We start from the raw sequence: 66,882 nt of genomic DNA on the forward strand, positions 1-66,882 counted from the left end.
AAAAACTAACATTGTAATCAATCACCCTATACGCCTGCTGAACCAACGTATCCTACAACAGCATATGAGTGTGTTTCATACATTACCTGGGTGTTTGTTTCTTATGTATGATCGGTATGCGTTCTACGCACGATCCATATGTGATATCAAACAAGATATTTGCCGGCTTTCCGAATGATCTGCACGTGTTTCACGCGTGATGTCTATGTTTCACACATGTTCTGTGTGGGTGGCCGGGACCATCCTCGGCCGCCTTTGTCACTCGAGTTGCGATGTGTTCACATTGCACCAGATACTCATTTAAAGCCGACCTCTGGAGATCCAGGACCGGTTCAGATTATCGCCGCTGATGATGGTGGCCGTAAGCGGGAATCGGGTCATTGGATTCATCATAGCGCAGCTTTATAAACCCACACGCTCACAGACAGGACTGCAATTCATCCACCTCGCGCATCTGTGCCAGGAACTTCCAATCATGGAGCGACGCGCAAATGAAGAGACCCGACTTCCCATCGGGACATGATGGCTGGCAGGCGGTTGAAGCTATCCCGCAGGAAGCGAGCGCAGGTAACGCTCACCTGAGTGTCGCGAGGCATGCCCTGGAGGTGGTATCACGTGGGACGATGCATGTGCGTCCACGTCATAGCCCTTTCACGAGTCCGCTGTTGTATGGGGACCTCCCCACCGCCACGACCTAGTGGATCGTTGACCATACTTCACCACGCTGGGCGGTGCAGGTTGGTTGCAGGCGTGGGAAGCGGGGCACTATGCAAGGGTTCATGTTGCTGTACTGCCCCTTTGCTGACCACGTGGCACTTGCCAGGTTCATTCAGCGAGTGCGCAATCGCCGAGCCATGCGACAGCGCCCCCGGTTTGCCACGTGCAGCTTTCGTAGACGATGACAACAAACACACACCCTGCTCTACGAAGCCTGACAGTGGTCATGATGATGGCGGTGGTGGTTCGTGTGGTACCTCCCCATCAGATATACAAAAACTTTTTTTTTTATTTTACCCGGTAAAGCTCAATAAGCTATATAGGTGTGTCTCAGGAGCGACCTGGCAATCACAAATGATAGCTCAACGAAGTAGCTTATCACGTGGATATGTATTGCAGCCTCGATATCACAGCCAAATACAACCCCTCTGAGGGTAACCATGAGCCCGGGCAGCAGGGGGGAAGTGGACAGATGGTCAGGGGCCAAGGAGCAAGGGGAGGATGGAGAAGGGCAGCGGGGAGTGGGTCAGTGGCGCGGAATGTTCTAGTGATGCAAATGTTGACTGATTTTTATTGAATACAACTAGAACAATTTACAAGTGTGCAATCATCGATATGATGTTGATTATAATGTTTAACGATAATTATATTGAGATTAGGATATGCAGGAGATAGTGATGATAATGCTAATGTCTTTACGCATGGTGATGGTAGGGAACTATCAATCTGGTGATGGCTGGGGAAGTTGAAGATAGTGATGATAGTGCTCCTGCTAAGCGGTGGTACTTCAGATGATGATTACGATGCTGTGACTATTGCTGTAGCTGCTGAAATAATAATGATGCTGCATCTGCTGCTGACAATGATGATGCCCCTCCCTACCCACCCTCGTCCACCCCCGCAGGTTCCGAGGAGGAGCGCCGTGTGGTGGTGTAAGCTCTCAGCCTGCTGAAGCGCGGGAATGCAGAGAGGTGACCCCACGAGGTGGAGACAGGAGGGACAGGGTCCCCCCGGGGGGACAACGCGAGCGGCATAGGGGGTCCTGGCGGGGTCGAGAGGGCAGAAGACGCAGCGGATATCGGCAGGGCTCTGGATGTACGCTCCATTCTAAACTCCAATGGGCACCTAATTGTATCCCCCGGTGGGGACCCTATTGGGGCCCCAACGGGCAGGGACCCGGGTGGGGACCCACCACCCCCCAAGGTGACTCTGACAGTGCAGGTTCTCGAGGAGACTGCGCTGGGCTGGGAGTTAACAGCCGAGGTGCGCGTGGCGAGAAGAAGCACGCGACCCCGCGTGAGCGTGTGGGCCACGAGGCCACGTACACGGGCACCAACCTGGGTGGGTTCGAGGAGGAGGAGGTCCATCCTGGAGCTGGGACTGCACGAAGGTGAGACGGAAGGAGGGAGATGGGGAGGGAGAGAATGAGGGCAATTATATGAGTATAATAGTTACGTGCACTTGTGTGCATGCGTGTATATAAGCAGTAGTGCAGTGGTTAGCACTCTGCTACGAACCCGGGGACCCAAGTTCTATTCCCGCTCACGGCCAATACCAGTGAGATTTTCTGAACCGGTCCTGGGCCTCTTCCCCTAGGTCGACGCAGCCTCAAATGACTGCCGGGTGCGGTGTGTAAACATCGCCACTGGAGGGACAAAGGCAGTCAGGCGTGGTACTGGCCACCCACCACCTTCGTGTACTGTCCCGGCCTTCATAGATGTTTGCTAACAGCACTTGCCCCAACAGTCTGTTTGAAGGCTCTACGAGGAGACGTTTGTCTTTGTTGTCCGGCGCAGAGCGGCGCGTGCTGGTGCGCGTGCCCACGAACGAGTACCTGCACCTAGCCGTGGACCACTTCGCGCTCGTGCTGGTGGTGTGTGCACGCGTGCTCGACACGGGCGCCGAGATCTCGCGCGTGACCCGTGACCCGCGTGCGCTCCCCACGCTTGCACGTGCACGTGAGTGGCACACTACAGCAGCATCAACAATAACAACAACAACAGCAGCAACAACTATACTTCTCAAAATTTATTTTGGGTATCATAAATTCTCCTCCACCCGACACAGTGGTGCGATGGTAGGTGGTGGTGTGTTTATGATGGCATGATGATGGTATAATGTTAGATGATGTTGTGATGTAAGATGTATGTTGAACTTATTTTGCAATGTATGTAGACACCAGTGCTTTACGGAGGTGTTTTTGCGATGGCATGATGGTTTAAAGATGGTGTGATGATGATGATGGCATGATAATGGTGTGGTGATAATTTATGTTGTGATGATGATAATGATGATGCGATGTTAAATTAAAGTGTGATCATGATGATGGTGGTGATGTGTACAGTAAATTTGGCTGTGACGGTCCCACCTGAAGACGGAGACTGAAGACGGAGACTTGTGTTGCCTCCGAAACGTCGTGATTTAATTGAGTTATTTTCATTAATTATTATATTATTATTTTTACCTACGTGACTTTACCGAAAAAAACCTGAGAGTAGGTGATGTGATGGTCGAAGCTGTGTTTGTGATGGGGTGATAATAGTGCGATGTTCGATGATAGTAGCAAGATGATGATAGTGGTTTCATGCTAGAAGCTGTGCTTGTGATTGCCTGATAATGGTGCAGTGGGAGATGGTATGATATCCCCCACAGGTGATGGAGGGGACCCACGTGGGTCGCGATCTCATCTCCGAGCTCTGCTTCACAAACCCCGTGGCACGCCCCCTGCACCGCGTGCGCGTCCGCGTGGAGGGAGCCGGCGTGCACGCGCCGTGCACCATCCTCGTCGGGTATGGTGCCGTCGTCACAAGTTCACGATCATAACAAGATCAAATAGAAATAGACGATGTTTCGGGCAACTACCCTTGTTCATAGCACACGTGTTATCGATTGAACCAAACACATGTGCTATGACAACGGATCATCGCCTGAAACGTCCGTTATTATATAATTTCCCTTTTAAAACCAGGATGTTATTGACGATGGAGAGTTTTAACTTTTTGCGTGCGTATGCACCACTGCTAATGCAATCTCACAATACTGTCCATGTGTTTAGTGACAATTATACCTGATGCTGACGCTGCTGATGATGATGATGATGACACGTGCCCGCATGTGTTTTTCGCTTCACAATAGTGTAGTGGTGAGCGTTATTTGTTATGCACCCGCGACCCAGTTCTGGGCCTCCCCTAGGTCGATTCAGCCTAAAATTACTATCTGGGGCGGTGTGTGCAAACGTCAGCACTGGGGGTACAATAGGCGGTCAGACGTGGTGCTGCCCACACCACCCGCTCGTGTGCCTGTCCCGGCCTTAACAGGTGCTCACAGTGCTTGCCCCAACAGTTTGCTGTAGGCTATACAGGGGACATTTGTCTTTGTGTGTCTGTCTCGGCGCAGCGACGTGGAGGGGCACGGCCGCATGCGCGTGCCCGTGGTTCCCAAACGCCCCGGGGAGCTCGCGTTGATCGCGAGCCTCGACTGCACGGAGCTGCCGCAGGTGCACGGGGGAGCCACCTTTCAGTGCGAGCCCTGAGACTTCAGCATCACCACCATCATCAACATCATGAGTCAACCACCATCATCAGCATCAAGACTGGTACCACCATGATCGTGATCGAGTGAACTATCATGAGCGTGTTCATCATCAAAGTCGCACTCATTACACACAAAGTGCTTGCCACAAATATACCACAAATTCCTTGCTGATCTCGTCAGGGAGCATAAACCATCACGAGAACTCCGCTCATCCTCGCGGTGGCTTTTGGATAGCCATCAAACAAAGACGGTCACTGCATCGTGCACTTTCAGATTCGCTTGTGTGGCCGTCTGGAGCACTCTTTCTTCCGATATTAGGAAGCCCCTGAAGCTATGCACTGTTAAATGTAGATTGAACACTAATTTATTTAGAAATGCGTTTCGTGTTTAGTTTGTTGTCCTTCCCCGCACCTCCGACTAGCGCGGTTGGCTACGCACGGTGCGAAAGAAGTTCAACGTACATGTCAATCACCACGATCGTGTTCATCATCATAAGATGATCATTATCAGAATCATCAAATCGAATGGGGACCAAAAATCGTGACGGGGTGTGGGTGGTGGAGAATAATCATTCCAGAGCCGATGTCATGGACAGACTTAAGGCGCAATAGACAAGAACGCTACCGCCATGACGTCACTGGACTGCGGGTACTCGTGAAGAAGGGGAATGACGTCGATGATGTCACCTGTAGAAGTTGGACTCATTCAGATACAGTATTCGTGATTAACAATCCCAGATCTTCGTGGCCAGTGGCGTTTACTTAGCCACGCGCATCGCCATCGCTTGCTTCCTTCTTCCAGTTCCCGCAGTTGTTGGAGACGACACTACACCTCTGAGGTCTTTCGATGGTAACAGTCTGGCTCAAGGTCTTCTTATTGATCCTATTTTATATAGATTTATATAGCGGCTTATTCCAAAGTGCTTTACAACAATTATAACATAAGATGATGGGTTATTAAAGGGGCTGGTGTAGTTATGGTGATCGGACATGTGTGAGTGGTTAAGGAGGGGTAGCTATTGGGGTGGATATAGGGGTTGGGGTAGTGATAGGGGTTGGGGTAGTGATAGGGGTAGAGATAGGGGTTGGGGTAATGATAGGGGTAGTGATAGGGGTTGGGGTAGTGATAGGGGGGTGGGGGCTGGAAGTAGCAGCAGGATGGACTCGGGCACGGGTCATCATCCAACATAACAAGAATATCTTTTTTTTTATTCGGAAAACAAACCCCCCCTCAATATTTCAAGAGCTGCAATGCACGTCAATACGAGAGGGTGGGTCCTAAATAAATGAACAACGTTACAAAGCTGTCCCTAAAGAGGCACATGCGGCTCCAGAGCCGCAGGTTGCCAAGCCCTGGTGTCGGGAGAAGAGACGGGTTGTAGGGGACGAGCGGAAGCAGGTCAGTGAGGATGATTGCTTCATGATCGCCCAACTTCTGGGTGCCACTCCAATGCCCGGCTTGGTAAATTGCCCTCGTCTTCCACTCGTGTCCCGCCCATCTCAACCTCCTCATGATCCTTCCCACAACACTTTCCTGCCATGTGCTATTCCCAACCTTCAAGTTGCTTACCCTATTTTCCTCCATTCTATGCACGTGTCCCATCCACTACAGCATCAATGCCCCTTCACAGTTACCACTTGTAATAGAGATGACGGCACATTATATATCGCTAAGCATTGAAGCGACAATAATTGAAGCTGTAAACAATTAATGTAATTATTTTCTCTAACGCTGGCCACACCCATTACGATGAATCACGAACAACTCCAAGCAGCAGAAACAACATTATGTTCCATGCAATTATAATCGATTATGTTCATTATAGGCGAGCGGTGGCAGAGCGGTTCGTGTGCTGCACTACTAAACGTGCCGAGCTAAGCAGGCGGTCGCGGTGACAAAAACTCCCGTGTAGCCTTGAACAGATTGTTAGTGCAAGTCCTGTTAGTGTGCACCTTTGAACGCCCACACAGCACGAGGGGTTGTGTGGCCGCCTTTGTCTCCCCAGTGCTGGTATTTCCACATCACAATGGGTACTCCTTTAAGGCTGAGATAACCTGAGCGCAGTGCCATTGCTGTTCCAGTAATTTACCTCCGTTCAGTTTGTCGCACCTTCTCCATGCGCTAATGCCCCCTCGCCGCTCAATTGCTGTGCACGAAGAGTCCGCACTAGAGAGGGGCGAGAGACCAAGTGCGGGCACCTTGGGAGATTTTTTGTTGTTGCTGTTGAAGGCGAACAATATGGCAATCTCTTCCTCTTGACGAGCTCGACACAATGCGCTAATCAAAGTTTCAAAGTTTAGTTTCTTCTGCGCATGCGTCCTCGCTGCGCTTGTACAACATCACAACAGAATAACCCGCGCCAGGTGGGTTGTGACATTTGTGCGCGGTGGGATGGAGTCGCAATTATACGTATTTTTTTACTTATGATTTTTACTTCCGTTTATTCGGCACCCCGAGGTCCTGCCATAAGGTTCATTTGACCGCATTAACAAGTCGCTTGCATAAAAATTGCACTTGTGAGCAGCACATCACGATGAGCCCCACACTGCTGGTGTGGCAGAGACCCCATGCTCGCAGGGACAGGGGGCAGGGTATATTGCTTGCCCCCTCAGATATTAGTCTTCATGGGCGCCCATGGCTACCTGGCATGGACCCCTCTATTGGTTATTTGCCACGTGCTCGATGAGAGCGGTGAAATCTCGTCTCACTGACACGCCGCGTGGCTGGTCGACCGGACGTCGTAACAAGAGTCTAACCGTGCCGCCACTCCCCACCAACTCCCGGCCGCCGCTTGAACCACACTCAGCGCATTCAACAAACTCCAAGTGGCACTCTTTATAAAAAAGACTGGTGGCTGTGAAAAAGACTGCTGCAACCAATCGCAGTTGGTTTTGAGGGATCACGTTGGGGGGGGGGGGTGGGATGGCTGTTGCTGGGTGATGGGAGGAGACAAGGGGCGCTATGTGACTGTCCGTGTACGAGGGTCAGGATCGCCACCTCTGACGTACACAACCTGGGAAGATCATGGGAAGAGGAATCTCTCAAAACCCGAAGAGGGGAGAACCACATGGAAAAGCATTGTCTTGAGCAATGCGACCTCAATAAAACTAGGACAGGAGGACAGGTGGACATTTGAATTTGCACAAGGGGACCAATGGGTTGGAGTCATGGTCTTCGTTTGGCTGACATTGATGTAGAGCAAAAACTATATTGCATTGAGGTGGTTGAGCCAGATAATTACGTCAGGAGTAGAGGGGTGGTGCATCGCTGTGATGATGCCTCCTTTGAATTTGTGAATCGGACATTGAATTGTCATGCTCCATAGTCTGTTCAGGCTTTGAGTTAGGGATAGGGCTACAGATTCGCTCCAGAAATATTTTTCAGAGCGTCAGTGTTTGGCACTACATGTAGGGCAGTTCAACATATTAGGCAAACATCACACTTTCAGCATCATCCTAATTTATATATTTATATGGGATATCATTATGAAGGTAATTATTGCTTTATAAATTAATTCGATCTAAATCTCTTGGTTGAAATACTTTGTCCAAGGTGAAGTAACTGTTCGATTATGGGAATGAGTATCCACGTTTGCCTGAGATCGTGGAACCGCTCTCCAGCGCCGCCGCTCACATCAGGGGACGTAGGAACGATGATGGTTCCTGGTTCCACTGTGGCCAAATAGTTTATTCATGGACATCTCCTCCTCCTCGCCGTCCTAAATTGCAACCACCATCACCACCTCCACAACCTTGTGCTTGTCGCCCCCTACTCAAGCTGTGCAAACCCCTTGGAGGGCTGGCATTTCCCAAGGAACACACAACTCTGCCTCACATGTGGTTTCTAGAAGCTACGCAACAGCCACACTGTGGACTTAGCCCTTAGCGTGGGAAATGTGTGTGTCCTAGACACTCAAAAGCATTGAGACGAGGCGATAATACTAAATATAAACCTTTATTATTAAAACGCAACGCCTGTAAGGAAGAAGGGGAGGTGCTGGTGGGGGTGGGTGGTGATAATCTATATGTAACGGGCGTATGTGACGCAGGAGAAGTTGATGGAGGCAACACGTATTTATTACAATAAAATTTTATACAGCAGAGTAACAACTCTAACACTCGAAGAGGTTTCAGCCTCTTCACCCGGTCTATTAGAGGAAGTGTTCCCCAGCTAACGCTCCCCGTTAACTCCTTACTCCCTCTATCCCAGACCCTTCCTCAATGTAGGCTAGTTAACCTGGCCCAGCTTCGGCGCAGGTTCCAACCCTCAATCACATGAGTCCGGCCCTTACAAGGACATCAGACCTCGCTGCTCTGAGGTCGCCCACTGGCTTGCCCTGCTCGGCCCTTACAAGAACAGCGAGTCAGGGTAGTTCCAGGTCTAGCTAGCTGGCCTTCAGTCTTCACTGGCTCTTCATCTTGATCTGTACCCAACGACTGCCTCGAGCTCTCTCGCTCTCCGTCTTATATACCAACATGCCCTCGAGGGGTGGGGCTGTGTGGGATCCCAGCCTCCCCCCCCCCCACACAGCCCCCCAGGGTGGTAACCGTTTGCGGACGTGGATGTAGACACCCCAGTGTAACTGCCCGTTTCTCCCCATTACGTAACACCTCTACATATATATTAAAGGGAAATTTGTGAATACGTGTGTCTGTTCGAAATGTTTAGCATACTTCCCAACATGCAAAACTTGAAATTTGGCATGTGGGTAGCTTCCCAACTCTACACAATGCAAAAGAAATTAGATTTTTGTATTTTTTTTTGCGGGGGCGGTGGGCGAAATAATGGATATATTTTGCACGGCAAGTCAGCGGTGACGTCACATTTGTGATGTCACCCACACGCGGAAGGGTTGCACAGTGTGCCTGCTGACGTCACGCATCCCCGCCCCCCAACCCTCCGCGTAGGCCGTGTATTAATCCAAGACAAGAATCCAAGTGTCGGGCGAAGCCGGGTAGTAAAGCTTGTACTGGTAGGAAACTCCTGGTTACACCAGCCCACAAGGGATTATTGTGTCCGTCCGTCGTGCATCAAAAAATGGGAGGGGTGGGGCTGGGTGGGGAGGGGCTGGTCACCCCGTGGTGCCCTTATAAAACTCAACGTTTAACCTACTCACGCCGGCTTGTGCCCGCCCTCAGTTGGCCATATTTGCGGAATACATCACGCCGCCATTGACCCTGGCCATTGACCGAGCAACCCAACGTTCCTACCAGCTCCACAGGAATGTGTTTATTAAACCGCGACGCCCTGTAAGGAAGAAGGGGAGGTGCTGGTGGGGGTGGGTTGTGATAATATCACCCTGGAAATCTAAAAATATTTTTGTTTGTGTGCTGAAAACTAATATTTAAAAATTTACTTGGTCAGTATTAATATATTTATTATTGTGTCTAAGTTCTTGTCTGCGTGTGAGTCCATGTGTGTGTGTCTCAGTCGATGTGTGTGCGAGTCGATGTGTGTGTGCATGAGTTGATATGTCTGTGTCAGTCGATGTGTGTGTTAAATCTCGATTTGAAGTTTTCGTGACTGCAGGGATCCATACTCTTCGGTTCTTTCGGTAAAGTCACGTAGGTATAAAATAAAAGAAATTAAATCATGACATTTCGTGCGCAACACAAGCGTCCGTCATCAGGTGGGACAACTACAGCAACGAACAATTGCTGAAGTGGGCAAAAGGGCTGCTGTGACAAGAGGCTATATAGGTAAGAGAGTGGGGAGGAGCCAGGGAGGAGAGATAGAGAGGGGGGTGTGGGGTAGGGATAGTGGCACTTCACTTCCCCTAAAAGTCCTCAATGTTGGGGTGGAGCCGGTGGTGATTCAGGCGGGAACGGTGTTAGCCCATGCGACGTTGACGGGGAGAGATTCCCTCAGGGCCACAGGGGGAGGCCGTGATAGGCGGATTGGTGCAGACAGGGGGAGAGGATGAAGCATGGATAGAAAAGCTGTGTTGGGAAAACCCTAAGTTGTCCATGGAGCAGCGGGCTGAGTTGCGATCCCTCCTACGGGAATATTCGGAGGTGTTCAGTAAGAGGAAGTTTGATATTGGGCGCACTTCCCTTCTGCAACACCATATTAACACGGGAATGGCTGCTCCTATTCGACAGAATCTGTATAGGTTAAGCCCGGGGGAAAAGGAAAGCGTGCAACTGGTGGTGGAGGAAATGCTGGCGGCAGATATTATTTCCCCCTCGACCAGCCCTTGGGCCGCTCCCGTGGTGTTGGTAAAAAAGGCTGATGGCATGGTGCGGTTCTGCGTAGACTTCCGCAAGTTGAATAAAGTGTCAGTCGCAGATGCGTACCCACTCCCCCGAATGGACGACTCGTTGGATGCGCTATCGGGGGCCAGATTTTTTTCCACCTTAGACCTTTTGTTGGGATTTTGACAACTTCCCCTGGATGAGTCATCCAAACCAAAAACGGCATTTAGAACACCTCAAGGATTGTACCATTTCAACTGCCTTCCCATGGGCTTACACTTAGCCCCGGCCACCTTCCAGAGGTTGATTGAACTAGTCCTAGTGGGGTTGCAATGGGACTCACGTCTCATTTACCTTGACGATATTATTGTGTTTGGCCGCACTTTCGAGGAACATTTGCAACGGTTGCATTCCGTGTTGTTGAGGATACGGTCGGCATACCTTAAGTTGAAACCTGCGAAATGCCACCTGTTGCAAACCCCTGTGCGATATATGGGTCACATCGTGGGCGATTCCGGAATAGCAACGGATCCCGACAAGACGGCGTGTGTGCGCGATTGGCCAACTTCTCAGTCGGTGGGGGAGGTGCACAGTTTTGTCTGTTTCGCGTCCTATTTCCGAAGGTTCATTCCGCAGTTCGCGACGATCGCTAAGCCTCTACATGTTTTAACGGCTAAAGGCCAGAAGTTTAGATGGGGAGAGGAGGAGGCCGCTTTTGTTACACTGCGCAAAAGCCATGCCGACGCGCCTCCCCTGGAGTAGCCAAATTTTTCCCTATCGTTTACCTTAGATACAGATGCCAGTGACACGGGTCTTGGGGCTGTCCTGTCCCAAGTTAAGAACAGCGTTGAAAGGGTGGTAGTGTACAGGAGTTGTGTCCTGTCATCCGCGGAACGACGTTACTGCGTGACCAGGAGGGAACTCTTGGCCATGGTGCACTTTGTGCAACAGTACAGGCCTAACCTGTACGGTAGGGAATTCGTGGTCCACACGGACCACGCGGCCCTTCAATACTCCTTGCGTGTGGATCAACCTTCGGGCCAACTGTCACGTTGGTTGGAGATATTTCAGGAATTTTCATTTCAGGTGATTTAATGAAAAGGGTTGCGGCATAGTAATGCGGACGCATAATCCCGAATGCCGACGGGGGAGGGCTGTGCTTGTTCAACGGGCGCAGGACAATGTAAGCCACGGGGCGCGAAGCCATCCGGGGTAGTGGCGTCGGTGGAGAGCGCAGCACCCATTGGTAACGTTGCGCCTATAGATGGAACGCTGGGCCTCACGCTTGCCGAATGTGGTTGGTTGCAAATGGATGACGCGTCCTTGTTGCGACTCCGGGGGCGTGCGGAGCGGCAAAGAACGAACCCTTGCTCGGCGAAGTCCTCAAAGATTGTGCTGAGGGACGGGTTTCTTATGAGATGGGATGAGGGGTTTCAACGCTACGGCCTGGTGGTTCTTACGGTTTTACGGGGTACGTTGACTCGAGAGGTACACGAAACCAAATTATTACATCTCGGCGTTCGAAAAACGTTACTGACGGGAGCCAATGGTAGGGAAGGACGAGTTAATAAGCATTCCTTAGATGGGAACCAATTGGATTAAGGCATAGGGTGTGGTCGGGCCCGGCGAGGATAAATAGCAGTGTGAGTGAAGGTTCAGGGCACTGCTTGGTGTGGGGGAACTGCGTCGTCGTGATCTGGGTCCGGGCCGTCTTCATCGTCCGCGAGTTGTCTTACAAGAAGAAGTTATACTGGTAGGAACGAAGTGAACCAGCCTACAATAGATTATATCGTCCGTCTGTCCATGTAGCAACATCGCCCCCTACTGCAAACACTTGGCATGACCCTACAAAAACTTTTAGGCTCAGTGATGCTTTCCTGGCTAAACAAGTGTAACATTCCCTTGTAATTCCCTCAGATAGCTTTTAATTAAAACATTTAAATTAATGAGGCTTTCCTGGCTAAACAAGTGTAACATTCCTTTATAATTCCCTGAGATAGCTTTTAATTAAAACTTTTAAATAAAAATTTAACTCAGCGGCCTAAAGCCTACAGCGAGGCCTAAAGCCTCGAACAATGCCTCAAACTCTCCCTTCGTATCGTACCCCCGCGTGTGTGCAAGGGAGTTAATGTTTAACAATGTTACATTCCCTGATGCTTTTAAATAGAAACATTTAAATTTAAAGCTTTTACATAAATAATAAAAAACATTTAAATTTAAAATTAACTCACGGCGGCCTAAAGCCTACAGCTAGGCCTAAAGCCTAGAACTAGGCCTCAAACTCTCCCTTCGTATCGTACCCCCGCGTGTGTGAAAGGGAGTTAATGTTTAACAATGTTACATTCCCTGATGTTTTTAAATAGAAACATTTACATTTAAAGCTTTTACGTAAATAATTAAAACATTCAAATTAAAAATTAACTCACAGCGGCCTAAAGCCTACAGCTAGGCCTAAAGCCTAGAACTAGGCCTCAAACTCTCCTTTCGTATCGTCCGATTAGGTGTAGCAACATCGCCCCCTACTGCAAACACTTGGCAGGACTCTAGAAAAACCTTTATACTCATTGGGGCTTTCCTGGCTAAACAAGTGTAATAATACATTACGTTTATATTCTTTGGTTATTTGTTGCTACCAGCCCACCCCGCAGGGTCCTGTTGTTATCCCAGAATCGTGTCGTGTGAAACACCCGTGTGTATATAGTCACTCGTAGTTGCACATTGAGTTATTGGTGGATATTTATTTGATAATAAACAAACAGAAGAGACGACGCCGTCTCTGTGAGCTATATTACATATGTCAGTCGATGTGTGTACGTCGATGTATATGTGTGTGTGTGTGTGAGTCGATGAGTCCATATGTGTGTGAGTCGATGTGTGTGTGTGTGTACGTCTCCGTGTGTGTGTACGACTATGTGTGTGTGAGTGTGTATGTGGGGAGCGGTAGTGTAGCAGTTAGCGCGCTGCGCTATGAACCTGACGACCCGGGTTCGATTCCCGCTCACGGCCAACACCAGTGACGATTATCTGAACCAGTCCTGGGCCTACCCTAGGTCGACTCAGCCTCAAATGAGTACCTGGTGCGGTGCATAAACATCGCCACTGGGGAGACAAAGGCGGTCGGGCTTGGTGCTGGTCACCCACCCCCTCGTGTGCCGTTCCGGCCTTTATAAGTGCTTGCTAACAGCACTTGCCCCTCCAGTCTGTTCAGGCTATACGGGGATCTTTGTGTGTAACTCCATGTGTGTATCTGAAGTCGATGTCTGTGTGTGTGAGTCCATATGTGTATGTGTGTGTAGGGCAGTGTGTGCGTGGGTCCATGTGTGTGTGTAAGTCCACGTGTGTGTGTCTTAGTCGATATGTGTGTATAAATTTCGATTTAAAGCTTTCGTGACTGCAGGGATCCATCTTCTTGGTTCTTTCGGTAAAGTCACGTAGAAGGGAAGTAATAAAATAATAAAAATAAAACAATAAAATAAAATAATTCTCACGACGTTTCGGCTACAACGCAAGCAGCCGTCTTCAGGTGAAGAATGAGACACTACCAAGCTAGGAGCTTATATATACGCTGCGTTGGAGGTGCAAGAGCGCCTTAACAAAAAGAATGTGCATATGAAGAGGAATTTAGCATATTCATGGGAAATGCGTAGGAGGTGGGTGGGGGGGGGGGTTCATAGTCATATTATGCCCATGCATTATGCAGGATCAACAGCACCAAGGGGGGGTGCAGTAGCATTAACAAAGGAAAAGAATGTTAATAGTATGTAGCTGCAGTTACTAAACAACAACGTAGAAAACTAAAGTATAAACTACATAAAAAACTAAAGTATAAACTGCATAGCACCATCAGTATACTTACTATACTCTACAATAAGCTGAGTTACTAACAGCAAGTAATACATTACAATTCTACGTCGTAAAAAATATATAATATGCTTCCATCTAAACTTTATTCTCTTACATCACACGAGCATACACCGTACTATATACTGCCATAGATAAACCCAACATTAAATTATATACTGTATTGCTATAAACCACATTTTAATATAACACTATGTATTATTCTACTCACCCTAATGTGTATCACACTGCTATATGTTTACTATACAATTACGATACTATATATTACTTTGTACATTGTATTAAGCATATAAATGTTATAGTATTTGTTATTATACGCTGTACCATTGACCGTCGTGTCAATGGGTGAGTCGTGGGGGGGAAACTTGCAGCAGAGCAAAGAATCCATTCCCTGCGGAGAATACAATGCCAGTGAGTGGAACGCGGTCTGAAAGTCACCGTAAACGTGAACACAATCAGTTAAGATCCGAAATGGTTTATTACGTCCTTCCAATGATTGCTAAGCCAGAATCCATCTTCTCGGTTAAAATTGTCTCTGTGTTTGTATATGTGGATCGCCTCATGAACGAATCTCTCATGATAGCCAGATGGCTTGCAGAGAACCTCTGTCTTGGAGAAGTCAATGTCATGTGAGCCCACTGAGTTGTAACAGTGATCTGCCACGGCTGAGGTGTTTGTCCTACCGTGTTTCAAGTCTGCTTTATGTTCACGGATGCGGTCCGAGACATGTCGTTTGGTTTCCCCAATGTAACTGCTACCACAGAGGCAACTTAGTTTGTAGACGCCAGGGTACTGTATGTCTGCAACCACATCTTTTACAGACGGGACCAGATCACGGATTTTATGTACTGTGTTGAATCGGACCTGGATCTTGTGTTTAATCAGGATTTTGGAGATCTTTTTTGTGACCCCAGCAATGTAGGGTAAGGTGATGGTCTTGAAAGGCTCCTCAACAGGATCCTTCTTGATGGTTGGAGTGATGGCTTTGCGGATTGTGTAGTCGGAGTAACCATTAGCCTTAAGAGCTTGGCGTACGTGTTTGAGTTCACTGGCAATGTGTTCCTGGTCGGAGATGCATTGGGCTCTATGATATAGAGTCTTGATGAGGGAATTCTTCTGGGATGGATGGTGGTGGGAATCCGGTTTTAAGTAAGCATCCGTATGGGTGGCTTTCCTGTAGACAGAGTGGCTCATTGAACCATCAGGTCTCCTTTTGATTAGGACATCCAAAAAGGGTAGCTTGCCATCTTTTTCGACTTCCATGGTGAATCTGATGGCTGGGTGTATGGAATTGATGTGGTCGAGAAATTGGTCGAGAGTAGGCCTGCCATGTGGCCAGATGACAAAAGTGTCGTCTACGTACCTCTTCCATAAGGTCGGGCGTAGAGTGGCAGTCTGGATGGCGTCAGTCTCAAATTTCTCCATGAAGATGTTGGCTACAACCGGAGATAGGGGGGAGCCCATTGGGGTGCCCTCAGTTTGCTTGTAGAAATTTCCATTCCAGGTGAAGTATGTATTGGTTAAGCAGTGTCTCACCAGGGGGGGTACCCCAGCATTCAGTCCTTGATGAACCAAGTCTTCAATGATTGCGATGGTGTCAGGTACAGGAACCTTGGTGAATAAGGAAACCACATCAAAACTGACAAGCAAGCAGGTCAGTAGAGTTTAGTACCGCAGAGGTGGTTTTTCCACTGGAAAAACCACCTCTGCGGTACTAAACTCTACTGACCTGGTATCGACAATCAAGGGGATTGCCCTGTCCCCAGACGACCTGCTGAGAGACGCAGAGGGTGTTGGAGGCCTTGGGGGGCAGGTCTTGGAAGGCTTATTGAACGCCGGGCTCCAGTGAGCAGCCAGAGATTTCCTCTTCTTCAACCGTAGGAAGCTGTGGACAAACCGACCCATTAGACACTACACACAACTAAGAACATATACCAGCTCAACTATGAATACACACAACAATCAGCAACCCCTACTGGCAGACAAATGCCGATTTCACACCAGGTGCTGAGTCACCTTGTGCCCACAGGGACATCTGTCATTGAGGGTGCCCTTTCAAACGTGTTGAGATGAGATGTAAAGCACTCTGAGATGCCCCGGTGTACAGAAAGGTGCTAAATCATTCTTATCGTTATTACTGTTTACAGCAATAATGGAATTGTGTATATAGATAGATAATCTGTATTTGTAAACAGGGACCATGACGGCTTAATGAGATGGTTAGACCAGCTCATCATTATCATCATACACTGAATCATGTGTGTATGAATATATTATTTACGTTAAACGAAAATTATTTACGTGTGAGTGCGACGCACGAGTGCTGTGCGCTCACCTCCACCTCGCTCTGCAGACGCTGCTGCTCTGAGTGTGCGCTCTGCCTGTTGTCGCGGTAGGGCGCCAACTCGGCGTGCAGCTCCACCACCACACGTTGGTACCACTGAATCTCTGCCTGCAGAGATTCCAGCTGCCAATTCCTATCAATGAGCTGTGTGGGCCACGGGCAAACAGCGGCAAAGAAACACAGAAAAGCATTTTAATGATTGCGTGCGGTTATTGTATAACATACAGATGCAACAACAGACACATCGAATCGGAATCTTTATTTATAATTGAGCAATGTAATGAGCTATGAAGCTCTTTTACACAGATGTCAATACACCACCTATGACCAAATGACCAGAATGCACCCAATCATCTCAGATCTTGGAAGAAAAGCATGGCTGAACTTCCATAGTGCTTGGATGGACGACCACCATCCATACAACCCAAGATAACACCTATAAAAGCCCACTTATATGAATTAACCTAAAAGCTGCATTAAAATATCAGATTAAGATCGCTTTCCAACCAAACACGGGGAGTGAGATGCACGTAGCAGAGGGGAGCAGATGGTCTCGTAGTAGTAGGTACTTCTACTAGAGGTGGGATGGTGGATCGTAACGTGGTACAGTCCCTAAACAGAGGATGCTCCGTAACCCAGTGCGCATCCATACTGTACAACCATTAGTATGAAAAAGAAGTGGATACAGGCAGTCATAAACTTACGGACACCTGACTTCGGAATACCCGACCGACGAACCTGTTTCCATGAAATTTTCGGTGACCATTGACTTGCAAACTGAACTGTGGAACTATTTTGTTCAGTGCAGCGATCCTCCACGAGATACCATGAGTCGGCCTTGTGCTGGGAGTGAATGTGGGTGTGCACACGCACATGTGTGTGTATGTGAAAGTGAGTGTGTGGGGAGCGGCACTGTAGCAGTTTGCGCGCTGCACTACGAACCGAGTTCAATTCTCACTCATGGCCAACACCAGTGACAATTTTCTGAATCGTTCCTGGGCATCCCCTAGGTCGATTCAGCCTCAAATGAGCACCGAGCGCGGTGTGTAAACATCACCACTTGGGATACACAGGCAGATGGGTGTGGTGCTGGTCACACATCCCCTCGCATGCCGTGCTGGCCTTCATGGTGCTCGTGAACAGTACTTGTCCCAACAGTCTATTAAGGCTTTACGGGGGATCTTTGTGACGCCGAATGCTATGCGCTCACCTTCGCCTCGCTCTGCTGGTGCAGCACTTGCAGATCCTGGAGCTGTGCGTGCAAGCTCTGCAAGTTTTCGTTGGATGGCGCCAGCGCAGCATGCAGCTCCCCCACCACGCGCTGGTAGCCCAGAATCCCCGCCTGCAGGGATCCCAGCTGCTTGTTGTTCTCGATGAGCTGTGTGGGCCACGGCATAAAGCAGCAGAGGAATATGGCAAAGCGTTTTAATGACTGCGTGCAGTTACGATAGAACATTCAGATATAACAAAGACATACAGAACCAGTATCTTTATTTTAAATATAGGAATCTGAACAGCTATGAAACTCCTTCACATATGTCGATACACCATACCACCCAAGACCAAATGACCCAGAATACACCCAATATTATATCTTAGAAGAAAAGCACGGTTGAACTGTGATAGTGCTTCGATGGACAACCACCATCCATACAACCCAAAATAACACCTATAAAGCCCATATATATGAATCAATTAACCCAATAGGTGCATTAAAAGGTAAAATTAAGGGATGGGATCGAGATGCACGTAGCCACAGGGAGATGGTCTAGTAGTAGTAGGTACTTCTACTAGAGGTGGGATGATGGATCGTAATGTGGTACAGTCCCTAAACAGAGGATGTTCAGTAACCTAGCGCGCATCTATACATCAGTGTGAAAAATAAGTGGATGTAGGCAGTCCTCAGCTTACGAATACCGGACTTATGAACATCCACATTTAAGAACCTGCTTCCATGAAATATATATATCTTTTTTAACATTGACTTTAAACGCGAGCTCACACTTGAAAATTTAACCGCGGAGCTATTTTGTTCAGTGGAGCGATCCCCCGCGAAATGTAATGACTCAGACTCGTGCTGGGAGTGAGGCTTTGTGTGTGTGTGTGTGTGCGCGGGCGCACATGTGTGTGTATGAAAGTGAATGTGTGGAGAGCGCCTTGAGCTCCTCCCTCAGCTGCATGAATACTTCCTCGTCTTTCTGAGCCTTAATATAGACAACAATCATTTTACCATCGTCATCATTAGCATCGTCATCATGAGCAGCCATGATTCGTCCACCTCTGAATGATTGTAATTTTTCTGATACTGCTGGATGAAGGTTTCCCTGAGCCATACCGGTCATAGGAATTGATTGATCATACTTCATCACACTGGTCAGCAAGAGGTGGTACACCCAAGACTGGTTCAGATATCACTGGCCATCAATGCTACCCATGGCTGGAAATCAAACTCCAACGGCTTGGTTCAGAGTGCAGAAGACGAATCACACTAAATTACTTTTGTATATATAATCACAAATATTTAGTTTTCTTTCTACCTGTTTGTATATCACTTCCATTGGTTTCAAATGCCGTATGTTCTCCCCGTTGTAATCTGTTACATCGTGTGGTCTGTTTTAGTTACTTAACTCCCTGTATTGCATTGTTTGTGCATTACTTTGTTCACGATAAAACTTAATTGCTGCATTGTGTACTATTATTTTGACCACACAATGACCATTCTGGTCTCGGTTACTCCTTTCATGTTCCATGATCACATTGTTTTTGATCAAGGCACCGATTTAATAATCGCGGGGGGGGGCGACAAATGTATCCCCGGCCAAATTGTCATTGGCACATTTTATATTTGGCGATTCAGGCACGGCAACCGAAAAAGGTCCTCCCCCTCTTGTGAACGCTACCACAGATGTCTTCAAACTAAAACTTTCATTATCCTTATTTTACCACTGAGCTATATAACTCTATTTCAGAAGCGACCTGTCACAAATGAAAGTTCAAAGAAGTGGCTAATCATGTGGAAATGTTTTGCAGCCAAATAATCTAAACACGTTTCTGAATGTGGAGGGAAAAACCGGAGGACCCAAATAAAAATCCACACGACCACGGGGAGAACATGCAAACTCCAAATATACAGGTGTCAGGCGAGGTAGTTAACATCTAACATCTCGCCACCATGGCGCCCCTCTTCAGTGCCAATCACGGCTTCGTCACGCGTGCCCTTGCGAGAGGGGGTGAATTAGTCACAGGCCTAGTCAGGGCTTGTCTTGTTTAGTCAGATGTAATTACCTCATCCAACATTCACCTATCTGCAGGCAAAATTAAAAGGCATGATGGGAGGACCGATCCTGTGGTCACAATTATACATTTTGCCATATAGAAATGCATTATCATACTACATTACAAAAAATAATAATGGCTGATTGCCTTCCTGGCTGCATCTACGTTACTTTATAACCCCTTCAGGTTTCAGCCACCTGTGATTAAGCCAGGTACACATGTGCAATAAGTTAATCATCTCAGCCTGGTCATCAATGACTGCGCAGAAAAGCCCAGGAAAAAATGTTGGCTTTGCACGAAATCGAGCTAAATTCCAACACTGAAAACCAAAGATCTGACTGTTTTGTGGTGAAAATTACTCATTACTTTCCATAGCAGGGCAGGTATCAAAGTACTTCCTTCCATTGTGTGTTCCAGAGGGCACTTAAAGATTTCTCAAAAGTAGTTCTGTGATATATATGCTTCTGCGGACCATTCTCTAACCTGCGATGATGCACTGCTCAGCGGATGGGGACTGACCCCACGTGCACACAAATAGAGGTGTGGTGCTGCAGCTTAAGCCTCTAGTTACCTGGTGCTGCAGTCCGTCGATCTGGCCGCGCATGAAATTCATCTCTGCATCCGCGTGATGAACTGTGTACTGCAGGCGCACCACTTCCTGTGCCGTCGCGGCCTCCTCTGCCCTGGAGACTCCCAGCTCGGCCTTGATGAACTCCATCTTGCCCCTGTACAACACCACAAGGAGGCAGCACGGCGTCAAGCACGGGCACTCTGACGCTCGCTAACTCGCTCGCTCACTCGCACTGAGAATCCAACACCGAACCGTGGAAGATCTTTTAAGCGAATTCACTCAAAGCGTTTGACATAGTTTAAAAAAAGTGACAGAATTTAATAATTTAGATGGCAGGGGCATACAAGGGTTAAAGAATGAGAGACCGCGACATCGGGTACTTCGGGATCACGAATGGGTAGGGGAGGTAGAGGAAAGAGCTGTGCAAGGGGAGTGAAGAGGAAGAGAATGGGAATTCGAGAAGCGGTAAGCTGAAGGCCGCAGTGCATATGTGCAGATCACCAAATCTCAGTAAAAGCAATTGCATGGCCATGGTGCGACTGGCGCTACAAGCAGAGCAGCCTGGGAACTTTTTTCAAACGTGAATTGTATTACAAATTGTTCCTTGATATTCTACTTTCCCGTATGTCCATCGCTCAACCTCAGTCACCCTGTGTTCTGCTTTTTGGAAGCACACGCTCGCACACGTGTGATCTGAACACCTTGGACGTTGCACGTATGTGTCCTTCTCGTGCCATGACGCCTTGACGTGACTCTACCGCCATCCCACCACCGCTCACCTCTGCCACCTCGCTACGGACCGCCATTCCATTACTCCCACACCCGCCGAGCATCCTCCTAATCACTCCCCCCATGCCCCTCATCTCACCGTCGCCGCCACCGTTGCCTACGCTACGCACCTGGTGTTGTCGAGCTCTTCCTGGGCACGGCACTTCTCATTCTGCAGCATCCGCTCGCACTCCACCTTGTGCTCGCCTAGCCGCGCCTGCATCGCCACTAGTTCTGCCTGAGACAGCTCCGCACGCTCATGCTGTTGCTCCAGAGAATTGGCTGTCAAAAGGGACACAAAACCATGGTGATGAAGACAGTATAGCCACCAACGGCAGCAGGTGGAGAAAGAGTAGCAGCAGCGGGAGTAGTATCAGAAACTAGTCAGTGCTAAGAGGGATTAGGTCCCTCAGACCTATTCACCAGCTTGCATTCAAACGGGGTCCAAAATAATAATATATGCACGGGAAGGACTTAGCTAGAGAGCATTTAGTAAACCCAGTGCAGTCTTACCATGTTAACGGAAGTGGTCCACATGTGAAATGTTGCTAGGACTTAGACTCGTTTAAACTCGTAAAAATAAGTTATTGTTGCATAGTGGTCTACAAAAATTAGTGTTCAATGGGTCCGTGGATTTAGAAAGATTGGGAGCACAGGCCCCTACCCACCGGTCTCCTCGAAGCATGCGTTGGTCTCCTGCAGCCGTTGCTGCAACTCCAGTGCTTCATCCCGCAGGGTGTCCACCTCAGTTTGCTGCACCTCTTGGTTGGCAGAGAGGTCACGCACGGTCACACTCAGCTCCGCGACCTCGGCGCCCAGCCGCTCGGCTTCAATGCCACGCTCTCGTGCCACTTCCTGTGCCACCACCAGGTCGGCCTCAGAGCGCCGCAGCAGTTCGTCACGCTCCTTCAGCTCCTGCCGGCGGAGGACGGGCAGTATCTATATTACACTTAATTACATGTAATTTGAATACATTCATTATCCTTTTCATCGCTCACCCAAAATATTGAGAAAATTAAGTGGGCTTGGGCAGGACTCATTGCTCGAGGGGATGACGGATGGTGGAGAATAATAGCACAGTGTCAGCGATGGAATCTGATTGTGTGCAGGTACTAAGTGGATTGTTATCATTGCAAGATCGGGAGAGGTTGTGGTGGTGGCTTAAGGGAGGCCTTCATCCAGCAATGGATGAACATTGGCCAACTATGAAAAGAGCTCCAAGGGATTGTGGCTTATCAAGTATTTTCCAGGACACCAATTAATGGCCCCCGAATGACAAGAGAACTCGAGTGTGGGTAGGGGGGGGAGGGTAGGGGGGTGGCTGTTGCGAGAGTGGAGGCCTCACCTTCTGCAGGACTGCGATGTGCACGACGTGAGCGTCGTACTCTGAGTCGGCGTGCGTGTGCGATGCACGATATTCGGCCAGCTCCATGCGTGCCAGATTCAGAGTCTTCTCGTGCTCATGTCTCAGCTGCTCCTGAAGCCGCTCAGTCCTAAGCGTGAACTCTGCCAGCTCCGTTGACGCCGTTGACGCGGCTTTGGCGTCGTGCACGGAACGCTCCTCGGCCTCCCGCTCACCCCGCCGCGCTGCCTCCAACTCCGCCTGCAGGCTGTCGATGGCCTGCGAGTGCGCCTGTAGCTGCTCACGGACAGATGGGCACAGTGGCACAGGCACGTGTATGCATAGGTGGGCAGTCCCTCATCACAGACACGTGCAGCGTGCAGATGAGGACAGGTAGAGACATACTGACACGCAGTATGTAGTTGTACGGAGAAATAGAGACAGAGACACGGGCAGGAGGCACACGAAAAGAATAGAGAAATGACAAAGATGCAGAGACATATACACACAAAGACACAAGCAAGTCACATGTAAAAATTTGGACACATGTACAGAAAGTCACAGTGCATACTGTATGGAGAGACATGTATATAGCCACAGGCAAAACATGTACAGGGAGACAACGTAAGCATGCAGAGACACGGGGATCGAGTACAGACGCACATGTGCCCATATAGGTGGCACGCATGCAGATGGATGCGCACACATGCAAATGGATGCTTTTCAAGATGAAAAGAGAAGAAGTTTAGATTATATTGTGAACAATACGACCACGGGTAAATACCCATGGTCGTAATCAACATACCACAATGAGGTTTAAAGAGAATATAAAATATATTCGAATAATAAAAGAAATTCCAAAAATATAAGCATGATATATCAACCATTTGTAAGCATGCATACAACATGGAAATGCTCTTCATCGTAAGATTATGAATAAATTCCGAGCACCCAAATGATCATCTTCAAATGGAGTCAATATTCAGAACAACTCACAATGCCATGTCGGTCATGGGGATGTGTTTTACTATACTTCCCCATGCTGGTCAGCCCCATACAGGTGTATTAATCAGTAAAACATACATGCATATTCTGTGGAGAGATGCTATGATACAAAAATTGTGTTTGATCTGCTTTTTTCATTTTCAACAGTATTAGGATTCAAATTTAGCCAAATTAAGTACAGAACCAAAATATTTTTCGTTGGGTTTTTTTGTGCACTCATTCGTGACCAGGCTAAGATCACCAACTCATGACGCTTGGGAACCCGGTTAAATCACTGTGGTTGGGCGGCTGTAATCTGGATTTGATCCTGGAATCTCAGCAGTGCCGGCACAGCATCTCTGACCCCTGGGGCACCCAGCCACCTCCCAGAATGCACTTATTTAATGGGCCATTTTCTTGGCGTTCAGATCACACTCTGAATAAAACCTCAACACATTCATCAAAATAAACAGTATTAGGATTCAAATTTAGCCAAATTAAGTACAGAACCAAAATATTTTTCGTTGGGTTTTTTTGTGCACTCATTCGTGACCAGGCTGAGATCACCAACTCATTACGCTTAGGAACCCGGTTAAATCACTGTGGTTGGGCGGCTGTAATCTGGATTTGATCCTGGGATCTCAGCAGTGCCGGCACAGCATCTCTGACCCCTGGGGCACCCAGCCACCTCCCAGAATGCACTTATTTAATGGCCAATTTCCTTGACTTTCAGATCACACTCTGAATAAAACCTCAACACATTCATCAAAAACGATGCACTCAATAGGGCAGAACATCGAAAAGGCGACGTTTCAGGCAATGGTCCTTTACAGCAATATCCATTGCAGTCTTATTGACGAATATGTTGAGGTTTTGTTATCCCTGCTTGTGCGCCACGGAGCTTCACGAGAACACGTTTAATTTTAGCCGCGCTCCGTGCAACAAGGGGACGGGGAGGGGGGTTTGGCGGCAGCCAGGGTACCTCCTCAGAACGGTGGATCTCGAGTTGGTGCAGCATCTCGTGGAGGCTCTTATCCTTCTGGCTCAGGGCGCCACGCAGGGTGTTAAAGTGCGCTCGTGCCCTGCCCAGGTTGGCCCGCAGGTTCGACACCTCCTGAGACAGCTGGTGCATTTCGTTCTCCGGCATTGGCAACTGCGACGGGAGCAAGGGCACATGGCATGGGCACGTTAGCTCCTCCCAGTGTAAATCCTGCCTTCATTCGCATCGTGACGGACGCCATTTGACACGGATGGTGGAAAAAACACCATGGCACATGACAAGTGAAGTGCCTCATACGCAGGTAGACACACATCGGACAGATACGCTGACACCCACACACCCACGCAAGACAACACGATTCCTCACACAGCCTAAACACCGTGGTAGAACGCGCAGCAGCGTTGGTCTCAGAAACTCATCCACCGCCATCTCTGTTTACATTCGCTCAGCCAATGAGAGTGACGAACGCTCTGGGACAACCAGCAACAAACCCCCGCGATTCAATAATGACGATGTATGGTCACGAGTACATTAAAAAAATCGATAATTTTGTCAATGTTGTTACAATCTTTGTTATTCAGTATTATCACAGTACGCTCTGAGCCACGCAGCGCTCGCCAGTTTTTAAAAGACACCCTGGTCCGCCGACGTGTTTGCTCTTCCTTGGTCTCTCTTTGCCTTGTTTTCATATTTTAGTGAGCATGTTAGCCCCAAAATGTCTGGAAAGAGGCCTGTAAATGTGTTAGTGCTGGAAATGAGACCAACAGGTCAAGGAAAAGTATCACTTAGAATGGTAACATGCAAGTGATAATGCCGGTCGATGTGGGTGAGCATCAGGCGAGTACATTACATAATACTTATTGATAATAAAAAAATGTATATTTGTTTTGATACAATGTTTACCATCTGATTTATTACTGTAATTAAATTGCGCTGATACTGACACCCCAATGAAGCCCTCATTTATTGTTCATGAGAGACAACGCTGTTGGGAAAGCATCCCCATATGTACAATGGTATAATAACCCTTTAAGCGCTGATTCGATTAATGCCTTTATTATGATGAATGCTCACTTCTCCATCTACGCATCTTCAGCGCAAAGCGAGGACTGCCTGTATTAATTCCATACAGGTTTGCAGCGGTGGCCTCCACTCCAGCCTCGCTTTGACTCCGCTCTCTTGCCAAGTACAACTCTGCCATCAAAACGCACCTCCACTGTTGACAAATTCAGTGTCTCCTGTGTGGCTTTCAACTGTGGTATGCTGAAGGATCTCATTGATGCTCTTGCCGACCCAGAGAAATAAACACAGGCCACCTCGCAGCGACAAGAAGTCCATGCGGTAATGACGTAACAATTAATCACGTAGGCATTGTGCTACCAGTATTATTCATAATAAAGGTTTTTGGGTTAGATCGCGTTATTATAATTGTGTCGCAACCCTCCATCACCCGACACGTCCAATCAGTAGAAAATGTGTCACGTTAACAAAACGCCAATTAGTTACTTCTTCAGCCCACCGGTGTGTTTGAAGAGTGAATCCACAACATTTAGCATTTGAGTACGACGTTTCGCTGGTAATTACATCCAGCATCTTCGGGCGATTTGCCAGAATAGTGAAGCCACCCACCTGCTTCCCGTCTTAAACAGTGCAGGATGACGTCATCATCGTTGAATCCCATCAGGTTTTGAGATCAGAGGCGGAGGTGTGGGGGGGTATTGTAATTGTATAATAAATTAGCAATCATATTCTTTGGGTCGGCATCCTTTTTAAATTCTTTATATTAAGTTCGCTTGTTTGCTTGCGTGCTCGCGTGCTTGCTTGCTTAAGACCGTGCAAATCTTTCGGTCGTTTTTTAACCCACTTCCCGTGATCCAATCGAGCTGACATTTTGCACACAGACTCGTTGTGCGAGACAATTAATGTTCGTGAAAATTTTTTTCCAAAATTTTACACTGTTTAGGGAAAACAAATTAAATATTTAATTACCAATTGCTTAATACTGGCAGACAATCATCTGACCCATAGGTGGCAGCCATCTCAAGCGAGAGGACGAGAGGACTCTAGCCGCCACGCATATAAAGGATTTATAGTGAAAAATTTTGTTTTTACGAGTTATACTTGTTAAATCCTTTATATTAAGTTCGCCTGCTTGCTTGCGTGCTTGCTTGCTTGCTTACGACCGTGCAAACCTTTCGGTCGTTTTTTAACCCACTTCCCGTGATCCAATCGAGCTGACATTTTGCACACAGACTCGTTGTGCGAGACAATGTTCGTGAAAACATTTTTTTCCAAAATTTTACACTGTTTAGGGAAAACAAATTAAATATTTAATTACCAATTGTTTAATACTGCAGACAATCATCTGACCCATAGGTGGCAGCCATCTCAAGCCAGAGGACGAGAGGACTCGAGCCGCCACGCATATAAAGGATTTAGAGTGAAAAACTTTGTTTTTACGGGTTATACTTATTCCTGATGCCGACCGCTTGTGTTGTGATCGAAACGTCGTAGGTTTTTTGTTACTTTTTCTTATTTTCTTTGAAGATATCTACGTGACTTTATCAAAAGACCCAAAGAATATGAATTCTTGCAGTCACGAAAGCTTTAAGGGGCCGTCCATAAATGACGTCACGCACATCGGGGGGGGGGCGGGGGGATTGAGAAATGTGACGTCACATCAAAATGCGCAACTTTAAGGGAGGGGGAGTAAAACATCTGCCAAAATCGCGTGACGTCATTTATGGACGGCCCCTAAGTCAAGATTAGTAATGTAAATACAAGCGAAACGTCGTACTCAAATTCTAAATGTTGTGGATTCACTCTTCAAACACACCCGTGGGCTGAAGAAGTAACTAATTGGCGTTTTGTTAACGTGACACATTTTTTACTGATTGGCCGTGTCGGGTGGTGGAGGGTTGCGACACATTTATAATAACGCGTTATCACCCAAAAACCGATATAAATGACGTAACAAACATTGCAGTGGTGACGTCATTGGCTCCACCCTATGTGGGCGGAGCCAACCCTATATGGGCGGAGTCTACGGCTCGTCCTTATCGCGTCACCAAATGCCACGTGACCCCCAGGCACAGCTGCTGGACAACGGCAGTTGGTCCGAGATGCTGTCACCATGGCAACGCAAACAAGGACCACCTTGCCCAGAGAAAGCTCCTTCCGACTAAAATCCTTGATGAAACTCTCAATCTGTGATATTAAACTATGAACCTCCTTACCTACGTATCAAGCGTTCAATTTTAAAGTTTAACTTAAATAACAGAAAAAAAAATCGATATTTTTTTTCTCGATGTGATCACGGTATTTATTTCGTATAACTCCGATCGATACCGCTGAAAGGCAAGAGGTGGCGCCACTCACCTCCACTGTTGACGAATTCGGAGTCTCCAGCGTCGCTTGCAACTGCTGCGCTCTCTTGAAGAACCTCATAGTTCCTGTTGGGGGCGCAAGAGATAGAAGCAACCGCTCAACTCGCTCGCCCTATCGGAGTGACGTCAAAGCCGGAGGTGACGTCATTGGCCCCGCCTACTGTGGGCGGAGCCAAAGCCCGTGAACCCCGCCCCCTCAGACACCCAATGGGGGCAGAGGAAGCTCCCTGCGACTTGAGACTCGGAGCCTCCTCGCCACGTGTCGAGAGTTCAATGTCGCAGTGAAATTCACTGACGAGGCGACTGTCTCTGGTCTTGGTGTGCTCCTTTGACTGTCGGTGTTTTGCCGTCTTGCCCAAGCTTGGATATGGTGTTGACAAATCTACAGGAAGGTATGTGCTGCACAGTTTGTTTTTTTACGACATGTTTATTTATGTCTTGATTACATTTTATCAATCCTTACTCTAGTATCCTTTATTGCATTTTGTTGTTGTTGATGCAACTGGCTGACCCGCCCCTTCTGGACGTGTGTGAATGAGAACGCCAAACTCATGAGATCCCTCTGGGATAAATACGCGCACGCGTGCAGATAGATGTAGCAGACACGAATAATTGACGATTATTCCAGATGTATGAAGTATTTTATTCAATGTTTTGTCACAAATCAAACGTGGAGCATAAGCAACAAATATAACACTCCTGAGACGGGCACCTCCCTTACTGACCTCCTCCTCACCCCTCGTCCTCCTCACCCATCTGCTCGTTATCTTCACTCCTCACTTCGTCCTCCTCACCTCGTCCTCACCCCTCACCTCGTTCTCCTCACCTCATCCTCCCACCCTCTTCGTAGCAGACACGTATAATCTGTTTTTTACCTATATAAATGTCATTTTGTGTCTCTGTCTGTGAGTGTTGACGCGCTTGCGAGGGATTTGGCTCTCAAACGGTGGGGTTCGCGTAAACCAGGCATGTCCAAAGTCCGGCCCGCGGTCAGATTTCATACGGCCCGCAGCTTCGGTCTTATAATGTGCAATTTATAATGTGTAATTTATAATGTGTAATTTATAATGTGTAATTTATGGCTCGCTAGCTCTGTCAGAATAAATAAATTCCTCTTTTCACCACACGGTGGCAGCACCATTCTAATGCTATCTGGCTCTTGAATAACTTCTACGGTGACGTAATACATCACAACGATGTGAGGTGGCTGTTCCTTGATCAATCTGAAATTTAGTGTTTTGAACGGTAGCATCTGTCACTATTAACAGTGAAAAGCCTAAAGCACACTAATGCACTTGGACTTATGGCACTTGTTTTATTAAACTCTTGAATAAGATTTGGTTATAACTGTTGATGTTATGTACCTGTAGATGTGACACAAACTATTTCTTTCTGAAAGATCTTGTAAAAGACAAGGGCAAAATTCACTTGTTTTAAAGTTTAATGATAACAGACCACTTTGCATTACTTATAACTCCTGTTTAAAATGTTCATGAGGCAAAGATATTTCACTCATGGAAATTTAAGGTATTCTATACAGTTTGTTCAATGTTATCTGACTGAATGAAAGGCAGAATTGTGTTTTTAGAGTTGTTCACGTCTGCCTGAGTGGCTTATATTTGGTTACATTGTCATTTGAAAAATTAAGGTAATTGTGACAATGATTTTTTTTTATAACAGTGTGTGTTTTCATGTAACTTTTGTGGCAAAAAAATCTCAGAAGGAACTATTGGCCCCCGGGCATCTTCACTTTATGAAATTTGGCCCTCTTTGCAAAAAGTTTGGACACCCCTGGCGTAAACAAAAATTAGCCAGGTACCACGCCGGAAGCCCCGTGCTTGGCATAGGCGATTCCCTTTTCACGCCCGTCACCTTAAAATTAGTTCAGTTAGCGTCTTTTGCCGATTTTTCTTTATTTTAAGAGAAAGTTTCGCGATTGTTTATTTATTTCGCTTCGCCGCGCGCGGGCTGACAACGCAGCCAGCGGCACTTGCGCACAACGCGCACGAGGTGACCCCCCAGCAGCAATCCGCACGCGCCGTCGCCAAAGGTCAGGCGCACACTTTTGTATTATGTGCATTTATACAAGGCGTAAGTCGCACACATTAGTACTATGAGCATGAGTGTAATTACACTCATGCTTATAGTACTAATGTGTGCTCACATGGGTTGCCCCTAGCAACGCGCACACGATCGGCACGAATTTTAATTTGCCTTAAACATGCAGCAAAAACACGGAACACGTAAATTATTCACAGTGCGATGTCCTCTTCACCCCACCCCAATGATACCCCAATGCGTCCTGAAACTACTATAGAGCCCCTACATATTATTCTTCTAACGCGTACATGCCATTATTGTAGCGCGGCCGGGGGGAGCGGCCCAGCCCCACAGCCTGCCAAGGTCACACCTCGACCGCCTGGGAAATCTAGGCGAGGCCGGGGCTCTGCACGGGACTAGGCCTCACTACGGCACTCTGTCTGCTTACTACTTTGTGCTATAGATTCGATATATACTGCTATAAAGTCAGCATGTACTACTGTAGTGCTAGCAGGTAACCACCACAGTCACTATGCACTGCTGTAATCATAGCAGGTACCACCACAGTCACTTTGCACTGCTGTAATCATAGCAGGTACCACCACAGTCACTTTGCACTGCTGTAATCATAGCAGGTTACACCACAGTATCCACTGCTGTAGTTAAAGCAGCTACCACCACAGTATGCTCTGCTGTAATCATAGCAGGTACCACCGCATTAAGTATGCACTGCTGTAATCATAGCAGGTTACACCACAGTATCCACTGCTGTAGTTAAAGCAGCTACCACCACAGTATGCTCTGCTGTAATCATAGCAGGTACCACCGCATTAAGTATGCACTGCTGTTGTGAAACAATGTACCACCACAGTATGCACTGCTGTTATCATAGTAGGTACCTTGTGGATTGACAGATGCACAGATTAATATGATAGCGCATGGATGAATGAGTGTACAGCTGGACAGCAAATGAATGAACAATATTTTCTATCGCATTGAAAAAAAACTAACACTGTAATCAATCACCCGATACGCCTGCTGAACCAACGTATCCTACAGGAGCATATGAGTGTGTTTCATACATTACCTGGGTGTTTGTTTCTTATGTATGATCGGTATGCGTTCTACGCACGATCCATATGTGATATTAAACAAGATATTTGCCTGTTTTCCGAATGATCTGCACGTGTTTCTCGCATGATGTCTGTTTCACACGTGTTCTGTGTGGGTGGCCCGGACAATCCTCGGCCGCCTTTGTCTCTCGAGTTGCGATGTGTACACATTGCACCGGATACTCATTTAAAGCCGACCTCTAGAGATCCAGGACCGGTTCAGATTATCGCCACTGGTGATGGTGGCCGTAAGCGGGAATCGGTACATTGGATTCATCATAACGCAGCTTTCTAAACCCACACGCTCACAAACAGGACTGCAACTCATCCACCTCGCGCATCTGTGCCAGAAACTTCCAATCGTGGAGCAACGCATGAATGAAGAGACCCGTCTTGCCATCGGGATATGATGGCTGGCAGGCGGTTGTTGCTATCCCGCAGGAAGCGGGCGCATGTAACGCTCACCTGAGCGTCGCGAGGCGTGCCCCGCAGGTGGTATCACATGGGATGATGCATGTGCGTCCACGTCATGGCCCTTTCACGAGTCCGCTGCTGTATGGGGACCTCCCCACCACCACGACCTAGTGGATCGTTGACCATACTTCACCACGCTGGTCGGTGCGGGTTGGTTGCAGGTGTGGGAAGCGGGGCACTATGCAAGGGTTCATGTTGCTGTACTGCCCCTTTGCTGACCACGTGGCAATTTCCAGATTCATTCAGCAAGTGCGCAATCGCCGAGCCATGCGACAGCGCCCCCGGTTTGCCACGTGCAGCTCTCGTAGACGATGACAACAAACACGCACCCTGCTCTACGAAGCCTGACAGTGGTCATGATGATGGCGGTGGTCGTGGTTCGTGTGGTACCCATCAGATTAACAAAAACTTAACATTTTTTTATTTTACCCGGTAAAGCTCAATGAGCTATATAGGTGTTTCTCAGAAGCTACCTGGCAATCATAAATTATAGCTCAACGAAGTGGCTTATCACGTGGATATGTATTGCAGCCTCGATATCACAGCCAAATACAAACCCTCTGCGGGTAACCATGAGCCCGGGCAGCAGGGGGGAAGTGGGCAGATGGTCAGGGGCCAAGGAGCAAGGGGAGGATGGAGAAGGGCAGCGGGGAGTGGGTCAGTGGCGCGGAATGTTCTTGTGATGCAAATGTTGACTGATATTTATTGAATACAACTAGAACAATTTACAAGTGTGCAATCATCGATATGATGTTGATTATAATGTTTAGCGATAATTATATTAAGATTAGGATATGCAGGAGATAGTGATGATAATGCTAATGTCTTTACGCATGGTGATGGTAGGGAACTATTAATCTGGTGATGGCTGGGGAAGTTGAAGATGGTGATGAGAGTGCTCCTGCTAAGTAGTGGTACTTTAGATGATGATTACGATGCTGCGACTATTGCTGTAGCTGCTGAAATAATAATGATGCTGCATCTGCTGCTGACAATGATGATGCCCCTCTCCACCCACCTTCGTCCACCCCCACAGGTTCCGAGGAGGAGCGCCGCGTGGTGGTGTAAGCACTCAGCCTGCTGAAGCGCGGGAGTGCAGAGAGGCGAACCCACGAGGTGGAGACAGGAGGGCCAGGGTCCTCCTGGGGGAACAAAGCGAGCGGCGTCCTGGCGGGGTCGAGAGGGCAGGAGACGCAGCGGATATTGGCAGGGCTCTGGATGTACGCTCCATTGTAAACTCCGATGAGCACCTGATTGTATCCCCCGACGGGGACCCTATTGGGGCCCCAATGGGCAGGGACCCAGGTGGGGACCCACTACCCCCCGAGGTGACAGTGCCAGTTCTTGAGGAGACTGCACTGGGCTGGGAATTATCGGCCGAGGTGCGCGTGGCGAAAACAAGCACGTGACACCGCGTGAGTGTGCGGGCCACGAGGCCACTTACACGGGCGTCAACCTGGGCAGGTTTGAGGAGGAGGAGGCCCATCCTGGAGCTGGGACCGCACGAGGGTGAGACGGAAGGATGGAGATGGGGAGGCTCTACGAGGGAATGTTTGTCTTTGTTGTCCGGCACAGAGCGGCGCGTGCTGGTGTGCGAGCCCCCGAGCGCGTACCTGCACCTGGCCGTGGACCACTTCGCACTCGTGCTGGTGGCGTGTGCGCCGGTGCTCGACATGGCGCCGAGATTGCACGTGACCCGTGTGCGCTCCCCACGCTTGCACGTGAGTGGCACATTACAACAGCATCAACAATAACAACAGCAGCAACAACTATACGTCTCAAAATTTATTTTGGGTATCATAAATCCTCCTCCACCCGACACAGTGGTGCGATGGTAGGTGATGGTGTGTTTATAATGGCATGATGATGGTATAATGTTAGATGATGCTGTGATGTTAGATGTATGTTGAACTTATTTCGCAATGTACGTAGACACCAGTGCTTAACGGAGGTGTGTTTGCAATGGCATGATGGTTTAATGATGGTGTGATGATGATGGCATGATAATGGTGTGGTGGTAATTGATGGTGTGATGATGAAAATGCGAAGTTACATGAAAGTGTGATCATGATGATGGTGGTAATGTGATGTTCGAAGCTGTTTTTGTGTGATGGTGTGATAATAGTACGATATTCGATGATAGTGTCAAGATGATGATAGTGGTTTCATGCTAGAAGCTGTGCTTGTGATTGCCTGATAATGGTGCAGTGGTAGATGGTGTGATATCCCCCCACAGGTGATGGAGGGGACCCACGTGGGTCGCGATCTCTTCTCCGAGCTCTGCTTCACGAACCCCGTGGCACGCCCCCTGCACCGCGTGCGCGTCCGCGTGGAGGGAGCCGGCGTGCACACGCCGAGCAACATACTCGTCGGGTATGGTGCCGTCGTCACAAGTTCACGATCATAACAAGATCAAATAGAAATAGACGATGTTTCGGGCAACTACCCTTGTTCATAACACACGTGTTCATCTTCTTGGTTCTTTCGGTAAAGTCACGTAGAAGGGAAGTAATAAAATAATAAAAATAAAACATAATAAAACAATTCTCACGACGTTTCGGCTACAACGCAAGCAGCCGTCTTCAGGTGAAGAATGAGACAATGCCAAGCTAGGAGCTTATATATAAGCTGCGTTGGAGGTGGAGGAAAGAGCGCCTTAACAAAAGAATGTGCATGTGAAGAGGAATTTAGCATATTCATGGAAAATGCGTAGGAGGTGGGCGGGGGGGTTTCAAAGTCATATTATGCCCATGCATTATGCAGGATCAACAGCACCAAGGGGGGGGGGGTGCAGGGATTAGCAGTAACAAAGGAAAGGAATGTTAATGATATGTAGCTGCAGTTACTCAACCACCACGTAGAAAACTAAAGTATAAACTACATAAAAAACTAAAGTATAAATAGCATAGCACCATCAGTATACTTACTATACTCTACACTAAGCTGAGTTACTAACAGCAAGTAATACATTACAATTCTACGTCGTAAAAATTATATAATATGCTTCCATCTAAACTTTATTCTATTGCATCAACGAGCATATACCGTACTATATACTGCCAACATTAAATTATATACTGTATTGCTGTAAACCAACCTATATCTTATACATTTAATATAACACTATGTATTATTCTACCCACCCTAATGTGTGTCGAAATGGTTTATTACGTCCTTCCAATGATTGCTAAGCCAGAATCCATCTTCTCGGTTAAAATTGTCTCTGTGTTTGTATATGTGGATCGCCTCATGAACGAATCTCTCATGATAGCCAGATGGCTTGCAGAGAACCTCTGTCTTGGAGAAGTCAATGTCATGTGAGCCCACTGAATTGTAACAGTGATCTGCCACGGCTGAGGTGTTTGTCCTACCGTGTTTCAGGTCTGCCTTATGTTCACGGATGCGGTCCGAGACATGTCGTTTGGTTTCCCCAATGTAACTGCTACCACAGAGGCAACTTAGTTTGTAGACGCCAGGGTACTGTATGTCTGGAACCACATCTTTTACAGACGGGACCAGATCACGGATTTTATGTACTGTGTTGAATCGGACCTGGATCTTGTGTTTAATCAGGATTTTGGAGATCTTTTTTGTGACCCCAGCAATGTAGGGTAAGGTGATGGTCTTGAAAGGCTCCTCAACAGGATCCTTCTTGATGGTTGGAGTGATGGCTTTGCGGATTGTGTAGTCGGAGTAACCATTAGCCTTAAGAGCTTGGCGTACGTGTTTGAGTTCACTGGAAATGTGTTCATGGTCGGAGATGCATTGGGCTCTATGATATAGAGTCTTGATGAGGGAATTCTTCTGGGATGGATGGTGGTGGGAATCCGGTTTTAGATAAGCATCCGTGTGGGTGGCTTTCCTGTAGACAGAGTGGCTCATTGAACCATCAGGTCTCCTTTTGATTAGGACATCCAAAAAGGGTAGCTTGCCATCATTTTCGACTTCCATGGTGAATCTGATGGCTGGGTGTATGGAATTGATGTGGTCGAGAAATTGGTCTAGAGCAGGCCGGCCATGTGGCCAGATGACAAAAGTGTCGTCTACGTACCTCTTCCATAAGGTCGGGCGTAGAGTGGCAGTCTGGATGGCGTCCGTCTCAAATTTCTCCATGAAGATGTTGGCTACAACCGGAGATAGGGGGGAGCCCATTGGGGTGCCCTCAATTTGCTTGTAGAAGGTTCCATTCCAGGTGAAGTATGTATTGGTTAAGCAGTGTCTCACCAGGGGGGGTACCCCAGCATTCAGTCCTTGATGAACCAAGTCTTCAATGATTGCGATGGTGTCAGGCACAGGCACCTTGGTGAACAAGGAAACCACATCAAAACTGACAAGCAGGTCGTCTGGGGACAGGGCAATCCCCTTGATTGTCGATACCAGGTCAGTAGAGTTTAGTACTGCAGAGGTGGTTTTTCCAGTGAAAGGCCGTAGGATTTCGGACAAAAAACGAGCCAGTTTGTAAGTGGGGGAGTTGATAGTAGAGACAATGGGACGAAGAGGTGTATCTTCTTTATGTATCTTTGGCAAGCCGTACAATCTTGGTGGCCTGGCTGCAGAAGGTTTCAACGAGAACTGTTTGGTCTGATCAATTAATGCGGTTGAAGCAGAAATGATGTTGTTGGTTTTGGAGACGAGGCTGTTGGTGGGGTCTCTTTTTATTTTTGTATAGCTGCCATCGTTGAGTAGTTCTTGAATTTTGTTGTTGTATTCTATTTTGTCCATGATGACAGTGGCATTGCCTTTGTCGGCTGAGAGGATGACAATGTCATCCCTCTTTTTAATTGAGCTAATTCAAAACGCTCATCTTTGCTAATGTTGCTAGCTGGCATCTTAACGTTTTTGAGGGTTACAGAGATTTCAGATCTTGCTACGTCTGCAGCGATGTGACTCAAGCCCTTGAGAGCTACATCTACTCGAGCAATTATATCATTAACTGGTATGTGTCTAGGTGTGACTGCAAAGTTTAGTCCTTTAGCTAAAACGGATTTCAAACCTTCAGAAATAGGACTGTTACTGCGATTAATTACGACTTTGTTAACATCTAGCTTTTCAATGTGTGGGTCCGGTTTCTTGTTTGAGAGGCGGTTGAATTTGGAAATCAAGTTGTCCTTACATTTAGTCGACATAGCGGCAGCTGAAGAGGCAGTCATTTTTTCCACATGTTCCCAATCCGATGTGGACATTGTTACACTCAAAGATAAGTGTGATTTGTAGAGTGTCTTGTCTAACTGATCTAGTTCGGTGCGCGTAAGTCTGATTTTCTCTGAGATAAGGGCTAAACTAGTTCTAGACAGAATTCGTTTCGCATTAGAAGAAGTTACAGCAGCAGATGTTAGTGTAAATGCGTTTGGTATTACCTTAGAGTCGCGGCATCTCTTCAGAAAGGTGAGAGACTCGATTAGCTGAGCCTTCTTATCCCGGAGCTTGTTGAAGGATCTCAAAGTTATGTGGAAACCCTCCCCGTAGAGGCGGTTAAATTTCGATTTAAAGCTTTTGTGACTGCAGGGATTCATCTTCTTGGTTCTTTCGGTAAAGTCACGTAGAAGGGAAGTAATAAAATAATAAAAATAAAACATAATAAAACAATTCTCACGACGTTTCGGCTACAACGCAAGCAGCCGTCTTCAGGTGAAGAATGAGACAATGCCAAGCTAGGAGCTTATATATAAGCTGCGTTGGAGGTGGAGGAAAGAGCGCCTTAACAAAAGAATGTGCATGTGAAGAGGAATTTAGCATATTCATGGAAAATGCGTAGGAGGTGGGCGGGGGGGTTTCAAAGTCATATTATGCCCATGCATTATGCAGGATCAACAGCACCAAGGGGGGGGGGGGTGCAGGGATTAGCAGTAACAAAGGAAAGGAATGTTAATGATATGTAGCTGCAGTTACTCAACCACCACGTAGAAAACTAAAGTATAAACTACATAAAAAACTAAAGTATAAATAGCATAGCACCATCAGTATACTTACTATACTCTACACTAAGCTGAGTTACTAACAGCAAGTAATACATTACAATTCTACGTCGTAAAAATTATATAATATGCTTCCATCTAAACTTTATTCTATTGCATCAACGAGCATATACCGTACTATATACTGCCAACATTAAATTATATACTGTATTGCTGTAAACCAACCTATATCTTATACATTTAATATAACACTATGTATTATTCTACCCACCCTAATGTGTGTCGAAATGGTTTATTACGTCCTTCCAATGATTGCTAAGCCAGAATCCATCTTCTCGGTTAAAATTTTCTCTGTGTTTGTATATGTGGATCGCCTCATGAACGAATCTCTCATGATAGCCAGATGGCTTGCAGAGAACCTCTGTCTTGGAGAAGTCAATGTCATGTGAGCCCACTGAATTGTAACAGTGATCTGCCACGGCTGAGGTGTTTGTCCTACCGTGTTTCAGGTCTGCCTTATGTTCACGGATGCGGTCCGAGACATGTCGTTTGGTTTCCCCAATGTAACTGCTACCACAGAGGCAACTTAGTTTGTAGACGCCAGGGTACTGTATGTCTGGAACCACATCTTTTACAGACGGGACCAGATCACGGATTTTATGTACTGTGTTGAATCGGACCTGGATCTTGTGTTTAATCAGGATTTTGGAGATCTTTTTTTTTTTTTTTTTTTTTTTTTTTTTTTGTGACCCCAGCAATGTAGGGTAAGGTGATGGTCTTGAAAGGCTCCTCAACAGGATCCTTCTTGATGGTTGGAGTGATGGCTTTGCGGATTGTGTAGTCGGAGTAACCATTAGCCTTAAGAGCTTGGCGTACGTGTTTGAGTTCACTGGAAATGTGTTCATGGTCGGAGATGCATTGGGCTCTATGATATAGAGTCTTGATGAGGGAATTCTTCTGGGATGGATGGTGGTGGGAATCCGGTTTTAGATAAGCATCCGTGTGGGTGGCTTTCCTGTAGACAGAGTGGCTCATTGAACCATCAGGTCTCCTTTTGATTAGGACATCCAAAAAGGGTAGCTTGCCATCATTTTCGACTTCCATGGTGAATCTGATGGCTGGGTGTATGGAATTGATGTGGTCGAGAAATTGGTCTAGAGCAGGCCGGCCATGTGGCCAGATGACAAAAGTGTCGTCTACGTACCTCTTCCATAAGGTCGGGCGTAGAGTGGCAGTCTGGATGGCGTCCGTCTCAAATTTCTCCATGAAGATGTTGGCTACAACCGGAGATAGGGGGGAGCCCATTGGGGTGCCCTCAATTTGCTTGTAGAAGGTTCCATTCCAGGTGAAGTATGTATTGGTTAAGCAGTGTCTCACCAGGGGGGGTACCCCAGCATTCAGTCCTTGATGAACCAAGTCTTCAATGATTGCGATGGTGTCAGGCACAGGCACCTTGGTGAACAAGGAAACCACATCAAAACTGACAAGCAGGTCGTCTGGGGACAGGGCAATCCCCTTGATTGTCGATACCAGGTCAGTAGAGTTTAGTACTGCAGAGGTGGTTTTTCCAGTGAAAGGCCGTAGGATTTCGGACAAAAAACGAGCCAGTTTGTAAGTGGGGGAGTTGATAGTAGAGACAATGGGACGAAGAGGTGTATCTTCTTTATGTATCTTTGGCAAGCCGTACAATCTTGGTGGCCTGGCTGCAGAAGGTTTCAACGAGAACTGTTTGGTCTGATCAATTAATGCGGTTGAAGCAGAAATGATGTTGTTGGTTTTGGAGACGAGGCTGTTGGTGGGGTCTCTTTTTATTTTTGTATAGCTGCCATCGTTGAGTAGTTCTTGAATTTTGTTGTTGTATTCTATTTTGTCCATGATGACAGTGGCATTGCCTTTGTCGGCTGAGAGGATGACAATGTCATCCCTCTTTTTTAATTGAGCTAATTCAAAACGCTCATCTTTGCTAATGTTGCTAGCTGGCATCTTAGCGTTTTTGAGGGTTACAGAGATTTCAGATCTTGCTACGTCTGCAGCGATGTGACTCAAGCCCTTGAGAGCTACATCTACTCGAGCAATTATATCATTAACTGGTATGTGTCTAGGTGTGACTGCAAAGTTTAGTCCTTTAGCTAAAACGGATTTCAAACCTTCAGAAATAGGACTGTTACTGCGATTAATTACGACTTTGTTAACATCTAGCTTTTCAATGTGTGGGTCCGGTTTCTTGTTTGAGAGGCGGTTGAATTTGGAAATCAAGTTGTCCTTACATTTAGTCGACATAGCGGCAGCTGAAGAGGCAGTCATTTTTTCCACATGTTCCCAATCCGATGTGGACATTGTTACACTCAAAGATAAGTGTGATTTGTAGAGTGTCTTGTCTAACTGATCTAGTTCGGTGCGCGTAAGTCTGATTTTCTCTGAGATAAGGGCTAAACTAGTTCTAGACAGAATTCGTTTCGCATTAGAAGAAGTTACAGCAGCAGATGTTAGTGTAAATGCGTTTGGTATTACCTTAGAGTCGCGGCATCTCTTCAGAAAGGTGAGAGACTCGATTAGCTGAGCCTTCTTATCCCGGAGCTTGTTGAAGGATCTCAAAGTTATGTGGAAACCCTCCCCGTAGAGGCGGTTAAATTTCGATTTAAAGCTTTCGTGACTGCAGGGATTCATCTTCTTGGTTCTTTCGGTAAAGTCACGTAGAAGGGAAGTAATAAAATAATAAAAATAAAACATAATAAAACAATTCTCACGACGTTTCGGCTACAACGCAAGCAGCCGTCTTCAGGTGAAGAATGAGACAATGCCAAGCTAGGAGCTTATATATAAGCTGCGTTGGAGGTGGAGGAAAGAGCGCCTTAACAAAAGAATGTGCATGTGAAGAGGAATTTAGCATATTCATGGAAAATGCGTAGGAGGTGGGCGGGGGGGTTTCAAAGTCATATTATGCCCATGCATTATGCAGGATCAACAGCACCAAGGGGGGGGGGGGGGTGCAGGGATTAGCAGTAACAAAGGAAAGGAATGTTAATGATATGTAGCTGCAGTTACTCAACCACCACGTAGAAAACTAAAGTATAAACTACATAAAAAACTAAAGTATAAATAGCATAGCACCATCAGTATACTTACTATACTCTACACTAAGCTGAGTTACTAACAGCAAGTAATACATTACAATTCTACGTCGTAAAAATTATATAATATGAATTCCCACCACCATCCATCCCAGAAGAATTCCCTCATCAAGACTCTATATCATAGAGCCCAATGCATCTCCGACCATGAACACATTTCCAGTGAACTCAAACACGTACGCCAAGCTCTTAAGGCTAATGGTTACTCCGACTACACAATCCGCAAAGCCATCACTCCAACCATCAAGAAGGATCCTGTTGAGGAGCCTTTCAAGACCATCACCTTACCCTACATTGCTGGGGTCACAAAAAAGATCTCCAAAATCCTGATTAAACACAAGATCCAGGTCCGATTCAACACAGTACATAAAATCCGTGATCTGGTCCCGTCTGTAAAAGATGTGGTTCCAGACATACAGTACCCTGGCGTCTACAAACTAAGTTGCCTCTGTGGTAGCAGTTACATTGGGGAAACCAAACGACATGTCTCGGACCGCATCCGTGAACATAAGGCAGACCTGAAACACGGTAGGACAAACACCTCAGCCGTGGCAGATCACTGTTACAATTCAGTGGGCTCACATGACATTGACTTCTCCAAGACAGAGGTTCTCTGCAAGCCATCTGGCTATCATGAGAGATTCGTTCATGAGGCGATCCACATATACAAACACAGAGACAATTTTAACCGAGAAGATGGATTCTGGCTTAGCAATCATTGGAAGGACGTAATAAACCATTTCGACACACATTAGGGTGGGTAGAATAATACATAGTGTTATATTAAATGTATAAGATATAGGTTGGTTTACAGCAATACAGTATATAATTTAATGTTGGCAGTATATAGTACGGTATATGCTCGTTGATGCAATAGAATAAAGTTTAGATGGAAGCATATTATATAATTTTTACGACGTAGAATTGTAATGTATTACTTGCTGTTAGTAACTCAGCTTAGTGTAGAGTATAGTAAGTATACTGATGGTGCTATGCTATTTATACTTTAGTTTTTTATGTAGTTTATACTTTAGTTTTCTACGTGGTGGTTGAGTAACTGCAGCTACATATCATTAACATTCCTTTCCTTTGTTACTGCTAATCCCTGCACCCCCCCCCCTTGGTGCTGTTGATCCTGCATAATGCATGGGCATAATATGACTTTGAAACCCCCCCGCCCACCTCCTACGCATTTTCCATGAATATGCTAAATTCCTCTTCACATGCACATTCTTTTGTTAAGGCGCTCTTTCCTCCACCTCCAACGCAGCTTATATATAAGCTCCTAGCTTGGCATTGTCTCATTCTTCACCTGAAGACGGCTGCTTGCGTTGTAGCCGAAACGTCGTGAGAATTGTTTTATTATGTTTTATTTTTATTATTTTATTACTTCCCTTCTACGTGACTTTACCGAAAGAACCAAGAAGATGAATCCCTGCAGTCACGAAAGCTTTAAATCGAAATTTAACCGCCTCTACGGGGAGGGTTTCCACATAACTTTGAGATCCTTCAACAAGCTCCGGGATAAGAAGGCTCAGCTAATCGAGTCTCTCACCTTTCTGAAGAGATGCCGCGACTCTAAGGTAATACCAAACGCATTTACACTAACATCTGCTGCTGTAACTTCTTCTAATGCGAAACGAATTCTGTCTAGAACTAGTTTAGCCCTTATCTCAGAGAAAATCAGACTTACGCGCACCGAACTAGATCAGTTAGACAAGACACTCTACAAATCACACTTATCTTTGAGTGTAACAATGTCCACATCGGATTGGGAACATGTGGAAAAAATGACTGCCTCTTCAGCTGCCGCTATGTCGACTAAATGTAAGGACAACTTGATTTCCAAATTCAACCGCCTCTCAAACAAGAAACCGGACCCACACATTGAAAAGCTAGATGTTAACAAAGTCGTAATTAATCGCAGTAACAGTCCTATTTCTGAAGGTTTGAAATCCGTTTTAGCTAAAGGACTAAACTTTGCAGTCACACCTAGACACATACCAGTTAATGATATAATTGCTCGAGTAGATGTAGCTCTCAAGGGCTTGAGTCACATCGCTGCAGACGTAGCAAGATCTGAAATCTCTGTAACCCTCAAAAACGCTAAGATGCCAGCTAGCAACATTAGCAAAGATGAGCGTTTTGAATTAGCTCAATTAAAAAAGAGGGATGACATTGTCATCCTCTCAGCCGACAAAGGCAATGCCACTGTCATCATGGACAAAATAGAATACAACAACAAAATTCAAGAACTACTCAACGATGGCAGCTATACAAAAATAAAAAGAGACCCCACCAACAGCCTCGTCTCCAAAACCAACAACATCATTTCTGCTTCAACCGCATTAATTGATCAGACCAAACAGTTCTCGTTGAAACCTTCTGCAGCCAGGCCACCAAGATTGTACGGCTTGCCAAAGATACATAAAGAAGATACACCTCTTCGTCCCATTGTCTCTACTATCAACTCCCCCACTTACAAACTGGCTCGTTTTTGTCCGAAATCCTACGGCCTTTCACTGGAAAAACCACCTCTGCAGTACTAAACTCTACTGACCTGGTATCGACAATCAAGGGGATTGCCCTGTCCCCAGACGACCTGCTTGTCAGTTTTGATGTGGTTTCCTTGTTCACCAAGGTGCCTGTGCCTGACACCATCGCAATCATTGAAGACTTGGTTCATCAAGGACTGAATGCTGGGGTACCCCCCCTGGTGAGACACTGCTTAACCAATACATACTTCACCTGGAATGGAACCTTCTACAAGCAAATTGAGGGCACCCCAATGGGCTCCCCCCTATCTCCGGTTGTAGCCAACATCTTCATGGAGAAATTTGAGACGGACGCCATCCAGACTGCCACTCTACGCCCGACCTTATGGAAGAGGTACGTAGACGACACTTTTGTCATCTGGCCACATGGCCGGCCTGCTCTAGACCAATTTCTCGACCACATCAATTCCATACACCCAGCCATCAGATTCACCATGGAAGTCGAAAATGATGGCAAGCTACCCTTTTTGGATGTCCTAATCAAAAGGAGACCTGATGGTTCAATGAGCCACTCTGTCTACAGGAAAGCCACCCACACGGATGCTTATCTAAAACCGGATTCCCACCACCATCCATCCCAGAAGAATTCCCTCATCAAGACTCTATATCATAGAGCCCAATGCATCTCCGACCATGAACACATTTCCAGTGAACTCAAACACGTACGCCAAGCTCTTAAGGCTAATGGTTACTCCGACTACACAATCCGCAAAGCCATCACTCCAACCATCAAGAAGGATCCTGTTGAGGAGCCTTTCAAGACCATCACCTTACCCTACATTGCTGGGGTCACAAAAAAGATCTCCAAAATCCTGATTAAACACAAGATCCAGGTCCGATTCAACACAGTACATAAAATCCGTGATCTGGTCCCGTCTGTAAAAGATGTGGTTCCAGACATACAGTACCCTGGCGTCTACAAACTAAGTTGCCTCTGTGGTAGCAGTTACATTGGGGAAACCAAACGACATGTCTCGGACCGCATCCGTGAACATAAGGCAGACCTGAAACACGGTAGGACAAACACCTCAGCCGTGGCAGATCACTGTTACAATTCAGTGGGCTCACATGACATTGACTTCTCCAAGACAGAGGTTCTCTGCAAGCCATCTGGCTATCATGAGAGATTCGTTCATGAGGCGATCCACATATACAAACACAGAGACAATTTTAACCGAGAAGATGGATTCTGGCTTAGCAATCATTGGAAGGACGTAATAAACCATTTCGACACACATTAGGGTGGGTAGAATAATACATAGTGTTATATTAAATGTATAAGATATAGGTTGGTTTACAGCAATACAGTATATAATTTAATGTTGGCAGTATATAGTACGGTATATGCTCGTTGATGCAATAGAATAAAGTTTAGATGGAAGCATATTATATAATTTTTACGACGTAGAATTGTAATGTATTACTTGCTGTTAGTAACTCAGCTTAGTGTAGAGTATAGTAAGTATACTGATGGTGCTATGCTATTTATACTTTAGTTTTTTATGTAGTTTATACTTTAGTTTTCTACGTGGTGGTTGAGTAACTGCAGCTACATATCATTAACATTCCTTTCCTTTGTTACTGCTAATCCCTGCACCCCCCCCCCCTTGGTGCTGTTGATCCTGCATAATGCATGGGCATAATATGACTTTGAAACCCCCCCGCCCACCTCCTACGCATTTTCCATGAATATGCTAAATTCCTCTTCACATGCACATTCTTTTGTTAAGGCGCTCTTTCCTCCACCTCCAACGCAGCTTATATATAAGCTCCTAGCTTGGCATTGTCTCATTCTTCACCTGAAGACGGCTGCTTGCGTTGTAGCCGAAACGTCGTGAGAATTGTTTTATTATGTTTTATTTTTATTATTTTATTACTTCCCTTCTACGTGACTTTACCGAAAGAACCAAGAAGATGAATCCCTGCAGTCACGAAAGCTTTAAATTAAAAAAAAACACACGTGTTATCGCTTGAACCAAACACATTTGCTATGAAGACGGATCATCGCCCGAAACGTCCGTTATTATATAATTTTCTTTTTAAGTCCAGGATGTTATTGACGATTGAGAGTTAAAATTTTTGCGTGCATATGCACCACTGCTAATGCAATCTCACAATACTGTTCATGTGTTTAGTGACAATTATACCTGATGCTCACACTTTTGCTGATGATGATGATGACACGTGCCTGTATGTGTCTCTCGCTTCACGATAGTGTAGCGGTGAGTGTAATTTGTTATGCACCCGCGACCCAGTTCTGGGCCTCCCCTAGGTCGATTCAGCCTCAAATGACTCTGAGGCGGTGTATGCAAGCTTCAGCACTGGGGGTACAATAGGCGGTCAGACGTGCTGCCCACACCACCCGCTCGTGTGCCTGTCCCGGCCTTAACAGTTGCTCGCAGTACTTGCCCCAACAGTTTGCTGTAGACTATACAGGGGACCTTTGTGTCTGTCTCGGCGCAGCAACGTGGAGGGGCACGGCTGCACGCGCGTGCCCGTGGTTCCCAAGCGCCGCGGGGAGCTCACGCTGATCGCGAGCCTCGACTGCACGGAGCTGCCGCAGGTGCACGGGGGAGCCACCTTCCAGTGCGAGCCCTGAGACTTCAGCATCACCACCATCATCAACATCATGAGTCAACCACCATCATCAGCATCGAGAGTGGTACCACCATGATCGTGATCGAGTGAACTATCATGAACGTGTTCATCATCATCATTATCATCAAGGTTGCACTCATGACACACAAAGTGCTTGCCACAAATATATCACAAATTCCTTGCTGATCTCGTCAAGGAGCGTAAACCATCACGAGAACGCCGCTCATCCTCGCAGTGGCTTTTGGATAGCCATCAAACAAAGACGGTCACTGCATCGCGCACTTTCAGATCCGCTTGTGTGGCCGTCTGGAGCACTCTTTATTCCGATATCAGGAAGCCGCTGAAGCTCTTCACTGTTAAATGTAGATTGAACACTCATTTAGAAATGCGTTTTGTGTTTAGTTTGTTGTCCTTCCCCGCACCTCCGACTCGCGCAGTTGGCTGCGCACGTTGCGAAAGAAGTTCAACGTACATTTCAACCACCAGGATCGTGTTCATCATCATAAGATGATCGTTATCAGAATCATCAAATTGAATGGGGACCAAAAATCGTGACGGGGTGTGGGGGGTGGAGAATAATCATTACAGAGCCGATGTTATGCACAGACTTCAGGCGCGATAGACAAGAACGCTACCGCCGTGATGTCACTGGAATGCGGTTACTCATGAAGAAGGGGAATGACATTTGTTGATGTCGCCAGTGGCGTTTATTTAACCACGCGCATCGCCATCGCTTCCTTCTTCCAGTTCCTGCAGTTGTTGGAGACGACACCGCACCTTCGAGGTCTTTTGATGGTAACAGTCTGGCTCAAGGTCTTCCAATTGATCCTATTATATATAGATTTATATTTTGGCTTATTACAAAGTGCTTTACAACAATTATAACATAAGATGATGGGTTAATAAAGGGGCTGTTGTAGTTATGGTAGGACAGGTGTGAGTGGTTAAGAAGGGGTAGCTACAGGAGTTAATATAGGGGTTGGGGTAGTGATAGGGGTTGGGTTAGTTATAGGTGTTGGGGTAATTTATTATTTTATATTAATGGTATCGTTCAGTTACGTTCACTTTGGCATGTAAGCTGAAGGATTTTGCTTCTTCTTCAGTCATTTTCAAATTAAATTTCCTAACAAGGTAATTGTTCCAATGCGACTATGAAGACCTCGTACTTGCCAGCATGATACCGAATTTAATAATAATACAGTAATGTATTGTATTAATATCGATTTAAGTTTACTCATTCTGAAGTAGGCCATCCAGTCAAAACGTCGAGACATTATCAGGGACGGAATAAAGTGATGTATTTACCCCTTTTAATTTAGTCTAGTGTATGAGCAATTTGTTTTTGACACATGAACCTGAAATACAGTTCTAAAAAGTATAAAGAGTAGCACCTAACTCAAGTCACGTACGTAACTTTACCGAAATAACCAAAGGGTATGGATTACTGTTGTCACGAAAGCTTCAAATTAAGATTAGTAGCACCTAAGTCTACCTCTTATCATGACGTACTACATTAATAGTAGTACTTCTTCTCCCTAGCGTTCTTCCCGCTGTGGCACAGGGTCCGCTTTTCGACATTGTCTTCTCCATTTGGCTCGGTCCAGGGCATCTTCGGGGGATGCGTTGACCGTCTTAATGTCTTCCTTTATTCGATCCATCAATCGCTTCTTCGGACGTCCGCGTGGACGGCGTCCCTCTGGCTCAATACGCATGGCAGTCTTGGCCACTGATGACTCTTCACTTCGCATCACATGGCCATACCACCGAAGCCTTGCCTCAAGCATCTTGTCCGCAATGGGGGCCACACCAAGTCGCTTCCGAACGTCTTCGTTCATGACACGATCCCATCGAGTCAGTCCAAGCCTCCATCTGAACATCCTCATCTCCATGGTATGGAGGGCTTGTTCGTGTACAGTTGTGGCTGGCCAGCACTCGGATCCATAGAGTGCCACCGGTCGGACGATGGTCTTGTAAATTTTTCCCTTCAGCCTATCCGGCATTTTCCGATCACAGAGGACTCCGGTGACTTGCTTCCACTTCATCCATGCCGCATTGACTCGTGACCTCACATCAGTCGTGATGCTTCCATCTGAGCTGATGGTGGTGCCCAGGTACTTAAAGTCCGTCACTTTCTTCAGATCTTCTCCGTCAATGCTGATGGTGCCGTCGGTTTGGGGGCCACACTCCATATACTCTGTCTTTTTGATGTTGAACCTCATTCCATTTTCGTCCAAACGTTCCTTCCACAGGCGCGTTTGTCTTTCCACATCTCCTCTCTCTTCATCTGAGAGTAGGACGTCATCCGCATATAGAATTGACCATGGCAGGGGCGTGTGCAGGTCAGCAGTGATCGTGTCCATGCACAGGATAAACAGGAGTGGTGACAGGGCCGATCTTTGGTGCACTCCAACGCTGATGGGAAATGGCGGTGATATGCCCACTGCGCACCTGACTGCACTGGTGACGTTCTTGTATAGGAGTTGCACCCAATGCACGTAGGTTTCAGGGACTCTATGGGATCGAAGCGAGTGCCAGATGAGGTCGTGGGGGACCCTGTCAGATGCCTTTTCAAGGTCTAGGAACGACACGTGCACAGCTTTGGGCTTCTCTTTGTGCCTCTCCAGCAGGAGCATAGCCGCAAATATGGCGTCCGTAGTGCCACATCCTTTGACGAAGCCGCATTGGTTGGGTGATGGGGTGATGATGTTTCTAATCCTCGTGTCCAAAACTCGCTCAAAGATCTTCATCGCATGACACAGGAGCCGGATTGGCCTGTAATTCGAGCATTCTGCCACGTCCCCTTTACCCTTCCAAATTGGAACCGTCGTGCTGGTCGACCAGGCTTCTGGGACCTCACCGGTGCTCGTGATGGTGCTGAAGAGCTGGGTAAGGAGGGCAGCACCCTGCCTGCCAAGGATCTTCCAGGCCTCAGCAGGGATATCGTCCGGGCCAGTCGCTTTCTCATTCTTCATTCTATTGATAGCTTGTTCCACTTCGATGATGGTGATAAGCAAAACGGGACCGAGGACGTGTTCAGCACTAATAATTGGTGGGTGGGGAAATTCCTGGTTGCAGATTCCAGAGAAGTAGTCGCTCCAGCGTTGAAGGATGGCGGGCGGGTCTCTGAGAGCGCTGTAATTCTCATCCTTTATGCATTTAACCTGACCATTATCCTGAGTCGAACGATGGCGCGCCTCTGCCAGTCGATAGATCTTATTGGCACCTTCTGGGGTGTCCAGTTCGACATACAGTTGGTCGTATTGAGCTAATTTCACCGCTGCTACTACTCGCTTCGCTGCCGATTTGCAGTTTCTGTAGTGTTGGTTATCCAGATATGCTAGCGTTTGGCACCACTTCTTGAAAGCTAGCTTCTTCTCTTTCACTGCTAGCTGCACTTCTTCGTTCCACCACAATATTTGCTTGTCAATGAAGCGTTTTCCCGGCTTCGTTAGCCCCAGTGCTTCCGTTGCTGCTGTGCACAGTTGTTCGGCGAGATCTTCCCAAATCGCATTCGCTGGTCGGTTGGTGTTCACGTCAATCTGATTGAGGGCGACTCTCAGCTGATCCTTGCATTCCTTCATCCGCCACCACTTAATTCGCTGCTGTCCCGTTGTTGGTGGGCGATGTCGCTGGCCAAAGTCCATTTTCATGTCCATGACCAGGATGCGATGTTGTGGGGCGATGTTGTCCGATGGTATGACTTTAGTGTTTGTCACCGTTTTCAGCTTATCCCGCTTTACAAGCCAGTAATCAATTTGAGTTGATCTCCCACCACTGGCGTACGTAATGAGATGGGACAGTCTCTTCTTGAAGAAGTTGTTGGCGAGGACAAGATCATGGGCTTCCGCAAAGTCCAGGGCTCGGTTTCCCTCATCGTTCCGGGTACCATATCCTTGGCCATCATGGTTTCGAGGGTATCCATCCCGGGCGTTTCCAACGTGTCCATTTTGGTCTCCACCAATTATTAACTGCTCTTCTCCGTTTATCGATTGCATGTGTCCATCAAATTGTTCCCAAAATTCCTCCTTGGTGTCTGCTGGGCAGCCAGACTGCGGCGCATAACAAGATACCACCCAGAGGCGTAGGTCGTTTGAGTCGATTTCGATGGACATGAGGCGGTCGGAAACACGGTGGACGGCCACAACGTTGTCTCGTAGATTTTGGCTGACTGCGATTCCAACGCCGTTCTTGGTGTTTCTTTCACCGTTGTAGAACAGTTTGTATCCTTCTCCAATCTCCCTGGCCTTTGCTCCACTCCACTTCGTTTCTTGGATGCATACGATGTCGATACGACGGGCCTTTAGGGCAGCTGACAATTCTCGACTTCTCTCTGTCAATGTTTCGATGTTGAGTGTTCCCAGCCGTAGTCGGACTAACTTCTTTAGCCTGCCCCGTCCATGAGCAGGTAGCCCTCGTCCATTTCTCGCGTCGTTTGGGCGAGGGCGGCGTGCGTTTCCCCCGGGGGGCGCCCTAGCTTGTTCCAAGTTGATTTGACGTTGCCATAGATGCGACACAGAAATACTTTGGCCGGTGGGTCGCTCCATCTGACGCCAAAATAGTAGTACTGTAGACCCTAATAAAAACCAAGAGGCCATTGAGATGGGGGCTTTTTAAATGTAAAGCTAATTTTTAATAAGTACAACTTAAAGCTTTCGTGACTGCAGGAATTCATATTCTTTGGGTCTTTCTGTAAAGTCATGTAGATAGAAATAACAATAAAATAATAAAAATGAAAATAAAGTTAATAAAAAATAATTTAAAATGTCACGACGTTTCGATCGCAACACAAGCAATCGTCATCGGGAGGAAAAAAAACGTCAACGTGATATTTTTTTATTCACTTTATTTTTATTATTGCATTATTATTTTTCTATCTACGTGACTTTACCGAAAGACCCAAAGGATAGGGGTAGTGATAGGGGTAGTGATAGCGGTTGGGGTAATGATAGGGGTAGTGATAGGGGTTGGGGTAATGATAGAGGTAGTGATAGGGGTTGGGGTAGTGATAGGGGTAGAGACAGGGGCGATTTCTTCATTAGAGCGATTGGGCGAGGCACCACCAATGTCATTCAACCACAGAGTCACGCTAGCCGTCACTGCAGCCTCTGGATATAGTCCAATCAGCGTCATGTCACGTTCTGTGGAGTACCGCCTCTTTTTGGGCGATTTCACTCCGGCTGAGAATCGCCCCGAGTGGCCCCATAGACTTACATTCAAAGATGTTTTTTTTTTAGAACGGGGGCGCTGCAATGCATTCTCTATGGCTTCCGGGAGGGCTCGCCCTAACGTGCTTACGTCATCATACGTAAGCACGTTTCATCCAACAATATAATTTGTGGCCACCTAGTGGAATCTTTAATAAAATAAACTTGAGTGGTTTGTTTTAATAGTGAGTATAGAAACAAACAAGATGTATTGTAAGAGTCACTTTATTTTTCATTAATATTAATGAAGTGAAGTTGCCTTTACATGCTTAAGCTGTTAATTTATCCATTGCATGGGTGGACCTTATCCTTATCAATCATCCAGACATTTGCCCCCCCTGAGAGATTTTGCAGGAGCCGCCACTGGGTAGAGATAGGGGTTGGGGTAGTTATAGGGGTAATGATAGGGGTAGATATAGAGGTTGGGGTAATGATAGGGGTAGTGATAGGCGTTGGGGTAATGATAGGGGTAGTGATAGGGGTTGGGGTAGTCATAGGGGTTGGGGTAGTGATAGGGGTAGAGATAGGGGTAGGGTTAGTGATAGCGGTTGGGGTAATGATAGGGGTAGTGATAGGGGTAGTGATAGGGGTTGGGGTAGTGATAGGATTTGGGGTAATGATAGGGGTAGTGATAATTTCATACTTATTATTTGGTTTGTGTTTATTCAAGATTTGTGACTTAGCCTGTTATTACCACGTATTTCATAGGGTTTTACTAATCTTCGTTCCACTGCCTATATTGTGGGTTCTCTGGCTGTTTGTTCTTGAGTTATTATTTTTTTCTGATATCACGGGGCTAGGGAATTTGTTTTGGCTTAAGAGCGACCCTGACTGCCATAATTATTCTTTGATGCTTCGGTCAGGTCGCGTAGAAACTTATTAAAGGTAAATAATATCAGTATTGAATTAACAATTGAGGACTCGCGACCCCCTGGTGCAGACTGTAGTTTGGTTTTCAATTGGAGTGAGGATGAGGATAGATAATGTTGGCTTAATCTTCGTGGCTAAGTTGGTAACTTTGTTTAACTAATATGGGTCAAAACCCGTCTGTTTGCTTTCCCTGTTGGCAATATTAGAACTTTTAACCGTTACAATTTTTTTTATTATATATGTCTCGTGGCGTCTACTGCCTGTATTGTGTGGGGGCCTTTTGAAGTGTAGGTGACTGTTTTAACCCCATTTGCGATTTCCCCCCATCTCTCTCTGCGGGTATACGGGGAGGGGTTTATGACCATTTATGATTCATCTCCTGCCCTCTGGCTTTTTGTTGCGAGCGTGTCTGAGCAGTTGCTCGCGGAGGTGGGGAAATGGGTGTTTGCGCTTCCGAGTGACTATGTGAACCAAAAAAAATTGTTGGCCGAATTATTCGTAATATTATTTTTTGGAAAAAGGGGCATATACACAACAGTGCTGTGAAAAAGATTGCTGCAGCCAATCACAGTTGGTTTTGAGGGATCACGTTGGGGGGGGGGTGGGATGGGATGGCTGGTGCTGGGTGATGGGAGGAGACAAGGGGCGCTATGTGACCGTCCGTGTACGAGGGTCAGGATCGCCACCTCTGACATACACAACCTGGGACACATCTTGGGAACAAGGATCTATCAAAACCCGAAGAGGGGAGAACTACATGGAAAAGCATTGTCTTGAGCAATGCGACCTCCAATAATACTAGGACAGATGGGCATTTGAATTTGCACAAGGGGACAAACAGGGGTTGGAGTCATGTTCTTCATGTGGCTGACATTGATGTAGAGCAAAAACTGTATTGCATTGAGGTAGTTGAGCCAGATTATTACGTAAGGAGTAGAAGAGTGGTGCATCGCTGTGATGATGCCTCCTTCGAATTTGTGAATCGGACATTGAATTGTCATATGTTCCATAGTCTGTTCAGGCTTTGAGTTGGGGATAGGGCTACAGATTTGCTGCAGAAATATTTTTCAGAGCGTCAGTGTTTGGCACTAAATGTAGGGCAGTTCCACATATTAGGCAAACATCACAATTTCAGCATCATCCTAATTTTATATATTTATATGGGATATTATTATGATAGTAATTTTTGCTTTATAAATTAATTCGATCTAAATCTCTTGGTTGAAATACTTTTTCCAAGGTGAAGTAACTGTTCGATTATGGGAATGAGTATCCACATCTGCCTGAGATCTTGGAATTGCTCTCCAGTGCCGCCGCTCACATCAGGGGACGTAGGAACGACGATGGTTCCTGGTTCCACTGTGGCCAACTAGTTTATTCATGGACATCTCCTCCTCACCGTCCTAAATTGCCACCACCATCACCACCTCCACAACCTTGTGCTTGTTGCCCCCTACTCAAGCTGTGCAAACCCCAAGGAGGGCTGGCATTTCCAAGGAACACAGAACTCTGTCTCACATGTGGTTTCTAGAAGCTCCGCAACAGCCACATTGTCGAAATAGCCCTTAGCGTGGGAAATGTGAGCCCACTGGTGTGTCCCAGACACTCAAAAGCATTGAGACGAGGCGATAATATTAATAACAAACCTTTATTATTAAAACGCAACGCCCTGTAAGGAAGAAAGGGAGGTGCTGGTGGGGGTGGGTGGTGATAATCTATATGTAACGGGCGTATGTGATGCAGGAGAAGTTGATGGAGGCAACACGTATTTATTACAATAAAATTTCATACAGCAGAGTAACAACTCTAACACTCGAAGATGTGTATCGGCCTCTTCACCCGGTCTATTAGAGGAAGTGTTCCCCAGCTAACGCTCCCCGTTAACTCCTTACTTCCCTCTATCCCAGACCTTCCTCAATGTAGGCTAGCTAACCTGGCCCAGCTTCGGCGCAGGTTCCGACCCTCAGCCACACGAGTCTGGCCCTTACAAGTGTAATAAAGGACTCCTTCACAAGATGTCGCTCTCCGTTGGTCCTTTATTGGGTTCTTTCCTCGCACCCGCTGGTCCTCGCTCCGACCCTCGCCGTGCGCCCCGCGCACGCTCCGTGTGGCTCTCTCCGTCGCCGTGCGCCCCGCGCACGCTCCGTGTGGCTCTCGCCACGCCGTCTCCTCCGGCCCCTCCGTGTGCTCTCTCCTCACCTGCCCGGGCCACACCGCCCTTCGGGTACCCCGCATACGCTGCTGGCTCTCTCTATCTCCGTGCGGTCCCGCACGCTCCGCTGCCCCGCGCACGCTGGACCCCAGTGCGCCTATGACCCCCGACCACGTGGCAATGGCGCCACTTCTCCCTCCACCACCAGCGTGGCTCCCTCCGTGGTTCACTCTCTTCTCCTCTCCCTCCTCTTCCGGCTCTCTCCTTATATCCCCTCTCTCACGTGACCCAAACTCCACCTTCTCTTACTGCCCCTGTCTCCGCCCCCACTCACCCCGACGACCAGGCTCCGCCTCTCCAATACACCGGCCCGTGTGAGTGGTGCGGAGGCAGCGCCCACCCTGTTCTTGCTCGCATTACACAAGGACATCAGACCTCGCTGCTCTTAGGTCGCCCACTGGCTTGCCCTGCTCGGCTCTTACAAGAACAGCGAGTCAGGGTAGTTCCAGGTCTAGCTAGCTGGCCTTCAGTCTTCACTGGCTCTTCATCTCGATCTGTACCCAACGACTGCCTCGAGCTCTCTCGCTCTCCGCCTTATATACCAACATGCCCTCGAGGGGCGGGGCTGTGTGGGATCCCAGCCTCCCCCCCCACACAGCCCCCCAGGGTGGTAACCGTTTGCGGACGTGGATGTAGACACCCCAGTGTAACTGCCTGTTTCTCCCCGTTATGTAACACCTCTACATATATATAAAAGGGAAATTTGTGAATTCGTGTGTCTGTTCGAAATGTTTAGCATACTTCCCAACATGCATAACTTGAAATTTGCCATGTGGGTAGCTTCCCGACTGTACACAATGAAAAAAATATAAAAATAGACTTGTAGTTTTTTTTTTGGGGGGGGGTCAGGGGCGACGTCACATCTCGCCCACATGCGGAAGCATTACAGTGTGTCTGCTGACGTCACGCATCCCCACCCCCCAAACCCTCCGCATAGGCGGTGCATTAATCCAAGACAAGAATCCAAGTCACGGGCGAAGCCAGGTAGTAAAGCTTCTACTGGTAGGAACCTCCTGGTTACACCAGCCCACAAGGGATTATTGTGTCCGTCCGTCGTGCATCCAAAAATGGGAGGGGTGGGGCTGGGTGGAGAGAGGAGGGTGGGGGGGGGAGCTGGGTGGGGGTGGGAGGGGTGGGGCTGGGTGGGGAGGGGCTGGTCACCCCGTGGTGCCCTTATAAAACTCAACGTTTAACCTACTCACGCCGGCTTGTGCCCGCCCTCAGTCGGCCATATTTGCGGAATACACCACGCCGCCGTTGACCCTGGCCATTGACCGAGCAACCCAACGTTTCTACCAGCTCCACAGGATTGTGTTTATTAAACCGCGACGCCCTGTAAGGAAGAAGGGGAGGTGCTGGTGGGAGTGGGTTGTGATAATATCACCTTGGGAATCAAAAAATATTTTTTTTGTGTGCTGACATTCGAAAAAAATTACTTGGTCAGTATTAATATATTTATTATTGTGTCTAAGTTCTTGTCTGCGTGTGAGTCCGTGTGCGTGTCTGCCACCATGTGTGTGTGTCTCAGTCGATGTGTGTGCAGTCGATGTGTGTGTGTTAAATCTCGATTTGCAGTTTTCGTGACTGCAGGGATCCATATTCTTTGGTTCTTTCGGTAAAGTCACGTAGGTATAAAATAAAATACATTAAATCACGACGTTTCGGGCGCAACACAAGCGTCCGTCATATGGTGGGACAACCACAGCAAAAAACAATTGCTGAAGTGGGCAAAAGGGCTGCCGTGACGAGAGACTATATAGGTAAGAGATCGGGGAGGAGCCAGGGAGGAGAGATAGAGAGGGGGGTGTGGGGTAAGGGAATTGAGCGCTGCTCGAAGGATTAGAAGCAAGGCAAAAAATGCCAGGGTGGGGAGGGGAAGTGGGCGGGGCTGGGAGTGGGAGGATTAGGAAACTGGAGATGCGGATATGAAGGCAGGCCAAAAGCAGTTATGGTTTTACCTGGTTAATAACCAGAAGTGTAAAAAGTACTCAAAAATGTTACTCAAGTGAAAGTACAAGTACTGAGGGAAAATTTTACTCAATTAAAAGTAAAAGTATCTGGCTAGAATCTTACTTGAGTAAAAGTAAAAAGTACCACATTAAAATTGTACTTGAGTATTAACGAAGTAAAAGTAACAGCAAGAATGAAAACTAGAGATTCTTGTTTAAGCTTTTAATCTCAAAAAACATTAAATGAAATGCATACAATGTTTTATCCTGCTTTAGAACTGTTTGTATTTAATTATCAAACTATAAGTCTATGTAATGCCAGTATGCAACATGCTACTCAAAGTTGTAAAACCTCAGATTTAACTTAAGCAGAAGCTGATTTTCAAAATTGTGAGTGTCAAGCCGAGCTCTTTTGGGGCTGAAAAGCAATCCTGCAGTGCTGAAAAGCCTCTCACAGGCAGCCGATGCAGGAAGAGGTGTATTAGTCTTGATAGAGAGGCTGCAAATAGCAGGGAACGTGAGCAGAGACTCGCTGGTGTCTGAAACACAGGCCAGTTATCCATCCAACTCTTTGCTGGCTTCATGTGTTGTCGGTTTCAAAGAAGCGAAAAAATCATCATCAGATGAACTGTTGGCCAATTCCTTATTGTGGTCCAAAGGCTCCAGATGCACTCTGATGTAGTCTATGCCTACAAGCAGAGTGAGCAGACACAAAGAAAGGTTTGCTTGAGGGGCTTCTGACTGGGAACAAATTTTATGTATTTTGTCATTAACTACATTTACGTGCAGTCATCTACATCTAAATGTCTAAAATCATGCAAATCCCTTATTTTAGCATAAATTCTAACAGCATTACCAAGCCACATATGATACGAGAGTTTTGTTTCAAGAAACACTGGGGGATAACTACAACCTGCTGCAAGAATACTATACATCAATATTCATATTGAGATCACAGCCAAAGATCGGATCATAATATTCCTAAAAAGTGCAAAAAAATAAAAAAATATTGGTATGGCTCAAATGTTTCCCAGATTAGAATTCGTCAAGTGTATGTTGCTTGCATTCATTTTACCTCGTTTTATTATGGTTTCATCATTTGTCCAAGAGGTCCGAAATTTAGGGAGAAGGATGGCAGCTGCGATGATCTCAGGATATTCAAACATATGCTTGAATCGTGTTTGGATTCCTTGTTGTAGGGCATCCACAAGTGGGTCACAGTACCTGAGAGAATGGTGGAGTCGCTTAAGTTTCAAGCTTAACTGATGGACACTAGGCAGCAGCCACCCCAGCTGTGTATTCGTTTCCGCTTGCAAGATGTCGAGTACTTTTGCAACTGGATGCATTGTGTTGGCCCACTCTGTCAAGAACATCATTTCTGCTGGATTAAACCTACAGGAGAAATCGGCATAATCAAAGAGCATACAACAACAACAACCCACATTGTTTACATCAATAAAGGGGAAAAACACTTACATTGGAACCTCAAGAGAGGTGCATATATTCCTAAGTGCGCCTTCTCCTGCTTCTTTGCAAATTTGAAGAATTCTGTCAACAGCCATAAAAGTTGAATTCCACCGCGTTTGGTTTGGCCTTAAAAGCTGAAGCCTGCTTTCTGCTTCAACAGTTTCAGCTGCTAGAGCCGATCGGCTGCTTTTATTCCATAAAGCTTGGCATTTGCCAAAGACAGAGCTGTAGAGTTTCTTGTAGTGTTCATTTGAGAGAGCTTTTTGGGCATCAACGCTTGAGACTAGGTTAAGTAAGTGACAGGCACACTTTTGATGTTTTGGTAGCTGGAATTCGAAGCCATCGTCTTGGTCCAGGACTCGAGAGGCATCTTGGAATTCCACACCATCACTTCCCTCACCACAGCCTTCAGAATCAGTGTCATCACTTTCACACCTTCTTGCCTCAGTCTCGATATCATTGTTTTCCACACCAAAAACTCTGAAAGCCTTCAGAAAGTTGGAACCACTGTCTGTGGTTGTGCAAACAACCTTGTCACGTATTTCATACTCTGAGTGGATATCATTCATAGCACTGGCCAGTACCTCAAAAGTATGAGAGCCCATTAATCTTTTGCAGGCAAGTGCAGCGGAATGTCTTTCAAGACTTTCAGGGTTGATCCAGTGAGCAGTTACACCAATGAATGACTTTCTACGTGCAGTCCAACAATCCGTTGTGGTTGTAATCCATTCAACTTCACTCATGGCAGCAGTCACTTTTTGTTTCATGATCAGAGCATCTTCAGCTATCTTGGAGCGTAAAGTAGGCCTTGTAATGACAGAAATGCCAGGCTGCAGTGTACTAATCAGCTCTTTAAATGATGGCAGATCAACAGTGCTGAAAGGATGAAGTCCTTGAATGATGTACCTTAATATAGCTTTGTTCACAGTGACTGGAGACACGTGTTTGACTGGGAAAACTGAGTCAACTTTCAGTTGCTTACTGCTGGAAGCATGGGTGGAGGTCCCGATCTTTTTCTTCCGTGCTGTCAATTTAGAGTAGTTTTTGAGGTGATTTGGGTGCATTCTCTGTAAAAACAACAAATAAATATTTATATTCAATATAAATGTAACAATTACACATGCACTCTCTGATTACAGCATTAATAAAACTGACATTTGCATCCAATTGCACACTTTATAATGTTAAATTCTTGTTGATTTTAGAAATACAGTAGCATTTAGTGACTATCAAACATTAATTTTATTTCTGATTATATTGACGAAAACACAGGACTGTAAGGCTGACATGACAGGGTGAATTGATTTCATTACATTAGTTTTGACGGTAACACTTTACAATAAGGTTCGTTAGTTAACTACATTAGTTAACATGAACTAATAATGAACTGCACGTATACAGCATTTATTAATCTTTAATTTCAACATTTACTAATACTTTATTAAAATATTGTTAACATTAGTTCATGCACTGTGAACTAACATGAACAAACAATGAACAGCTGTATTTCTATTAACTAACGTTAATAAAGATTAACAGATACAGTAACAAATGTATTGCTCATGGTTAGTTAATGTTAGTTAATACATTAACTAATGAACCTTATTGTAAAGTGTTACCGTTTTGACAATACAACATGATTGGTAATTATTGAAAAGAAAAATTTCTCGCTTGGTTTTTTTGTGTTGTGCATGAATTCAAACACAATGAGAGCACGGAACGATAATGATGATTCAAAGCAATACTGCTGTAGGTGCTAAATTTCCCATGGACCTAACGTTACCATATCAAATAATTTACAGACAATTACAAATGCATTTTAGCATTTTATTACGTGAGCCTTATATTGTCAATCGCATGCATTAGTGAAAATAGGACTACTACACATATAAAAGGCGCGCCGTCAAGGTCAAAACATGCACACACAAAAAACTATCAGTAATATAAAATACTTAACGTACTTACCTCAATATGCTTCCTTAAGTTTGATGGCGAACTTTTGAAGGCCGATATTTCCTTATTAAGCGGGAGACAAAGGACACATTTCATCTTGAATGAATCCTTATTAATACCACTAAAAGAAAAGAATTCGCTAAGATACGGCCACGGGTGCTCTTGATCCTGCGGCTGATTTTGGACTGTGCTCGTAGCTGAATCACGTTCTTCCTCCATTTTCTTCCACTGATTGACTGTTATAATTTCTCTAATTTCCAGGTCAAGGTGCTGTGCATTGTGGTAATAGATGTGACATGACGTCACTTCCAAAGGACCAATGAACATGTCTGACCAATTTCATGTAATGTGAAAACGATTTTCATAGGCAGAATGAATAACATTTAAATTAAACTGGGCATCAGCGCAATTCAATTGGTTTGGTAATAGCAAGGGAAAATAGAATGAAGTGATCTCCAAAAAATAAGTACTTTTTGACTGTAAATAAAATTGTAAGGAGTAAAAAGTACTTTTTTCTAAAAAAAATGTAATTAAGTAAAATAAAAGTATTGATTTTTATTCGTACTCAAGTAAAGTAAAAATCCCCAAAAATAATACTTAAGTACAGTAATCAAGTAAAATTACTCAAGTACTTTACACCTCTGTTAATAACATCCTTCCAATTGCTCAATCTGTATCCATCTTCCCGGTTGAAGTTATTTCTATGTTTATAAATCTGGATGGCTTCATGAACAAACCTTTGATAGTTGCCCGAAGGTTTGCAGAGCACCTTGGTCTCAGTAAAAAACAATATCATGAGAGCCCACAGCATTATAGCAATGGTCAGCCACAGCGGAGGTATTAGTTCTGCCGTGTTTCAGATCTGCCTTGTGCTCGCGAATATGGTCCGAGCGATGACGTTTCGTTTCCCCATCACCACAGGTACAACCAATTTGTAGACTCCAGGATATTGCTTGTCAGGAATGGCATCCTTCACAGATGGGATTAGATCACGGATTTTGTGTACTGTCCTGAATCGGACCTGGATCTTGTGTTTATTTAAGATTTTGGAAATCTTTTTGGTAACGCCTGCTATGTATGGTAACGTGATGGTTTTGATCGGCGTCTCAGGGGGTTGTTTCTCCATGGTTGGAGAAACAGCTTTGCGGATAATGCGGTCCGAATATCCATTCATCTTAAGGGCCTGGTGTACGTGTTCCAGTTCACTGGCTAGGTGGTGTTGGTCAAAAAATGCAGTGGGGGGCCCTATGGTGTAGTGTTTTGATGAGGGAATTCTTCTGTGCCAGATGGTGGTGAGAATCAGGTTTCAGATAGGAATCGCCCAGATTTCACGCGTCGGGACAAGGGGGCTCTCTAGTCGGGGGCAACGATCGATTGGCACGGTCAATGCAGGGGTGGCCAATCTCGCGCACGCAATGGGAACAGCTGGCATGCAGAGTGGTAGCAGGGGCGGCAGGCACGTCGGTTATCGTCGGGCGCGTACAAGGGGTGGACGTTCGGGTTCTGGTTGACACGGGCGCCTCGGCTACTATCATATCGGAGGTTGTTTTTGAAACGTTGCCTTTTGCGAATCATCGTGTGGCGCCGGTGGTTGACGTGTGCGTGGCGGCGTACAGGGGAAGTATGGGTATTGTAGGTCAAATAGATACTCACATTTCATTGGGGGAGATTGAGATACCAGGGCCAGTATTTCGAAAACATTAGCAGTTCCCTGCCTTTTGGGCATGGATTTTTTTAGTAGGATGTCCCTACTGATTTTCACCGAACAAGTTGTGTTCAGATGCCATCAGGGCGGCGGTTGTTTTTTTTTTATTCCCCGCATCGATACGAAATACAGGGGTTGTCGGTCCAGGTTCTGGTTAAGGAAACTTTGGAGATTCTGCCCGATACTCAAGTTTTGGTCCCGCTGCGTTACCGTAGACGGTTGGACCTGTCTGACCTGGAGGCAGGTGTCCTCCTTAACCCGTCTAAGGCGGTATCCCGGGGGCTTACATTGGTGGGTGCGTTGACGCTGTTGTGAGGTGGTCAGGAGCCGTTCTTACAAGTCCTCAATGTTGGGGTAGAGCCGGTGGTGGTTCAGGCGGGAACGGTGTTAGCCCATGCGATGTTGACAGGGAGAGATTCCCTCAAGGCCACCGGGGATGCCGTGGGAGGTGGAGTGGTGCAGACAGGGGGAGAGGATGAAGCATGGATAGAAAAGCTGTGTGGGGAAAACCCGAAGTTGTCCATGGAGCAGCGGGCCGTGTTGTGATCCCTCCTACGTGAATATTCGGAGGTGTTCAGTAAGGTAAGTTTGATATTGGGCGCACTTCCCTTCTGCAACACCATATTAACACGGGAACGGCTGCCCCCATTCGACAGAATCAGTATAGGTTAAGCCCGGGGGAAAAGGAAAGCGTGCAACTGGCGGTGGAGGAAATGCTGGCGGCAGATATTATTTCCCGCTCGACCAGTCCTTGGGGTGCTCCCGTAGTGTTGGTAAAAAAGGCTGATGGCATGGTGCGGGTTCTGCGTAGACTTCCGCAAGTTGAATAAAGTGTCAGTCGCAGATGCGTACCCACTTCCCCGTATGGACGACTCGTTGGGTGCGCTATCAGGGGCCAGATTGTTTTTCACCTTAGACCTTTTGTCGGGATTTTGACAACTTCCCCTGGATGAGTCATCCAAACCAAAAACGGCATTTAGAGCACCTCAAGGATTGTACCATTTCAACTGCCTTCCCATAGGCTTACACTCAGCCCCGGCCACCTTCCAGAGGTTGATGGAACTAGTCCTAGCGGGGTTGCAATGGGACTCACTTCTCATTTACCTTGACGATATTGTGTTTAGCCGCACTTTCGAGGAACATTTGCAACGGTTGCATTCCGTGTTGTTGAGGATACGGTCGGCATACTTTAAGTTGAAACTTGCGAAATGCCACCTGTTGCAAACCTCTGTGCGATATCTGGGTCACATCGTGGGCGATTCCGGAATAGCAACGGATCCCGACAAGACGGCGTGTGTGCGCGATTGGCCGACTCCTCAGTCGGTGGGGGAGGTGCACAGTTTTGTCGGTTTCGCGCCCTATTACCGAAGTTTCATTCAGCAGTTCGCAATGATCACCACGCCTCTACATGCTTTAACGTCTAAAGGCCAAAAGTTTAGGTGGGGAGAGGAGGAGAATGCCGCTTTTGTTACACTACGCAAAAGCCATGCCGATACGCCTCCCCTGGAGTAGCCGGATTTTCCCCTATCGTTTACCTTAGATACAGATGCCAGTGACACGGGTCTTGGGGCTGCCCTGTCCCAAGTTAAGAACGGCGTTGGAAGGGTGGTAGCGTACAGGAGCCGCATCCTGTTATCCGCAGAACGATGTTACTGCGTGACCAGGAGGGAACTCTTGGCCATGGCGCACTTTGTGCAACAGTACAGGCCTTACCTGTACGGTAGGGAATTCGTGGTCCACACGGACCACGCGGCCCTTCAATACTCATTGCGTGTGGATCAACCTTCGGGCTAACTGTCACATTGCTTGGAGATATTACAGGAATTTTTATTTTGGGTGATTTAACCAAAAGAAATGCCGACGGGGGAGAGCTGTGCTTGTTCAACGGGCGCAGGACGATGTAAGCCACGGGGCGCGAAGCCATCCGTGGTAGTGGCGTCAGTGGAGAGCGCAGCACCCATTGGTAACGTTGCGCCGGTAGATGGAACGCTGGGCCTCACGCTTGCCGAATGGGGTCGGTTGCAAATGGATGACGCGTCCTTGTTGCGACTCTGGAGGCGTGCGGAGCGGGAACTAACGAACCATAGCTTGGCGAAGTCCTCAAAGATTGTGTTGAGGGACAGGTTGCTTATGAGATGGGATGAGGGGTTTCAACGCTACGCCCCGGTGGTTCTTACGGTTTTACGGGGTGCGTTGACTCAAGAGGTACACGAAACCAAATTATTACATCTCGGCGTTCGGAAGACGTTACTGACGTTGCAAAGGAGGGGTGTTGTAATGACAGTGCGGGGCGATGGCGGATGGTGGGGCTCCCCGGGACCATGGTCACTAATGGAAGGATTACCGGGACCATGGTTGCTAATGAGTTCATGAGCATTCACGCGACGGGAGCCAATGGTAGGGAAGGACGAGTTAATAAGCATTCCTTAGACAGGAACAAATTGGATTAAGGTATAGGGTGTGGTCGGGCCCGGCGAGGATAAATAGCAGTGTGAGTGAAGGTTCAGGGCACTGCATGGTGTGGGGAAACGGCATCGTCGTGATCTTAGTCCGGGCCGTTTTCATCGTCCGCGAGTTGTCTTACAAGAGGAAGTTATGTTATCCCAGAATCGTGTCGTGTGAAACACCCGTGTGTATATAGTCACTCGTAGTTGCACGTTGAGTTATTGGTTGATATTTACTTGATAATAAACAAACAGAAGAGACGACGCCGTCTCTGCGAGCTATATTACATATGGGTCAGTCGATATGTATGTACGTCGATGTGTATGTGTGTGTGATGAGTCCATATGTGTGTGAGTCGATGTGTGTGTGTACGTTTGTGTGAGTGTGTGTGTGGGGAGCGGTAGTGTAGCGGTTAGCACGCTGCGCTGTGAACCCGGCGACCTGAGTTCGATTCCCGCTCACGGCCAACACCGGTGACGGTTATCAGAACCGGTCCTGGGCCTCCCCTAGGTCGACTCAGCCTAAAATGAGTACCTGGTGCAGTGTGTAAACATCACCACTAGGGAGACAAAGGCGGCCGGGCGTGGTGTTAGCCACTCACCCCCTCGTGTGCCGTGCCTGCCTTCATAGGTGCTCGCTAACAGCACTTGCCCCTACAGTCTGTTAAGGCGAGACGGGGGATATTTGTCTATTTGTGTGGGGAGCGTTAGTGTAGCAGTTAGCGTGCTGCGCTATGAACCTGGCAACCCGGGTTCGATTCCCGCTCATGACCAACACCAGTGACGATTATCTGAACCAGTCCTGGGCCTCCCCTAGGTCGACTCAGCCTGACATGAGTACCTGGTGCGGTGCATAAACATCGCCACTGGGGAGACAAAGCCGGTCGGGCGTGGTGCTGGCCACCCACCGCCTCGCGTGCTGTTCCGGCCTTTATAGGTGCTTCCTAACAGCACTTGCCCCTACAGCCTGTTGCTATACGGGGGATCTTTGTCTTTGTGTGTAATTCCATGTGTGTGTGTATCTAAAGTCGATGTCTGTGTGTGTGTAGGGCAGTGTGTGTGTGAGTCGATGTGTGTGCATGGGTCCATGTGTGTGTGTAAGTCCACGTGTGTGTGTCTTAGTCGATAGGTGTGTGTATAAGTCCGTATGTAATTGTGTGTGTAAGTCCATGTGTGTGTGTGAGTCGGTGTGTGTGTGTAAGTCCATGTGTGTGTGTGTGAGTCCGTGTGTGTGTGTGAGTCCGTGTGTGTGTGTGAGTCCGTGCATCGATGTGTGTGTAGGTCCATGCGTGTGTGTGAGTCGATGTGTATTTGTAAGTCGATATGTGTGTGTGTGTCAGTCGATATGTGCGTGTGTTAGTCAATGTGAGAGGCGCAGAGGGTGTTGGAGGCCTTGGGGGGCAGGTCTTAGGAGGCTTCTTGAACGCCGGGCTCCAGTGAGCAGCCAGAGATGTCCTCTTCCTCAACCGTCGGAAGCTGTGGACAAACCGACCCATTAGACACTACACACAACTAAGTACATATACCAGCTCAACTCTGATTACACACAACAATCAGCACCCCCTACTGGCAGACAAATGCCGATTTCACGCCAGATGCTGAGTCACCTTGTGCCCACAGGGACATCTGTCATTGAGGGTGCCCTTTCAAACGTGTTGAGATGAGATGTGATGTAAAGCACTCTGAGATGTCCCGGTGTACAGAAAGGTGCTAAATCATTCTTATCGTTATCATTGTTTACAGCAATAATGGAATTGTGTCTATAGATAGATAATCTGTATTTGTAAATGAGGACCATGACGGCTTAACGAGATGGTTAGACCAGCTCATCATTATCATCATACACTGAATCGTGTGTGTATGAATATATTATTTACGTTAAACGCAAATTATATACTTGTGTGTGTGCGACGCACGAGTGCTGTGCGCTCACCTCCACCTCGCTCTGCAGACGCTGCTGCTCTGAGGGTGCGCTCTGCCTGTTGTCGCGGTAGGGCGCCAACTCGGCGTGCAGCTCCACCACCACACGTTCATACCAGTGAATCTCTGCCTGCAGAGATTCCAGCTGCCAATTCCTGTCAATGAGCTGTGTGGGCCACGGGAAAACGGCGGCAAAGAAACACAGAAAGCATTTTAACGATTGCGTGCGGTTATTGTATAACATACAGATGCAACAACAGACACATCGAATCGGAATCTTTATTTATAATTGAGCAATGTAATGAGCTATTAAGTTCTTTTACACAGATGTCCATACACCACCTATGACCAAATGACCAGAATGCACCCAATCATCTCAGATCTTGGAAGAAAAGCATGGCTGAACTTCCACAGTGCTTGGATGGATGACCAACATCCATACAACCCAAGATAACACCTCTAAAAGCCCACATATATGAATTAACCCAAAAGCTGCATTAAAATATCAGATTAAGATCGCTTTCCAACCAAACACGGGGAGTGAGATGCACGTAGCAGAGGGGAGCAGATGGTCTAGTAGTAGTAGGTACTTCTACTAGAGGTGGGATGGTGGATCGTAACGTGGTACAGTCCCTAAACAGAGGATGCTCCGTAACCCAGTACGCATCCATACTGTACAACCATTAGTATGAAAAAGAAGTGGATACAGGCAGTCATCAACTTACGGACACCTGACTTTGGAATACCCGACCTACGAACCTGTTTCTATGAAATTTTCGTTTACCATTGACTTAAAACGCAAACTCGCACTTGCAAACTGAACCGTGGAACTATTTTGTTCAGTGCAGCGATCCTCCACGAGATACCATAAGTCAGCCTTGTGCTGGGAGTGAATGTGGGTGTGCACACGTGCTTGTGTGTGTATGCGAAAGTGAGTGTGTGGGGAGCGGCACTGTAGTAGTTTGCGCGCTGCACTACGAACCCAGTTCAATTCTCACTCATGGCCAACACCAGTGACAATTTTCTGAATCCTTCCTGGGCCTCCCCTAGGTAGATTCAGCCTCAAATGAGCACCTAGCGCGGTGTGTAAACATCACCACTTGGGATACACAGGCAAATGGGTGTGGTGCTGGTCACACATCCCCTCGCATGCCATGCTGGCCTTCATGGTGCTCGCTAACAGCACTTGTCCCAACAGTCTATTAAGGCTATACGGGGTATCTTTGTGACGCCGAATGCTGTGCGCTCACCTTCGCCTCGCTCTGCTGGTGCAGCACTTGCAGATCCTGGAGCTGTGCGTGTAAGCTCTGCAAGTTTTCGTGGGATGGCGCCAGCGCAGCATGCAGCTCCCCCACA

The 66,882-nt window shown here is 46.9% G+C and overlaps 1 protein-coding gene and 1 long non-coding RNA gene across 2 annotated transcripts; one reads left to right on the forward strand and one right to left on the reverse strand.

The window, feature by feature from the left end:
• Positions 1 to 16,094: 16,094 nt before the first annotated feature.
• LOC133340368 (coiled-coil domain-containing protein 68-like) lies at positions 16,095 to 28,064 on the reverse strand. Its single transcript, XM_061548512.1, has 9 exons — positions 27,970 to 28,064; positions 24,574 to 24,744; positions 22,611 to 22,904; positions 21,934 to 22,180; positions 21,397 to 21,547; positions 20,498 to 20,651; positions 17,861 to 18,028; positions 16,642 to 16,794; positions 16,095 to 16,191 (listed from the first exon to the last, which is right to left on the reverse strand). Exons 1-9 carry the CDS (start codon positions 28,036 to 28,038, stop codon positions 16,132 to 16,134), a joined length of 1,467 nt encoding a protein of 488 aa, XP_061404496.1. The 5' UTR covers positions 28,039 to 28,064; the 3' UTR covers positions 16,095 to 16,131.
• Positions 28,065 to 32,481: 4,417 nt separating this feature from the next.
• LOC133340343 (uncharacterized) lies at positions 32,482 to 33,976 on the forward strand. The gene is made up of 3 exons (XR_009754889.1): positions 32,482 to 32,823; positions 33,179 to 33,324; positions 33,840 to 33,976. It is a non-coding gene; the product is annotated as an uncharacterized LOC133340343 (long non-coding RNA).
• Positions 33,977 to 66,882: the final 32,906 nt, after the last annotated feature.

Source organism: Lethenteron reissneri, chromosome 9 (assembly GCF_015708825.2).
Source record: "Lethenteron reissneri isolate LAM-NWPU_2019-01 chromosome 9, ASM1570882v1, whole genome shotgun sequence".
NCBI classification, from domain to species: domain Eukaryota; kingdom Metazoa; phylum Chordata; class Hyperoartia; order Petromyzontiformes; family Petromyzontidae; genus Lethenteron; species Lethenteron reissneri.

Excerpts from the sequence above, each read along its gene's own strand:
- LOC133340368 (XM_061548512.1), bottom strand. The coding sequence starts at position 28,038 with ATGAGGTTCTTCAAGAGAGCGCAGCAGTTGCAAGCGACGCTGGAGACT. Across the intron at positions 22,181-22,610 it reads ACATCGCAGTCCTGCAGAAG|GAGCTGAAGGAGCGTGACGA; the intron begins GTGAGGCCTCCA and ends CTCCGCCGGCAG. Across the intron at positions 18,029-20,497 it reads TCGACGGACTGCAGCACCAG|CTCATCGAGAACAACAAGCA; the intron begins GTAACTAGAGGC and ends TGGCCCACACAG.